The sequence below is a fragment of the Pseudopipra pipra genome, chromosome 2, assembly GCF_036250125.1.
Source record: "Pseudopipra pipra isolate bDixPip1 chromosome 2, bDixPip1.hap1, whole genome shotgun sequence".
Lineage (NCBI taxonomy): Eukaryota > Metazoa > Chordata > Aves > Passeriformes > Pipridae > Pseudopipra > Pseudopipra pipra.
In genome coordinates, this window is record NC_087550.1 from 58,945,787 (window position 1) to 59,017,875 (window position 72,089).

The 72,089-nt window shown below is 40.6% G+C and overlaps 1 protein-coding gene across 1 annotated transcript; it reads right to left on the reverse strand.

Moving 5' to 3' along the window:
- Positions 1–19,596: 19,596 nt before the first annotated feature.
- Positions 19,597–43,015, reverse strand: OLFM4 (olfactomedin 4). The gene is made up of 6 exons (XM_064645622.1): positions 42,862–43,015; positions 40,570–40,647; positions 36,776–36,928; positions 30,586–30,798; positions 29,500–29,653; positions 19,597–21,467 (listed from the first exon to the last, which is right to left on the reverse strand). The coding sequence occupies exons 1-6, from the start codon at positions 42,940–42,942 to the stop codon at positions 20,674–20,676; spliced, it is 1,473 nt and encodes a 490-aa protein (XP_064501692.1). The 5' UTR covers positions 42,943–43,015; the 3' UTR covers positions 19,597–20,673.
- Positions 43,016–72,089: the final 29,074 nt, after the last annotated feature.

Here is a 72,089-nt window from a genome sequence, read left to right on the forward strand (position 1 = left end):
GAAATCTGTGAAGCAGGCTTGGCAGAGCAAATATGTGTGAATGATGACTGAAAATTCATTATGCACAGTCAGTGAAACATAGAGAAGGCAGAAGAAAGGCCAAGACAGAAAAGGTGAAAATGCTGAAGGAAAAAAGGATATGGTTGATGCAGAGAAGCAGTATGGTCTGAGCAAAGAACATGACAGCAAACCAGTCTGAAGGGTGCAGAGTGGCTTTAGATACAAAAAATAAAACAAAACTCATCCATCAACAGATGACATGACAACTACACATGGAGAGAAGGATACACAGTCAGAGCAATGAAACTTAAGTTGAATATATCTATCAATTATTGCTAATTATCAGTATATCACTCCTAAGGACACAGCAGTGATTGCACACAAAGATGTGATAAATTTTTTAGCACAAGGGGAAAGAGTTGAAGCAAAATTTTTCATAACTCATCCTACAAATATAAATTCAGCATGTCTCAATCTGTGTCCACCAACAGACTCAGCCAGATAATGCATTCAGAGTAGACAACCTTTGAGTGCCATCAGGCAGGCAAGATGCACTGGTTGGAGGTAAAATGGGACCACTTGCCCAAGACCACTGCCTGGTACAATGTGCATCCACCCTTTTTCCACAAAGAAGTGAATATAAATCTGCTGACAATAGACTGCTTATTATCTTTCATATATTCCTTCACAGGCAGGATACAGACCTCTGGGATCTGTGACGCAAAGCTACTGGTTAAACACCTTTATTAGGTGTCTCACAGGCACCCCATGGAGAGCAGCTCCTACTTGCATGGTGCAAGAGAAAGACGACAAAACAGGCTACCAAATAATTTTGGAGTTTCTCTTTGCCACCCCCCCTTTCACTCCAGTATGATTGACAAGGGCACCTCCCCACTGCCATGGATTCCTACTCTGAAGGACAGGACTGTACACGGCGTCCTTTTATAAGGAAAGCTGGGCTGCATTGAAAGAATAGGGTAGAAGGGAAAGAAAGCATTCACTTCCCTCCTCCTGTAATACAATTTAACACACATGCTTTCTCTCTCAAGTGTTTACTATTTGGATCTTCTCCTGGAGGAGAAGATTTATTTCCAGAAAACTATCAAGCTAAAAATGTGATACTTTTAAAGGGGAGATTTTAATTGCACTTCTGATAAGAACATATATAAAACTCCCTTTTAGATTGATCTTCCTATGAGTTCCCTGATGCCTTGAGTGTTTTATTTGAAATGTTAGACATTCTTTGGAAAGAACTATGAGGTTTGGCTTTTAGCAAGACAATCAAGGTTTTATGCTTTTAGTCACCATCTGTTGTTCAATAAGTGTCAAATTGTTCCTAATGCTATCTTCTAGCATACAAGGTTTTAATTTGATTTTGTATTCTGTGTTCATTACTGACAATTGAGAGCTCGTCATGTAACATTTTTGTTCCTTATACTGTCTTTATTCCAGAAAGAAATAATTATACATACGCATTCATACACAGACACACACATATGCAAATGATGGGCATGCTTTTCAAAGCTGTAGAGGAATATAGAAAGCATATGAAATTGTTCTTTCAGTGGTCACCATGACTGAGGACCCCATAAAGACTATAAAAACAATATAAAAACAAATCCCAGGAAAACTGTTGAGAAACAGAATTGTTGAGCTGCATGTTTCAATCAGAAAGATAAAAAGACATTTTAAATTAATATACGTTGTACGTTACAGTGAGGTTCAGGGTTCAACTGGGAGGACTGTGTCTGGGCCACTAACAGAAAATAAATCAGACGTCGACTCAGAAGGTGGTTTGGAAGTCACAGTGAAAAGTCAATACACCCTGAAACACCATGTAAATCCAGACTGTGATATTCGATATAAGAAGGTTTTCTTCTGGTCACAGGAAAGAAAACAGATGCAAAAATCAACTGCCTTTGATGAATTTCTGCAAATGTCAACAGAGAAAACAGAAATTCTATTCTGCTCCCTGATATGGGATAGCAGGTCATCTGACAGTGACTGGTTAAATTATAGGAACACACTGCTTTCCTAAAGAGTTTTACAAATGCTTCAGGACACCTTTTCTGAAGAATTTTCTTTACAGTCATCAAGGAGAGATGAAATACCTTTCAACTGCCAATGTGCTGTTAACAATCTGAGCTCTACATGACACATCTGATTGCTTAGGTCAATTTTGAAATAACCTACAAAGCCTTGGGAAACTGTATGTAAAGCCAATTGGGAAAAATTCAAGGTTGGAAATACAGAACACCAAGGTAGGTCACTGTAAAAAGCATCCTAACTAGTCAGACTGCTACTGTTTAGATCCTTGAGAGGTATAAACTGATGAAAAAAGCAAAGCAAGATATCTGGTGAACATATATAACAAGATAGTAAGTGGCAAATAGCAAAATTCAGGAATTAAGCTGGAGATCGGTATCAAGTCTAATTCCAGAATTTTGACTCATCGATGTAAGTCAGAAAAAGAAAAAACTTATGACTGAGCTACCTGACAGGAGATGGACTCACAAACAGGACCAGAACAGGACCTCTGGTATGACAGGAGGCAGCTCAGACTAGACCCAGCACCACAGCATGAACAACCAAGGTTGTGTTATTTGCCACATATATTTGTCCAGTCTTAAAGATGCTTTAACATCCCTAGTCAGTCTCTTAGATGTTTGACTGTCTTTCCAGTTAGAAAACCTTTCTAAATTTTGATCATACTGCTCTCTTGCTGTATCTGAAGCCTGTGGCTCCTTGTCCTATGTCCTGCTGACATGTAAAACATGTCAACTCATTCCTTTCCCAGCTGGCACAGCTCTTTGCCTATTTATTTCTCTTCTCAGCACCCTCTATCACCAGAAAGGAAAACGCTGATAGAATTCAGGGTTTTTCACACACTTTCACAGTTAAGACATTCTGAAGTTGGCCAGATGGACCATGGTAAGTAACACTTGAGCGTGGTGAAGTGGAAAGGAGCACCAAGGGCAGAGCTAAGGAAATAATAGTAAAGCAGTTTCTCAAAGACAGCTAAACACCCCAGCTATTTTTATCTTGCCAAACATACAGCAGGTCATCAGAACAAAAGAAAAGGCATTTGATGTGCCACAAACCACAGCCAGGTGACAATAGCCTTTGCCCATGGCAACAGCAGCAAAAGATATATTGTAAGCACAATAAAAAGCACCATAGAAACAGATAGTACTACCAGGTAAGACTTCATTCTTTTCCCTGCCTTTTTAGCTAAGCTGCAGCCACAAACTAGACCAGATTGCTTTTGCAGTGCTGCAAGAGCCTTCTCCAAGGACCTGGTTGGCAGGATGTAGCAAAGTCCGTGTTGCCTCACCTCTCTGCAGCCACAAGCTGTTGGTGATTCCAGTTAAGGTCGGTTGGTGGGCCAAATCCTACAGCATTCCAGAAATGCTGATATTTGATGTGCACAGCTGCAGACTGAAACCATGGCTAAGGTTCTGCTGAAAATTTGGCCCACAATTCCAATCCAGCACCTATTTTACCCTAAGTTTTCAGAAACCTTCCAAAGTGGCTATACACAATGATGGCTTGTGAAATGAGAGGTGATAAGGGCCCAGATGGGAAATAATTAGTGTCAGGGATGGGGAGAAAGGACCACTATTATTGTACAGGAAGAAAGAGAAAAATTTTAACATGACCTGTATATTGGGATTTGGAGAAAGGATCCAGGTGAGCCAAAAATGTTATACAGTGCCCAATGGCAGAGGAAAGGAAAAGGACTTTACTGGTGGTACCAAGAGCTCTATTTTGCCTGCATTAAGCTTACATGGATGGTTTCAGAAGCATAATTGCTTCTAAAATAGTCAAATTACACATTATGAATACATTATCTCATGCATTTAGATCTCTTTTTCTGCTGACAAATAATTCACAAAACAGTCCTAATTTCTGTAAATGTATTCACTTGAAGCTTAGACATTGGTCTAAAAACAGATCTTTACAGCACTGAGAGAAACACCTTAGCCTGTTCAGCTACATTGATAGGTCAGATAGATCTTCCATTAGACAGTCATTCTCTCTCACACATATATACACACACAAGTCAGTACATACTATCCAGCATCTATATTATGGCAGCCTCCTGAACGTTTCTCAGCTCGCAAGAGCAATTGCCATGGAAATGTTGTGACAATCCCCTCAAGGCAAATGAGTGGTCTACACAACAGCATTTCTGAGCTCAAGAGGTCCCTTTTCAGGGCTATATTGAATTGAGTAAGTCACACCATTACTGAGGCAGACTCAAGACTGGCAGTGCAAAACTATACAGTGATTTGCCAGCCTTAATCGCTTTTCAGCTCTATGCAGCAGCTCTCTGGAAGTCCTGAGACATGCTTTTCCAACACTTGCACACTATAACTGAAGCATCCATTGTTAAAGGGCTGTTTTCAATTTTTCTTAACAGTCCCTTTTGTGGCAGGGTCAGCTTTTTAAGGAGGGCTAACACTCCTTTAGCGTCAAAAGGACCCCAGTTTCCAAGAAAAAGATCCCACAAATCAAAAAGAATTAAAGAGATTATTTAAATAGAGTAATATTGTATTATCATAGCTTAGATTAGTTCTGTCCTCATTCTTCAGCACAGCTAACATCCTCTACCATTTCATATTGCTTCCAGGTATGAGCCTTTTAGGGGTTTAGTATTCACTTCATTCTTTTCCTTCTTTACCTTTTCACATCTTTTCTTCACCTAGGGTTTCTCTCTCTCACACACATTTGTGTGATACATAGGTATTAAAAATTAGTGCATATCACGGCCTGCTTGTACCGTCATCCTCCCACCGCTCTAGAGCTGGTATAACGTACCCCACATCAGAATATTTTCTTATAAGGTGTCTTTTATACAGGAGAGACTTCAGTTTTCAGTTATTACTTCTAAACAATACTCCTAGCAGATCAAAGATCAGGAATATTTGAACTGAGGAAGGGGATTTTGCTAGATATATAGACCCGGTTGCAAGCTCTAAGTTCATGTTTACTTACACTCTGTCTACCTCCCAGAATGGAGAATAGTCCACATCTGGGGTCTGGTTCTGTGCAATCTCTCTCTGTAAGGGAATTAACTGCTTATTAGAAGTGTGAGAATAACAGTGTGGGAATTTAGGAGACTTGCTCAGGGACAGAAATGATGTAGCATTAGTAGGAGCATGACAAGGACTTCAGTTCATGGTATGTGTCAATGCAGAATTTAAGGAAACATACCCATGGGAGTAATACACACTCATTCTGCCCTGATGTGTTTGCTGTTGTGATCACCAGTGCAAAGCATTACAGGGTCAACGTTGACGTGAGGATAACCACTCTTCTAAGAGCCAGGTTGAAAAATAGTTTGTTTCCTATAAGCTGTCAAATGGCCATTTCCACAGTCATAGTCTCTAATATGTACATGGAGGCTTTCATATTCAAACTACACTTACAGACACCCTGCTCATCCCTGTTAGGAATATATATTCCTTTAAGGAGATGAATAATGATGATTACAGCAAATGTGAGTAACCGGCCCAAAAGGAATTGGTTCTCATAATTCCACCTCAGAACCTGCCTCCTGCATTGTCACCAGTCCAGTCCCTCCTCACCAAGTGGGAGTGACTTCCAATGTCAGGGCCCAAGCAAGAGTGGCCTCCCTGTTCCCACTCAGCAGAGTTATGCTCACCCCTCCAGTGTCTACAAAGCCCAAGTTTATTCCCCCAAGGTGGGTGGACCTGAGACGGTCATGGCAAGCTCCATGATCCATCTGCCCTTCACCCACACACGTATAGGTGGTCTCAGCTCAGCATATCCACACTATGTTTAGCCAGCACCAAAGCAGCCATCCCCTATTGCCCAAGCTGTCAAATGCCTGATCCCATTGCAGTCAGACTCATGAGGAAAGCGTGGGTCCATCTTAAAGTCAGGAGCCTGCTCAGCTGTCCCTTCCCAGAGAAATATGTAGCTCCACTTCCTAACTATAAATAACAGGCATGAAAACGGAAGTGGAAACCAACTTGGACTTCTGTGACCAAATTTGGACCTGTTTCAGATTTGCCTTACCTGCCAAAATCCAATACTGATCTTCTTGAGAGACTCATTGCTAATATTATAATATACACTGGCAAATAAATGCACACATCTCATTGATTACTAGAATGACTGAAATGAAATTGCTTCCTCACATCCTTCAGTTGTCTTTCTTAGCTCTGCACATGTAATTTTCCACTGTATTGTACTTGCTGTAAACTCTGTTTCGAAGAGTTTTTCCATTTACTGAAATACTAAACAGCCACAACAATTTATTTGCACTTCTATTGTGCCTGCCTCCCCTCAGAGAATATCAACACAAATTACAAACATCAGTGATTTTAGCCTCCATTTATTCCAGCAATATAATTCCCAGACTACAGATGAGGAAACTAAAGCGTGACTTGTCCAAAGTCATATAGGAAACTCACTCCAGAAATCAGTGTTGTCTTAAGGATGCTGGAGGCCATGGGTAATGGGAGCATGTGCATCAGAGTTACTCTCTGTACATGCAGTGAGACCAGTTCCCTGAGCAGAAGGTGTGGATTCACTCCATCCGAGTCTCCAGATCTGCAGAGCCACTGCCTAGAAAGTCTGACCTATTTGGCTGCTGGGCTTCTTTCAAAGGAAAAACACAAAACCTGAGCCTTTTGGTGCCATAATTTAGGAAATCACTGCCAAAAGTAAGAACCTAATTGCTGCACAGGTCGCTGCCTGCTGAAGGTTTAGGCCACACTTGAAAAGTGGTGTGCATATCAGCAGAAACCTTTCATTTCAGTTTCTTTTCCTCCTATAGGTGTCTATAGTCCTTCTATCCCTAACTCTCAGCAGTGGTCTGGGAACAACGTCACTGGACAATTCGAACACAATCCAACTCAATGATCTTGGCCCCTATGTTAAGCTTTAAATATTAGGCTTATGATGAGGTAGCCCTCCTAAATTGTTTTGGTCCCTACACAGCAAATATGGAAAAGTGAAGACTTCAGTAGAGCAGTTATGTGTCCAACTCAAGTGACCAAATATAGATGGACTACATAACTTTTTAGAGTTTTTTCAAAAACAATTACCATTGCCAAATATCTACACAGAGAACAGCCATATAAATACTTAGGTAATTACTATGGCAGGATCATTTAAACAGCAGCTTAAAATGTAAACTAAAGTTAAATACAAAAAGTAGGAGGACTAGACCTTATCTTCATCTTATATGCTGAGTTCAGTTTCTTTTGGTTTTCAATTCAAGCAAAAACACAGTCCAGAATTCTTTCTTTAGAAGTCAAAGTTATTTTCCATTCGTAGTCTATTCAGTAAAAATCATTATATAGTCAACCTTTTTAACACAAATACCATGGGAGCTGAATTTTCAGTCATTCTTTTGCAATGAAGAGAGTCACAGAAAATGAGTTGTCATCTTCTTCTAACAACTGAATTCACACTGTGCTAGTTTCATAAGTTGCCTGCTCACACATCAAACATGGAGCTATCCTAAAAATATAGGTGAATAATAGATTTGATAAACTATGTTGTTTTCACATGATAGAAACTGTGTAAATTTGATTTGCATTTATTTGACATTTCATTTGAAAAAACAGGAATGAAACTTCCAAAATGGCACATTTCATTTCAACATTTTCAAAAGGAATCTTTTGCATTTTTTATTTCAAAATGGCTTTTCATATCAAAATTGACCTCATTTAAAAATAAGAGGATTCAACTGCATAGGGAATGAGTGGTTTAGTTAACTACACATTTTAGTTATGCCAAGTACGAAACAAATCAGATTATTTTGGGGTCCTCTATCTCACCCCCAAGAAGGAAACATGCTACAGTTTGATGTGAGTTGAGCTAGTTGTTTCTTCTCACAGTTTTTTGTCTCAACCTTCAAACTGTAAATGCTATTACTTGTTTTTATTGTCATTAGAATAAAACCTTTGGGTCACATTCATCTCATTCGACTTAATTCCCCCCAAATGGAATAGTAGAACTCAGATACTTACATGTAGATGTCCAGGATGCAGATCTCTGCATGTGAGGTGTGTCTCATCCAAGAGGTAAAGGGAATAGAACCAACAGAAACTAGAAAGGTACTGAACACAACCTAGAGTAAACATATACATCTGATCAGTAAGGAAATCTCTAATTTCTTGGACCAAGGCAACTGAGGGACACTTATTCAGGGATTCAGTCGCAACACAATGGAAGCACCTAGGGCTGTTTAAGATGCCCTAGAAGAGGTACCTATAACAAAGGGGCTATGGGAAATGCATCTCACTAGACCAGATACAGGCAAGGCAGTATACCCTAAAGCACTCCAAATGACCCTAAAAATGGCAGGGTGGGCCAGAGAATTAAATTGCATCTGCTTAATCTAATCCACTTATCATGCAACAACATTCCAGACTGTTATCTGGCCTATCTACTTTGATTATTTCATATTTTTCCTTAAGGAGGAGGTGAAACATAGTTGGGCAGTGTCTAACTCTTTCTATGGATAGTGCCTATTCAACTGGCTTGAAGCAATACATGTTTTAGATTGATAAATAAAATAATGCATAAAATAAATTTCTTTCCATCTGATTCATACAGTTTTGCAATATAATAACAAGTGTGAACTTCAAATATTCACAGCAAACTCATCACACTGAGAGGACCATGAATGTTACACAATCAGTCACAGTAAGCACTTCATGAGCTATTCACTAACATTTTGCAAAAAGGAAAAGTGGGTTCAGTTTTATAATTAAAGCATACATCCAAATCATTTACTCTGTTAAAATAAAAGTACTCATTATACAGTCATAGACAGCACTTAGTTTCACTTGTGGAAGCCCAGGCACTGTTCTAACTGGCACTTGGGGTATTCATGTTGCCAGCTTTAGGCATCCCAATGAAGTGCCTAAATTAGGAGGCCAGTTTCCCTGGGCTCCCTGCATAATCCACAGAGAAAGAACAAAAGGAACCAATCTCCCTATATGACACCTACATCTCAAACACCAATCCACTCTGCAGACTTTTGAGCCCTCATAGTCCTATAGATGCTTAAAATCATTAATAAATTAGCTTGTGATTGCTCTCACATGGGTATCTAGGACCATGCAAGACACCCTGGGGTATCATGGCTATCAGAGAGGAAGCACCAACCTCTCTGGAATGGTTGTGGCGGCCAGGAACGGCACCTCAGACAACTCTAGACCTAAACTACGTTGAGGTCTAAGTGACTTCCTACTTCACCTCAAAATTCCCAGAAGTTTATCTTTAATTACCCATGCACACTGAAAAGGACCTCTGTTTTGAGGCTAAGTATTTATTGACTGCCTAAAGGCTCTATTGCAGTCCAGGATTAGGCAGACAGGTGACGTTCGGGAGACTAAGTCTCTTGGAAAAGCTCAGTGTATTCTGGTCTGGCAGATATTCCATGGGAAGCCAAGCATTCCTCTTGCTCAAAAGGCTCTTTGGTGGCAGATGAAAAAGCTAATGTAATGATTTAATGGTAATATTTGAAATTCACTTCACTGTGTTTGGACATGTTCCCTCCACAATTGCCTCCCCCTTGTCTGGACTGAACAATCCTCCTGATGTGACTATGGAGGTCCTTGAGATGTGCACCATATTTGGGACAAAACAATGCTATTATCATACAAATGATGCTGAAGAGCTGCCTCTGTTGTGCAGGCTACACTAAAAAATGAATGAAAAAAGATTAGATTCTGTGAGATCCTTCCTTGCAGGAACAATGTATTGTAAAGCAGATTTGCTTCATTTCCTTCAAAATCCCTCAGATAATGCAGGACAACGCTTTTCAATGGTTCCCACTATAAGCACTGCATGTCTGAATAAATGGGAACATGGTACACTTCAGAAATCATTGTAAAGAATTTCTGTTTATCTGGATAAGGAAGGGTAGTCGTAAGACCTGATTATGCCTACTGATCCGAATGCATTGAAAACTATGTTCCCATTTTCACATTCCTCAAGTAGCAAAACTTGACATCTGTGCAAAGACTGTCCCACTGAACAAAAAATATGGCTGCTAGTGCAACTAAAAGGGCTAGAGTTTGTTGCTAATGAAACTTTCACCACATATTTATCTGTCCTTCAGAGGAGTTTGTGGTTATTGTTTTTTTAAAGTTCCCACAGGAAATCTCTGAGGTTTTATCTGCACTTTGAGGATCATGTAAAAGGTTGGGGCGTGTTTGAATGCTGAAGAAATTATTCAGAATGCAGATTTGTAAACGAGGGCAGTTATTTACTCAGAACAATTGAGCCTGGGTATAAAAGCCAGGAAGCACATATACAGTGAGAGGGCTGGATGCCAGCTCTACGTGCTCACTGCCTATCTGTGGTTCTGAACAGCCATATCTCTCAGTCAGTGACACTAATGAGGGATGAGGATTTTCAGCATCACACAGGCTCTGACTGCTGCAAGGCTGTTTGCATGGACCACTCTGGGGTTTGCATGCCTGCTATAGTTCATGGAAATATGGCAGTGGGGATGTATCAACTTGTACCCAGATCTCTGCTCTAGCCTTAAACACACAGCACTGGTTCTGGCTGCTAGTATTTGGTCATCTCTTTAACACTAGAACAGTCATAGCTGCAGTTATCCTGTATAACCTGACAGTATCCTGGCAACAATTTTAATTAAAGGACTACATCACTGAATATTCACAAACAGCCTTTCCATTCCATAAAACCTCACACACATGCACAGGACACAGATGATATTTCCCTGAAAGATTTGTATCTGTTTCATGTAGAGAAATGCTGAAGTCAATCATTTGGTCATTTCTGTAGTGAAATCAGTAGTCAACTGTAGTAGGGAGCAGGCTGCAAATGGTGATGAGTTTGTTATGCACAAAGAGCAGGTATTCAAGTGATGGAGCATTCAGCTCTCCCTCCTAAAGATTCCCCACCACACAAAGCAGAGTAATATAATTGTTAAGAATGGAGGGGTACATTTTCAGAGTGCTCTGCTCAGCAGTTTATTCTCCTGACTCTGATTAAAATTAATGGGAGTCATGCAGCTGAAACCCCATGGATTGCTCATGGTTTGATGACACAATACAGCTGCAAACGAAGGCAGGATTGTGAAGAGTCAGGTACAAAATGGCAATTTTTGCTCCATTTAACCATAATCTCTTTTCCAGCTCTCAGCACATTAACCACTTTTCTGCTGATCATGTCTGAAATGTCTAAAACTAAGTGGTGCTCTTTAGAGTGCCCTATTTCAGCAGTAAAACTGAGACCCTGTCAATACAGCAACTAGTACCTATGGTAACATCTATCTTGTATTTTGTTCCCCGAAGTAGAAGGATTTTTACAATGTGGACTAACGTAAGATGCTTTTCACCCTGTTGCAGTCTACTAATACTTCTTTACCGAGATACATCAAGAATTAACTCCTGGGAATGCTCCACAGGTACTATTGCTAAATCCTGTCTAGTGCATTGTTCATTTAACAAAGCATTTTTCACCGTATGAAGCAAACTTGTTTGATTTGTGGGTACAAAATAATTCTTGGCCAAAAGTACATTGTGAATGTTGGGAACAAGCTGTAGTCACACACTCTTTATTTAAAGGAAAAGTATGTAAAAGCTTACTTAATAAAGTACTTAACTGCCAAAAAAGTTTGGTTAAGCTTTATTTCTCTTGAAAGCTGTAAGTCAAGAAACCTTGTGGTCTGTCCTCATTCTTTGTTCACCCCCAAATTCTTTCAGTGCCAAACCACTCAAACCCCTTCTTTTTGTTTCAGTAACAAACCTCTACCTACAGCTTTCACTTTTATCATGTTAGTATCACCTTCAAACTATCTTGGACACATCACTTAGGACACCCTGTCCAAAACTTCTCTATAGGCTGGCTGTGGAAAAACTTCTTCCTCATGTTTTACAGGTTCCATTTCATATGGAACTCTGTTTCCCAAGCTGCAAAAAAAGTATGTCCATGATCTGCCTGTCAGTCACAGAAATCCCGATGCTGTAAGCTGAAGCTGTGCACTAAAATCTATACTCAAATAACCTAGGGTGTGGAACCGTGCTGGACTGCTGATCCTCCACGTGGTGTTTCCTGACTCCCTGTCTCTGCTCTCCAACTAGATTTCTTCAAGAATTAGCTGTGAAAGAACTGGGATTTCTCACCAGTATGTCAGCCTATGTCACTTGGACTTGGCCCTATTTCCCTTGCAATAGTGACATTTATTTTTCGGAGGGTTGCAAAATTGGATTTCTGTGACCTGCTTATGAATCCACCTACATTCCCAGGACATGGATAAGTGCACTTTAAAAGTCATTTATTTACGAATCTCACTATACTAAAATGCTTTTGGGAAGGTTGCTTTGCAACAGAAAGAAGTTACTGGCTCATATTTCTCCATTTGGAAACATGAAGAGTTAACATTGGATAAAACTAAAAATCAAGAGATTATTCTTTGAAGCTTATTCATCTTGAGGCTCTTATGCAATGTCCATCACCCAAGATTCTGGACATCACTCCAGAAGATCAGAATAAGAAAAAAAATTGCCATCCTTCTTGAGCCTGATTCTGTGCCTGCAGATGCACATCTGAATCTCTCTGGGCCACTTCTCTTATTGCCAATACAAAGGGAAAAGCAGGAATTATTCTGAGCTAGGGAAAAGAGAAAATACTTCCCATCTCCAGCAGAAAACAGACACACAGTTAAAGCCCCCGGGCCCTCAATAAGAAGACATCAAAGAATCGCTTCCAAAACATAATCCAGTTCCCAAAGACTTGCACTAAGAAATCCCTGCAGGAGCTGGTGATGCCAGAAACAGTACAATTCCCCATCCTGGTTCCTGTACTGCATGGCAGGGCATAGTGAGAAGTCACATAGACTGCATCCCAAAGTTTTGTAGGGAGTCAGATTGGTCAAAAGGAAAAGACCTCAGTAATCAGCAGACAAAAGCCCAGGTGCACACGCTTCATTTGACCTACAGAATCATGACTGTCCCCCCTTCTAAAAGCTGCAGATTTCTCGAGGGGAGAGAATCTATAAAAGGAATGCTTCGCAGATAAAGAGATCTTTCACAACTTCCAGCTGAATTTTTCTTCTTCTCCATTTATAAAGTCATGGAATTTTGCATTAATATGAGTATTATTATATCTTCCCCTTCTTCACATGGGGTTTTCCATGTTAAATAACTGCTAGTGAAAGACTTTGGCCCACAGATAAAAGCCACTCTACAAAGAGCTAACTATTATTATTCCCATTAAAAAGGCCAAACTAATCTCTTCCTGCTTTAAAACACACCAAAATGTAGATTCAGCAAATGTTAAATAAAGGTGCATTTTATCACTCCAAACTTGCCTGTGTTCCAAAGACCCAGCATCTTTAACGTCACTGTTACTTGGGGGTATTTTTCATCACAATAAAACAATTTAGCAGAGAATGTTTCCATTCAAAATGTTTCAAATTGCATTCCTGTCAAATGTATTAAATGTCCTGCATTATGCATAAGAAGGATTTGTACCTCAGCTTTGCCAACATAAACAGTATTTCCAGCATAGGTAAGTAACTGAACAGGTTAATGCTCTGGGGTCTGTTCATAATACAGATGCTAATGATTCAAGCAGTTTGTGCATGTGCTTCCCACATAAACATCAAGAATCTGAGCTCTTTTTGTCAGTCTTTCTAACAATGATCTTCCATCACACAGGCAATGGCAGCAATCTTCCACCACCTCAGTCATAGAATCATAGAATCACATAATCAGACAGGTTGGAAAAGACCTCTGAGATCATCAAGTCCACTCTGTCCACTCAATTTTTCTAGAGTATTCTTTGGCCCACCCTGATTACAGATCAGGAGCTAATTAACTGAGTCACACAGATGCATGTAAAATTAGCCAAGAACCCAGTAGGTTAACAAAGCTATGGCTCACTAGGTAAAGGCACAAAAGGCATTCCCACGCCCAGTTGCAGAATGTCTGGCACTGAGGAAATTGCCTGTCGATGTACCCATGCCACATTGCTCGCCAGGTATTTCTAAACAATCTGAGTTATTTCTGTGGTGGAGTGCTCGCACTCTGGAAGCCAGTTAGCCACACTAGCACAGCCTGCTAGCCAAGTGTTCATGTTAGCATCTGCTAAAACAGCTATCCTGGTTTTCAACTTCAAGAAGCTGTCTATACTGCCAAATGAAAGACAGCAAAGAGGGTTCTGTCCTTGGTCCAAGAGACACTGGCAGCTTTACATCATTGCAGCTTAATGACTCAAGTGTCACTGTAAGGAGTTGCACTGCAGGGCACAGACATATCCTCAATTCCCCATGCAATACTGTGAGAGACCTGAGCTTCTAAGAGGATGCAGAACAACCAACACACTGAGGCAGCCAGAAAGAAATGCCAAAGACTGAAATCTCCCAGTAAGATGGCACTGCAACACTAGGAGTCAGAGCCAAACCCCATACAAATCCGTATATCCCTCAACTCTCATTACAGCACCAGCAGTAATAATACAGGGGCTGCGGTATGGGTGCAAATTCTCCATTCCTCCTCTGAAAACTGTATCACCATGCAGGAAGGAATGCAATATCTCTGGGTCCTAAGGGGTAACAACTGCCCAGTTCTTCTGTGCTTCTCTGAGGAAGAAGTCCTAAGGCTGGTTCCTATGTGTTAGGCAGCTTCTGTGTATCTCATACACACCATTCATGAACATCAGATGCAGGAGCCAGGCCAGGGGACTCTCTGTATTCAGGGAGGTTGTTTGGGCTAGGGTATTAGCCCTCTTCTTGTTTCTTCTCTTTATGGCACCTTAGTGCTTCCTTTCAAACCAGATGGAGCCTCAACTCATCAGCAATAGAAAAGGTGGTGCCAATTCAAAGTGTTACACATGAGATTTAGAGGTAACCAGTCCATCCTCCTCAATGATGAGGAAAAGAGTCATAGGTCAACTGAAAGGAGAGATCAACACAAATATTATAAGGTTTATAAAACTTGACCTAGAAGGAAGGGGTGGAAATTGACACTTTCTTTATCTAGAAAAGAGTCATTGTAGCTACATGAAATGCATTTTCCACTACATAAATGGTTCTTAGACAGATGAGAGTTAACTGTGCTTTGAACCTGTTGTAGACAGACCAATAAAACATTCCCAAAAATCAAGCCACAGAAGTCCAGTAGCAGGATTATCACTGCATCCTTGTCCTGCTCCTATACATTTCTATGAAGCCTCTGCTATTGGCCACTGCTATGTAGAGGATGCAGGGTAAGCTGAGCCTTTGGTCTCAGCAACATAGTCATGCTTATCTTCTCAAATCCACTTAATTTATAGCAGAGAAGATTTATGAAAAATTTCCTAGTTGTGAGGGTAGTTAAGTGCCAAAAGAGGTGACTAGGGAGACTGTGAAATCTCCATCATTAGAGATTTTAAAGAACAGATTACACAAACAGCTGTCAGAGGCAGCTTAGAAATACGTGTTCCTGCCTTCAAGCAGAGGAGTGGACAAAGACACCTCCTGGGACCTATATCTAGGATTCTGCCCCTCTTCTGGACAGCTGTGGTCAAAAGCAGTGCTCTCTCAAGTCCTCTTTCAGTGACACTTCCTGCTATTGGTGGATCCATCAGCTGTATAGCAGTATTGTCCTCCTCCTTCTCTCTCCAGCATGATTCATGTACCAAAGGTAGAAAGATGTATGTGACATATGGCTGTGTCCATTTACTCCACAGGAATCATACAAAGCAGGCAGAAGTTAAAGAAGTTTGGGAGCTGCTGAGCTGGGAACTCGACCACCATTTTCCACCCTCATTGCTGATGAAGGGCAATGGTTTAAAGCCCGATTTGCCTTCACATGTGGCCCATGGCCAAGTACAGCCAAACTGGCCTGGAGAATGTAGGCCAGTGGCAGGAGCCATTCCCTGAAGACCTGAAAGAACAGTTGCCCATGCATCTTCCCTCATTTCCTTTGGTTCCCCATACACAGCTAACAGCTTGCAAGCTGGCAGCAACCCAGAAAGCAGAGGGGAAGACACACATATTCACCCTCACACATAGTTACTTTTGCAAATCATAATGTTGCAATTCCTTAATTCTCATCTCTCCAAACCCAAATCACCAACAAAGCTCTTGTCCTATTATTTTGTCCTATTAAGAGAATGCCAATTTCTGCTAAATCTCAAGTTTTCTGGCAGTATAAAACAGGTTGTGGCTGCAGACTCTGCACATGGCACACACTTGTGCCATTGGTCTGTGGCTTTCAGGGAGCAACTGTTGAGCATCACAAAAACACAAAGAAAGAAAGGAAAGAAATCAAATATTTACAGGAGAAAAAGTGATCCTACCCCACATGGTACAAATTTAGGGGTGCATTGTAGCTACATTACGTGCGTATAGCTACTGAAACAGTTTCCAACAGAATGTTTACACTGTTGTCTGGAAGCATATTGTTTGTCTACTTTTCAAAGCCAATTTATATGCAGCACACATCACAGCATGCATGAAAATTTAGACAAAAACACAGATGCATGCAACAATCCCTAGTCAGCTCTTGTTGCTCCTTATTGTTTGTTGCTCAGAAGTACCAGGGAAAGAGGAAGAAGGTATCAACCCATTATGCTAGGTGCTGTACTACCCCAAACTTAAAGACAGGTATTTTGCCTGAGGAACATACTATCTCTGTTTAAGACAAGATATAACAAGTGATTGTAACAGGGGGTGAGGGAGTAACATACGGGAATGAATAATAAGACAGTTTATATGTGCCAGCTTTATGCACTGATGTGCCAGCTAATTGAATACTCGATGCATATAAATACCAGTCTCCTACTGAAGGCAAAAAGTTAACTGTATCCAGTTAGCAATTTATCAGGATATTCACAGTGAGAAATTTGGAGGAGTCCAGGGAGGGACATCCCAGAGAAAAGTGGAATAAATGGAAGAGCATGTAACAAGGGAACAGAAAGATAAAGGAGGTTGGCATTGCCTAGGCAGCAAAGCAAGGAGGCTTAGGTTGCTGAGAGGGAAGGATGTGAAAGTCATGGATCAAAGAATTGAGAGCTTGTACCTAACTTGTTAAAAAAACAGTGAGACCAAGGAGGACTGCAAAATGCAAAAGAAGATGAATATGTCACTGCACTTTGAATAGACAGGGGAGAACAAGGTCAGCGGGTGTTAGGAAAGTCTGGGTGAAAAGGGTCAGAGAGAAACTTATGTCAGTGCAGGCAAACACCTTCTCAAGAAATGGTGTAGAGCCACCAAACCAATAAGAGTCCTTACTGGGAAGCATGGGGATGAGGTCTTCTCCACATCCAAGAAGGAAGAAGAGGAGGAAACACCCCCCAAATAAAGCAGAGGTAGCACCAGCGACAGGAGAGGATGCAACAGGGATATTTAATGAAGTCTACCCAAGGTTGTGTGCCATGGCCAGCTTAAGAACAAGCTTTAGTTTTAATAGCCAGCTCTACTGAACCACCTTCAACAAAGGCCTCAAAGGACAGGTCTAAGGGAAGAAGTGAAAAGATGTATTACTCCCTCTTCTTGAAGTGCTCCTTTGCAGAAGATCCCTCTCTCCCCACATGCCATCAGTGCATGGATCAGAGCCGAGTTTCCCACCTTAGGTGACCTGAGTTAGGTAGTGCGAAAACCACTCATCAGCAAAATTGCATCTAAGCCCCTGTACTGCAGTTCCCTATGTCACCACAGAGACAGATGTCCTCTCCTCCAGGCTCTGTGGCAGGCACTATTTATGTTCAATATTGTTTATAGACCCCAAAACCTCCATGGGGGATGCCAAATCAATAATCCAAGAGCTGAAATAAAGTCATTTTTTGCCTTTATTTTTTCTGTTTTTTAAAAGGACAATGGTCATTCTACAACTCTGCAAAACCTCTTATAACATTAACATAAGCACTGCCAGCTGCCAGTGCCCCAGGGGCACTCATCTGCCTCGCTGCCCCAGGTGCCCACCTGCTGGGGCTCCCCCCGCCCCTGCCCAGGACCCCATGTCAGCCCTCAGGGCCATCAGCCCCTAACCAGTGATGGCACAGCAGGGCCAGTCTCCAGCTCCCCGCAGCCCTGCCCTGCCCAGCCACGGGCCCCATGGAACCTGGCCCACCGATGGGCCCAATGTCACAGCCCAGCCTCAGCCTGTTGCCCGCGGAGGTGCCCAACACCTGGGGCTGAGGCTGCCCTGGTGCCCCAGGGCTGCCCTGATCCTGGCCAGGGCATTGGGATCAGCCCTGGCTGCCAGGCCTGCCCTGACAGACCCACTGGGAGTCCCAGCTGCACCCTGGGACCTGCTGCCTGAGAAATATTAGCACAGGACAAAAATCAAAGGACAAGCTCAGCCTTGTTAGCACCAAAACATCCTGACCCAGCCCCTCTACACAACATATTTTAAGGTTTTGAAAGTTCAGGGATGTTTCTGCTTTCATTCTGGTGCTGAGCTACTGACATCCAACCCAATTGTGGTTTATCTTCTCTGCAGTGACACTGAGTGGTAACCTGAAGAGATGGCTACTGTCACAATCTTCCCACCTCAGTGACATCCATCCAGAACCTGGTGCCAAGTCATACAGGGTCTGGATCACACTGTAAATGAAGATGGTGGGCAGTCACAGCATCCCCACCTCAAGTGGAAGCCTCCATTCCAGGTTGACCGATGTTTCCAAAGGGGAGAAAACTGTTCCCAAGCATCACAGAGTCATAGAATCACAGAATGGTTTGAGCTGGAAAGGATCTGAAAGATCTTCTAGTTCCAACCCCCTTGCCATAGCAGGACACCTTCCACTAGAGCAGGTTGCTCAGAGCCCCATCTGACCTGGCCCTGAACATTTCCACAGATAGGGCATCTACAACTTACCTGGGCAACCTGTTCCAGTGTCTCACTACCCTCACAATGAAGAATTTCTTCCTAATATCTACCTTTCTTCGGCTTCAAGGCATTGAAACATTAAAGACATTGAAGGAAGGATTTGAATACCACTGTCAATTCACCAGAATAAGTCACTTACATGCTAACATCAGCTTCCTCCCTAAGCAGTGATGAGCTGAGGAGCCTCAAGGCCCACACTGATGGCATTTCTTGATAATAAGTGGAGAGCTGCTCACCTTCCATGACACACAGAGATAAAGAGGGAAAAAATATTTTTTTGCAGTATTTTCTTTTCCTTTCTCAGCCAAATCCTTATTTGTGCTGTTACAGATTATTCACATAGCAGTCCTGCTTGTACTGCCTGATCTGATTAGTGCACCAACACCTCCATGGCTTTCAAATTCATTTCACAGATTTACAAGAAACAGATACTGATACCTGGTAAGTGGCAGCACCTGGATTCAAAACATATCATCGGTTCATCTGATATCTTCAATATCTTGAGTAACATCTCAGCTTGGCAGAGAAGTGTTACCCTAACCACCATATTTCTGTGCAGGGAAATAAAGCCCCCCTTTTATACTTGCTGGCATACAGATTCACACCTTTGTGTTGTTCCTACCTAAGCATACAGAGTCCAAGTTGAGTGCAGTGATTCTATTTCAAACATTTGGTGCTCTAGCTTACTGTTGCATCACAGAAATTACCAAGCACTTTGTCGCAAGCAGCTTTAAATGCCTCTATAGAACAACTGAGATTCTTTGAAATATTTTTTTTATTAAAACAAAAACAATCAGTTGTATATGTGTTGATTTTGATTATCAGAGGGCACAAACACATTTGCATATGTAAAAGCACAAAATGAACCACATGAACTGCTTTCTTAGTCAGAGCTCTGAATTTCTGAAATTATGAAAATAAGACATTGTTACAATGCACATACTCAGAAACTATCACACAATACCCATTAAAAAAAAAAAAAACAAAACCACAAAACCACATCATAATATTCAATTAGTTTGACCAGACTCCTGTTTTCCACAAGACCTCTTAGTTTGCTATAAGATAGAATTCCCCATAGAACAAATTGAACCCTAGACTAACAAGGCTCTCAGGAATCTAATTACAGAATGGCAAAAATGTTGAAAAGAGGCACATCTAATAACATGTCTGTTATGGCAATGCATTATATATACCAAGAGCTGCTTGTGGCCAATAAAGTCAATAGAAGAATTTGCATCAACTTATAAGAGCATAAAGGAAAGGAAAACAGTGTCTCTTGCTTTGTACTGCCAGGAAAATGGGAGTACATGACTGAATTGTAGTAAGACATTCATAAGACCAGGTTTAGACACAAGAAATTATTAGATAAAGCAGAGTGGGACAGAAGGGGCCTTATTTCACTCTGATGAAGATAAGTGGAAATTCATTCTCAGTTTCTGAGTGCCTTGCCTGTGTTACTCTGACAAATGCAAACCAGTGGGTAACTAGCTTCTTGGTCAATAGACAGGCTGTGCTCAGCTATTTCTGCAAACAAGATGCACTAAATCTATACACAAAAGCAACCCTCAGAGGCAGGACAATTGTAAAGCACCGAGCATCCATAAACACCAATCAAAACCTAAAGAACCCAGTAGCGCCAAACGCTGCCAGCCATATTAGCAACAAATAGAGCAGGCAATCCCTTTAAAGAGTATAAGTAACTATATGACACCCAAAGACACAGTAATCAGACTAGATGAACTCTAAACTGGCAATAGCACTGTTTAAAGGCATAATGGGTCTCTCATTTTAGCTGCTGCCAGTTTTATCACATGCATATATCACTAGGGTACTAAGGATGAAAGGTCACATCATAGCTTACAAGGTAACCATCATTGTAAACATGCAGTCTCTGATCTGTGGGGTTATAATTAATACTCTGGATTGTATCTAACTTTTTATCCATAATGACACTAATTCTATCTTCTTGGCCAGTACTCGTGTCATACATGTAGAAGATCTCCTCTTTCTTAGTGTTCAATGGCCTTGTGGCATAAAGAACACCACATAACATGAAAGCATTGGAAACAGATGGCTTGTACTGTCTTGTCTGCCAAGTATTTAGCACATCAAGTGTGGTCTCATTGAGTTTGCTAATCACAATGTTGCCTACATTATTTTCTGTTGAATATATTACCCATAACCCACTTTCATCCACGGCAAAATCTATGTCTTGCCATGCTACACCTGCATAGGAGAAACGGTTACCAATAGCAGCACCTGGAAGCTCTTTCCTCAAAACCTGTGTGTTTCTTTTTATATCATGCTTCACTATATATCTTGAACTATAAGCATGATAGTACAAATAGTTATTATAAAGAGCAGCACCACTTCCTTCCCCATAGGTTATTCTACTTTCATATGTGGGTTTAAACAGCAGCAAATTATCAAAGGAATTATAAATTCTGTAGTATTCCAAGTATCTCCCATCTGTGTTCAATGGCGCAACCCAATAGACTTCGTTCTCTGGATTAGAGGGAGAGTAATCTCTACCCCAGGACCCATATTTGTAGGAAAATCCTCTCCAGTTCAGCTTTACCACATAGGGCTGGCTGACATTCAGCAGTCCACGGTGAATGCAGGTACCTGCAATTAAAGAGAAAAAAAAAGCAAACAGATTTTCCAACTGTCGTTACCAGGAGAGAGGTTTTGCAGACCATAGCCTCTAGACTGGGCTTACTAGAGATTAGCTTTGTGGCAAAACACAGACATAAATGAATAGCTTCATGTGTAAAAGGTTCCTTTTGGGCTAAGGTCAGCAACTGAATGGCACTCAGTGTTCCAAGTTGACTCAAAAAATTTAACAATAGAAAACAGAGTACATATCATTACAGTTATTTGAAGAATAAGAAAATAAGTGCTCACTGTGCTGTTCCATACAAGGGACAGATTTCTATTTCTACCCATTTGATGTTGGCCAGCCTGATACACTAGGAGATCCCTTGGAAAATATGAGTTCAGAAGCATTTTAGGTTATTTTCTACCTCAGTGGAACCAAAAGCTTGGGCAATGGGGAAAAAAGAGGAAGGAAGGAGCAGCAGCAGCAGTAATTCCAGAGTCACATTTCAGATGAGCATTCTGTTGTCAGAATGCTAGCTTTACAACAGTGCGTCACAGCCACATGGTGCTTTCTACCTCAGGCCCTCAAAGAAATCTGCAGACAGTAACAATCACAGCCCAGGAAATGTAGACTGATATTACTCTGAGTTTTCATGTGAGGTGACTTGGAAAAAAATACGACTTCAAGCTGAACCAGAACAGCTTTGTTTTACACATATCAACAGCAAAACCATTTTCAGGATCATGGAAAATTTAATTTAAATACAAGAAATAGTTTCCTTTTACTTATGGTGAATTAGTGACTTTCCTGTTTCCTGACAAATTCTCAGTATTATAAGTCACTGATGGTAAAAATCCTGCACTCAGAAGTGTTCATGGACTGTTGATGAGTCTGAAGCTGCCACTGGCAAAAACTAGCATGCGCTTTTCCAAATGTTAATATCAGCTTTTTTTACTACTGCCACAAAAGTGTCCCAGATTTTTCTTTGTAAGAGTGTGTTCCCCTGAGGTAATGGAGACAGAGATGTCAAGTGATTGGTACCAGCTCACAAGCTTAGTGGTATTTCAATGTTTCCCAGTTCATTAGGGTGCGCTAGACATCAGACAGTCTTTCTTATTTAAAGATGGAGTATAACATGAATAGACCCAAGTCTCCCACATCAATTAATGAATAAATTAATGACCACAATTGTTTGATGTTAATAATAACTCCCTCAACACAGGAAATCCATGCACTGCCAGCTATGGCGTCAATGATGAAAGTCAAGATTATCTTTTGAGGCTTTAATACTTTGCATGGGAACCATGCATTTTCTTACAGCTGCTACGAAAAGAATGGCTCATAAGCTCAGTCATACAAAGTGATGTCTGGCATATAAATAATTTCTGTCTTATCACAAAGAAGAAAGAGAAATAACAGAGAAAGAATTTACCTTTTGTCCTCAATGCTGACCATCCCTAAGCAAGGCCAGACAATACTTATGAAGAAGAACTGGAATTTCCTAAAGCCATTGATAGAAAAAAACCTAGGAGACATTTTGTTCCCAAAGACATCACAGTCCATTCCAGAGATAGAAGGAAACATAGAGACAGACCAATATGAAGCGCTCTACTTGGAAAAACACTGGTAAACAAGATATTTGGTGAAAAAAATGGACTGTTGCAAATGCAGAGAAACCTCTTTCTGATCTGTTTTGCCCAGGAGAAAGGTGCTGTGCCTCTGAGACAAGGAAACCTGTATTCTGAGTGTTAGTAATGTTACCCAAGCAAGTGGGTAACATTTGTGCCAATGTGTAAAGTCAATTTGGGCAGTGAAGCTCTTCATGTCTTCTTTTTCAATCAAAATACAGTATTTCTTTGCTTCCCCTACTTTACACCTTCATTCTTCATAGTTTTGTGCGGTCTTGTGCTAAGGACTGTGACCTGAGGGACAGGCAACTCACCTGCAGCCTCCTCTCAACATCTGTGAGGAAGATGAGGAGCAGTTTTATATTAATCACTATGCTGAGCTAAATCCCTGTGTCCCCAGGCCATGTTGGCAACTTCCTTGGAGTCAGTATTGCCCATGAGAGCGGCTCTTCATCACTGAGTGTCCAGCTGATGGCAGAGAGGGTGACGTGAATTGTAAACAATCCCATCTCCTCCCCCAGACCCTTTTGTGTCCTGAGATTCTTGCAGCTGAAACATGGCATGACCCCGGTTGAATACTGCTTCTCTTTGTACCACCAAGAATCGACACAAATCAGCATTCCTGGCTCAGAGCAGATGAGCATTTAAGCATTCACTTAAGTGCTTTACAAAGGATGAGGCCCTGGAGCAGAAATCTCATTTCCAAATATAGCACACAAGGCAGGCACTGCTGTATGGCTGTCCAGGCTGTATCTCTGGAAATGGCAGTAGCATGTCTGGTAATGTGGCCTCAGCACTTGGCACAGATACCAGCATTTGGAGGTGCTTATACCTCAGCTCATGCAAAGGAAGAAAGCTAAGGCAGCAAAATGGTTTGCAGTCTGCCGACTTCATAAATCATTTGAAACTGTTTTTTTCTTATATCTCTATTATGTATAACTCTGGCATGAGGACTTCTTTAAAGCTGGTGACCTATTGAATATACTACTGTGCTTAAATCACAATAAACTTATCTCAGAATTAAATGGTTATTAAGTGCTCTAAAACTCTTCATTTGTTTAGAAAACTATAGCACCGAAGCTTGCAGGTAGTGGAGCACTGCTAAGCTCATCTATATGCGACCTCAAACAATTTTTCATGCCATTAAGCAGAACACAATTCCAGATTTATTTTAATAATTCATACATTGTTTCATAAATAAAAAACAAACGTGTGTTCAGCAGAGAGACCTTTTTTTTACAAAAGAAATAATAAATTATTATTTCTCCCCTTAAAGAGATCTCTCTGCTGAACACTTGTTTGGTTTTTATTTATGAAATAATGAATTATTAAAATAAAGTTAGAAGCGTGTTCTGTTTTAATGACATCAAAAATTGTCTGCAGTTTCTATAGAGAATGTGCTTGATTTTGATTCCTTGAAAAAATTCTCACATTTTTTTTTTTTTTTTTAAAAACTGTGATAGTCAGGGGTGATTCGTCTTTTACACAGGTTCAGAAGAATTCATTGTTGTTTATTTAATCTAAACTTGCCTCTGTGTCTGGATCTTGTGGGGAAAAAATGCACAAAGGAAACAAAGTGTCATGTAATTTTGTAAATATTAGAAGGTACTTGAAATAAATCCATATGCATTATTCAAACTTTCAGATTTTTAACTCCTTTCTCCACCATTTTGGGCCACTGATAAATAATGCCCTGGTATTTTTGCCTTCCTCTGTTTCATGCTAATGTAGCAAATAGACAAGGGAAGGAATAACATAAGTACATACACGTATACTTCTTCTCCCTACACAAAGAACCAGTATCTCAGCTCAGTTGTCTCCTAATCCTTCTGATTTATCAGAAAAGGAGCTGACACCTAATTGTCAGGACTGGAGTGAGTCTGAATTGCTTGGCTAACAGGCTGCAGAACTGAATGTAAGACACATCCTGTTGGGTCTGATTTTACCCACTTCACTCTGAAGCACTGGCAGAGCACTTCAGCTTCTCACTCCAATAATACAGGAAAACATTCCAGCAGCCTCCTCCCACCAAGCAGCTGCATCTGATTGCAGAAGAGAAGGGACCACAGTTGGCCTATCAAGCCAAAGATCACAAAAAAAGGTGGGACTCACATTTAAAGGAACTCCCACGAGGGGCAAAGAGACCAGAAGCAGGATGGTTCTATATTCTCACGCATCCTCCCAAGCACCAGATGTGCACCCTCCTGTCCCATCAGATGAACCACTGCATCCAAACAGTGAGCTGTTACCAGCCTTACTTGGACTTGAGATACAGAAGACAGAGCTCTAAGGGAAAGGTTCATCCTGTCTCCTACTCTCTCACTGACATAGGAAGACGAACAAAGACACTCCAGTCTTTCACCAGTATCACGTAGCACAGATACAGGCTGACAGCTGTCAAAGAAGACCTGTGTTGGCAACATGTAACAGCAGATGAGGTGGAGGGAGGGCTGGAGTTCATCTGACCTGCCTTAAAGCAACTATAAATTCTGCTCCCTTAGTTCGGCTCCCTTCACTGCCAGTGGAGAAATGCATGTATCTCCAGGGGCAGTTCAGGAAGTCCTGGAGAGAAAGACTGGCCAGCTCTTTTCTGGTGCTTCTAGGTGCCACAGTCCGAGGGGAGATGGGGCCGTGACACAGCACGGATGGATCCAAAGACAAGGAATCTTTTATTGAGGCGTGCACGGGATTTTTTATCAGTTCAGGCGGGGAAAGTGCTAGAACATGGGGTGGAGCATGAGACAGACAAACAGGGGAACAAACCGGGATAGGGACACAGGCAAAAGGGGGAGGAACGTGGGAGGAGCCGAGGAAGGAAAGGGCGAATGGAGGTTGTCTCCTCTCTGCAGCTTCTCCGGCCAATCAGAGAGGGGAGCGGGGAAGCAGGGAGCAGGGAAGCAGGCATGCCTGGGCACGCCCGGGAAATATAAATATAGGGGCAACATACAATGTGTATATTTATAAGCACATAAAAACTGTAAGGTCTGTATAATAAAGTCCTGTCAATTACTGTATATCTTCCTCCATGCCTGGAACTGTTCCCATCCTGAATCTTGCTCCTTCACATCTAGGCATGTCTCTCTCTTTGTGGATGGATGTATTCAGTTCAAAACACAACCCAAATTACTCAAAAAACCACAGAAAACTTGGGTCATAGGTAAATTGAAATCACTGTAAGACTCCAATAGAATTGAGTGAGTTTCAGCCTTAGGCTACTTCAGGTTTTCCTGCTGCTGAGACGTATTCACCAGTAGCTTGAAATCCTTAATTTCTGAGTGTATAAAAGCCAGAAAAAAACCCCAACGTTGCTCCTTTTTTCTTTCTATTTTGCCTTTGAGTTTCACCTGACTCACTTCTCTCCTCTCCCTCTCTCAGATTATTTCAGTGAGATGTGACATAAAATCTTCTGCAGTACTCAAAGAACCATCCTGAGGTCTTTCCTCTCTGTACCTACCCAGTGCAGCCACATGAGATCGGCACAAAAGAAAACAAATGGATAAATATTTCTTCCCACTGGAGTGGTGAAGAGCGAGATGCCAGGAACCATTGCAGATAGGAAAGCCAGTGATGATGAGGGGGATGATTAACTATATTCAACACTCAACACCCACCTCTCCAGTCAGACGGCAGGGCAAATGGAAAGAAGTGATTTGTTTCTGTTATGTTGCTTGAGAACAGGCCTGCTCACTCTGAGAAATACAGCAGCAAAAGCCTTGGGGGACAGAGTCAGAGGGGCTGCGTACTACAGCAATGCAAAGCAAGAAGCTTTAATTAAACTTGCCTTTAGACTCATAATCTTAGACATCTTAGGGATTAACCAAGGTCTCTCTAGTTCACATTGCCTACCCAGGACATGCAGGAGAGAGGATGAAGGGGGAAAGAAAAAGCAATCTGAAAACAGGACAAAGAGTCAGTTTAATACAAACTTTATAAATATAATATGAACTAAAAGCAGGGCAAGGCCAAGTGGTTTGGCAGAAATTCAAGGCATTCAAGCTTGCCGAGAAAACATATGGAAATTGTGTTCAAACACATAAATGAGTGCTAGAGAGCTTCAGAGGTTTAGGTGTGAGCATCCATGCCAAGACTTCAAAATGACCAACTAGAAAATGCAGCCCTCGGAGATACTTACTTCATCGTCCTAAGCAATCACATCTTACTACTTCTGTGTGTTTTCAGATACAGTGTTCAGGACATGTAGTTGCTCTACAAAGTTCTCTGCACAGATGAGAGTTGCTCCCCATCAGTCACACAAAGTCTATGCATATGCTATATACTAGTCCTGCATGGATTAGCAAGGATCTGAGCCTACATAACACCTGGGTTATCTGTAGAGCTGGTATCTCCCATCACAAAGAAAACTTGCCAGCCTGCAGCAATTTCTCTGCCAGTCCTTTGTGCCAGCCTCAAAGATTACCCTAAAGGTCGCCCTCATCCTTAAGGAGGCCGTGACAGTACGCTCACACACACAGGAACCCCTCCCAAGTTCCTGTTGCTGTGAACAGAAGACAAACTCACAGACAGCACCAGAGGCTGTCCTCAGCTGACGTCAGTGCTAGTAAGTCTTTGGAAGCTGTTATATCAGGTAGGATTTTGACCTCCTTGGTTATTTCTGCTACAATGCAAGGGTGCATGAGCTAGCTGGCTCACCAGTTGGGAATAAGACAATGCTAAAGCAATACCATTTTGGTCCCAGACAAACTCTATCCATCTCCCTACCATGCCCTGAGAAACAATGGCAAATAATTCTATTGCGGTCCCAATTCCTTGCAGTTACATTTATCCATCCCAGAGTTATCATCCTGCTCTAGACACGACTTGTCTATCCCTGCATGGAGCTGCACTGTGAAGTGTTGTCCTCCCTTTCCCACTTAGTGAAAGCTGCTATGTCCCCCAGACACACCAACCACCCAGACCTAAAAGCAGCCCTTTCCTTCTTCACTCATGGAAGGAAACAGTATTCTTGTTCCAAAGCTCAGTACTTTCTCACCAAAACAAAGGTTTGCTGTAGGCTTGAAGAGAACAAGATTGTTTCTTTCCACACACCATCACCCTCAATAAATCAGTGAGATGCCTTTCATGTAGTTTTTTTTTCATTGAAACATTTTAAGCCCTTCCTTAAGAGGCAGAGAAGGGCTTTGAGATTTTTTAATACAGGTTTTTGTTTTGGCTTTGTCTCCTGTCTGATTCCCAGACAAGGTGTTACTCGTGCATTCTGTCAGAGAAAAGCAGCAACTGCCTGCGCCACCATGAAGACCCAATGAGGAGCTGCTCACCCTAGAGGAAGCTTGTATTTCTCCCTCTCACCTTTCCAATGAGATATTTTAATTAGCTGACCTCAAGGTGATGAAAGGTAAATGCTGATAGGTGCAAATCTGTGCTCCTTGCAAGCAGGACACTACTTGACCTTTTTTATAGGCTCCTCTAGCTGATTGCTAACCAGCTTATGTGAAAAAGCAAGATTCTTCCCCTGTGTATTGTATACAACACAGCACTTTTGCTCTTACAATACTCTGCCAAAAGGAACCCCCTGTGTATAAAACACTCAGGGGATCAACACAGTTTGATAAATCCTCTTGTCTCTTAGCAAGTGGGATGCTTGACCTGGCATATCTAAACTAGTGTTTCCTAAATGGTCTGCTCCAGTGTATCATATCTGACTCCCAAAATTTCTCAGATTGTGATTCACTCACAGTGTGATTTTTCAAACTGAACACAATGTCAAGACAAAAGTTATTCTGGTTAAAAACTAATTACCACACACCTTGTGACTGTTGACACCATTATATGAACTGCACTCTGGGAGCCACTGATCCAGGCCCCAGAATATAACCTTTCCTAATTAAGAAAATGATAAAATCCTAGTTCCACTGAAAGCAGTAATACAGCTCCCACTTACTTCCCTGAGACCAGAATTTCCCTCCAATCTCTTGACGTTCTGTTTTAGAAGAATCTTTTGCCTGTGAAGCAAAAGTAATCTTCATGCAAGGTTACCTTCCAGAGCTTACATGCCAACAGCTTTTGTACATCGACAGTTGCTCACACATTTCCCAAGCAGCATTAGAGCAATATTACCATGTCACAGGTCACTTTCACAGAAACTATTAAAAATCAAAGCTGGTTAGAACAAAACCCATACTTTCCCACAGGTAATTGTTTTGGAAAAAAGAGAAGAGGGGTACAGATTTGCTTTTTGCACTATAGGTGAGAGGAAGATTACAACTTTTTCTAGTTGAAAACAGCTACTGTGTCTATAAGAGTTTGACTCCTGCCTTCATTTTCCATTTGAATCCATTGCTGAAACTAATAGGAGCTGTCTACTCAAGAGAGCTAAGGGTTATCATTACAATTGTATTTAATATTAACTGTTCTAACTATGCATTTACTGTTCTAACTATGTATTATGTTATTTCTTATGTGATATGCTTACCTGGTGGGAAATAAGGGTGTACTGTAGTTTTGTTTGCGTTCTCTTCGCACTCTTTCAGTCGTTTCTGCAGGGACGTAATTTGTCGACGAATTGCAAGGACATTGTTTTTGTCCAGTGATTCTAGTTCATTTACCAGTATAGTCAGATTTGTGATCTAGAGGGGAAAAAAAACAGAACAAGCTTGATGTCAACTTTATTGTACAGGTATTTGTAGGCAGGGTTGATCACAACACAGAAGGCACTACAGAAAAATGTTTTAAAAAATATCCTAAGAATAGGCCTTATCCTGCCAGCCTCAACTTGACATTTCCAGCAGAGGTATGTGAACACAAGGAAATGCTTTAAGACTAAGTTGTATAACAGAATGCAAAAATATAGTGTTATTTTATACTTAGTAAAAAAATAGCCAGTAAGTCATAGGCAAGTACTAGCTATTAAATATAGAAAGTACTTATTCCAGCCTTACAAAAGTATCTGGAAATTTTATTTGCAAAGATAAATAATGGTTTTAATCACCTACTTGATGATCTAGAGGACATGGAGAAAGTGATATTTCACTATCCATCTGAAGTAATTATTCTCTCTAGGTGAGTGATTAACTACAGTTTTGAAAATGTGATTTATAGTCAGCTGAGAAGGTGATAGTCTTTCCCACTTCTTGATTTCGTATTGATTGGGCCACTGCCCTAGCAACCAGAAGCTGATTTTTTAATTATCTGAATTAAAGCACAGAGGCTTTCAAGCATGGGGGTCTGTAAATTAATATTCATTATAGTAATTTCATCAGCTTGTGTGCTTAACACTACACAAGACTGTTAACTTTCGGGCAGATATTCTGCAAAAATGGAGTGGTCTCCATTTGGTTTTGGGTTTCTTTAATTTTCTGTGCTTATCTTTTCTTATCAAGGAATAAGACTTTAACACGTTTAAGGTCAAGTTTTCTTTTAATTTATGTTGATGAAATGCTAAAATAATTCCACCGGCTGCAGTAGAGACAGGCTACATTTCCTCAACCTAAACACTAAAGAGAGAATAGACTATCTGTATATTTGAACCCTCTGTGGCTAATTAAGTCTTTGACAATACCTCCAAATATATTTGCTCAATGATGACATTGCTTCCAACAAGGCTGGGTTTCAGCTGAGTGACCAGTTTCTCTAGTTCACTGATTTCCACTTTCAGTAACTGGAAGTCCAGTTCTGTGTAGGATATACTGCCCTCCTCCATATGCTGCACTCTGATGGTTAGATTAAGAATTTGCTGCTGATACAGTTCAATCCTTTTCGAGTACTCTATAACCTTAAAGAAAGAAAAAAGAGATACATATTTAAGTCCAGATTAGCAAATAAGGCAAGCCTGTTTGACATCTTTATTATATTTCTGAGTGCCCTATGCATAGCTTTCACATACTTGACATATATATTCTTCACATAAACTACGTAAATGAAATTCTCATCACATACATAAAAAATGTGAAATTTAACCCTCGCTTATTGTTGGCAGTTTCACAAAATCCCCTCAGGAATGCCTGGGGATAACTGAAGGCAGAATATTATTCACAGTCTTCCATTTTTTTAATTCTTTGCCAATATTGTCTCTGTAAGCTAATTTTATCCTCAGTATGCCAAGAACTTCTGTTGGTGAAAATTTTATTAGGAAATATGCAGTGTATTATCTCTCAAAAGCAACCAGAGGAGGCTGGAAAATGCCACAAAGGATTCCCAAGCTTTTCAGCTTCATTTCCTATTAACTATGAATCCAAATAGGACATTACCCTGTATACATTCGAATTGTGTCAAACATCGGCAATACTGGTTTGATGTTTGTCTTTAGACAGGGGGAAAATGTTTGAACACAGTGTTAAAAATCAAATCTCGTTTAAGTGAAAGTGTAAAATATATTGTGGGCTTTAGCTAAAGTAATTTATATAGCAGCCTTTTCAGTCTTTGAACCATTAAGCAGTTGTCCAGATAAATATATTTTCACACATATATCTGCGAAGGTAAAGGTCACAGCACAAGCATTGTGATGCAGAATGTTAAGAATATGATATGGATTTGAGACTTCCCTTAGAAATGTTAGTTCCTCAAAATTTAACACTTTGGTAAAGAGACATAATTTCTCTCCCATATGCTTCATAAAAGTCATGTCTCTTTTCCCTTAAATCAATAAAATTATATCACAAAAAATAAGAAGCATAAATATAATTAGTTTGTTGCACTAGTAACTCCGTATTTATACTCTGAGATGGTATGCATGCCTCTCTCTAGAGCACTGTTGTTTCCATAACTATTATTTCTTCAGCTTAAAGATTTTCTTCTCAAGTATTTTCACATTATCTTAATATTAAATAAAAGTCAGTATTTTTCCCTGTTGTCTCTGAAATGTCATCAAAGATTCTGTCATGGTGTAAAGACCATGAATCCTCCCTTTTTCTGTTCTGGCACCAGCCCTTGAGATTGGGACTCCAAAAAAACATATTTATCAAATAATTCCTTTCAATTGTGATTTGATCCCTTGTGTACCAAAGAGGAGGTATGGGAGCTCATGGCATGGAAATTCGTGAAGGGCAGAAAGGATCCATTAAGTCCATAAGTTATTTAGTGATGTGAATTAAGGAGAAGAAGTGTAAGAGTAGATCCTCTGTTCAAAAGTATAATTTTCAATAGTGGCACAACTACATTATAAATCTTAAAGAACCCACTACAAAACCTCTGCATGCACATACATAGTATACACCAAAACCAGGTTGCTTAGTTCCATATATTTAAATCAGAGTTTGAAACAGGTCTTCTGTTCTAAAGAAGCAGCCAGACTTTGAGCTGCTCGAAACTGTCTCCACAAGCTGTAGCACCCTGACTAATAGCACTGGATGTTCTAGATCTCCCAGGTCAAGCCAGGGTAACTTCAAGCTATTTATTGCAATTAAGAATAAAAAATAATAGCCTACCAAGACTTAGACCTAGTTCCTTGTAACTGGCTGTCAACAGTGCCAAGAACTGGGATCCTTTTTCCTAGCTGTCACCATCATCTGTTTGGTAGGGAACAATAAGAAGAACCAAACAATGCTCTTGGAAAAACCAGAGGTAGTTGGACCTCACACTTTTAATGATCACCAAAATCAGTTTGGAGCTGAAAGAGATCTTCAAAAAAAACTTTTCAAATGTCAATATGTGTCTAGAGTTTGCACAACAACAAAAAAGAAAGAATATATTAGTGCAGCCCGAAAAATATAAAGCAAGCCCATGTTTGAACAAAATGGCAGTGCTGTGTGAAGCGATGTATATCATAGAGGTGAAGCTATGTATATCATAGAGGTATTAGGAAACCTCTCTAGGTATTAATAACATTTCTCACAGTAATACTGGTAATAATATTGCGATACAAATCCACAAACCACTGAAATAAACAGGCTGCTGGAATTAGTATTGGCTATTCATTAGTGAGAAACCTATGAATGTGAAGTTTTCTCCAGGGTCCTCAGAGCCTGGACAAAATGCTGAGGGCTGGAACAAGGCATACATAGTTATTTCAGCACTGATTGCAGAATGCTGCAGGACACAGACCTGAAGTTCTCCTCCCATATTAGCGGATTTTCACTCAGTCAACCATCTAGGTCATTTAAGGACATGTCAACACCATCCAGCAGAGTACAGCTGAGCCTGAACTAGCACCATCACTCTGCAGGGCCACACCAGCATCACAATGAACTTAAGCTAATATCTCCCCTGGCGAATTATTGGACAAATAAAATTTTCTCAGCAGTGCTGCTCTAACAGGTCTATACTGCTTTTTCAGACAAATCCAGTACATATGTCAAGCATAGCAATGCCCTGTGTGGAAGTCACCACTTGCTCAGGTCTGGTTTAGGAGTTTCCGTACTTTAGAAATATCATTTGAAAAAAGAACATGATGTTGCTCTTTTATTGGCAGATAGATTTAAGCAGCTTGTAATCCCTGCTCTTGCACTGCATCTCCCTGCTAGGGACCGGCTATTGTCTCTTGACAGGCTGGCACAGAAATTTTGTGTGTATCTTATATTTAAGGATACAGACCAATAACTAGTACTGATTGCAGTCACATTTATCATAAAGCCTAAAGTAGGGTATGGTGAGTGCATAGGACCTGTGTTAGCCTTGTATAGGAAGGGAATAGAGTCATGCGAGGTATATATAAGGGAAAAAAATCCTCAGTTTCAGTTTTTTCCTCCTTTCCAAGCATTGTCACCTTCATGTAATGAAAAGGGCAGGAAAAATCTGCAATGCTCATTTACTGTGTCATTTACCTGCAATTGGTATTTATCAAAACAGGTTTTGCAGCATGCAAAAAGACACTTCTCCAGTATGCATTTGAAGAGTACAGAAGGGGGAACAAAGGTGCAGGATGAAGATGTAAAAGACAAAATGTGGGAGGACTGAGAGAAGATAAGAAAGAAATGACAAAACCAGCAACTTTATGAAATCACTCAGCCCAGGACACTAGCTTTGGGCAGGCTTGCACTCTGTAGGTCCATAAGGAGCAAGGCTGGCAGTCTGCCTCCTGAGACAGAGAAGAATTCCATTACAGGTTAACTGGTTTTGCAAAGCAGAGGGCAAGCATGCTTTTGCCTCCTGTTTTGGTTATGTGAGGATGTTGTGGCCATTGTGAGCCATATTCTGAAAGGCATTTTGTCTCCTTGTGACCATGTGCTGATCCATTCCTGTTATGGAAGTGTCCTTTCCCCTTTTCTATTGAGAGGAGCAGCCAATTACTGCTTTGCTTTAAAAGGTTAATTTTCTTCTGTAATCATAATTATGCTGGCAAAGGTTGATGTGACAGAGGAAAAATTAGTCTGGTATTTTCAGCCTATGGTTTGTACTCACTTGGCACATGAGAGCATCTCTTTATCTGCAAGCTTCCTTGCCTGCTGATTCTAAAAAAGGACCCCCTTGCTTTTCGAATTAACCAACAATCAGGCAAAAGGTTAATGAGTCAATCAGGCTGTTTTTCTGGGACTTCTAGTGCATGGAAAGCATCCTTAAGAGGGTCCAATCCTGCAGCTCTTACCCAGGAAAAGTTTCCATGAGCTTCAAAGGGTGTTTCAGAAGAGCAACTAAAGCATGGATTCTGAGAGTCAGAAAAGGAAACATTCAGTAGAAATTCACACTGTTGTGGTGAAACTGGGTTATGTCTGAATGAAATTCCCTAGGAATTTGCTCTGGATCATTTCTAATAGTGATCAATATTGAATGCTTGGCTTTCCTCCATTTCATTATTTCTTTCTCTCTATGAGTATTATCATGACTAAAGTAATATGCAGAATTGCATAAGGAGGATTCTTTCCACATGGAAAACATGAAGAATTTTTGAGCATGGGGATGCATCACAAGATCTCAGAGTACTTAAGTTCAGTTCTCAATAGGGCCATGCTCAACAGCTCTCTTCTTCCTACAAAAAAATCCACAACATTATAACTGAGAAATCTTGCACGCGTAAAGTTACACCAAAACGCAATCTGTTCATTTTAATTTCTGACCCAAAGTGTCTCTTTGCCCATATCACACCAAAGTATACGTCACACTTCAACTTGATGCATTGTAACACTGCTTGACGGATTGGTCTCGACAGGATGAAATTCAGTGAAGCCTGAGTACAGTCAAGAATTTTCACTATCTGCAGTGAGAACTGAAAGTCGAGGTCAGTGTCTACACTGTGGTACACTGCTGGGCACCAAAGGATGACAACACAGTTGTCACCAGCTGACACCAGCTGGCAACCTAGACATTAATGTCTAGGGTAGGGATTCAGCTTGCCGTGAATTTAGAGGTGAGTTTCAGGTACAAATCCATACACCTAATTTTAGGTATCTATAGCAACCTATGTTTATGTATAAGCATGATGTCTGAATTCAAAGGATATCTGAGACTGTCAACATGGAGAGGTCAAGCAGCACTTGAGATGCTCTGCATACCTGTATGGCACTCAGATAAAGGAAGCATGCACCATTCTGAGGAAAGTACTGGTAGGAGATTGGTCACACCAGGACAAGTGACTGGGAAAGGTGGTATACAAGCACCTTGACGAATCATGCCAATTTTTTGGCTGGGAATCATGCCCCTGATCCTGTTCCAATGCAGTTACCTTCAAATGACCCCAGTGGGAACTGTATGGGGATCTGAAATCTCAGTGATTTTCATGGCTCATTAACTCTGAGCTACACCTCCATGCTGCAAAGGATCAGGTAATTCCTGTGCTTGGAGGCAGTGGGACTTCTGTCAACTTGTCCTTCATATGCCTGCTGACAGCTGAATGTTTTACACTGTTAGCTCCACTTCTTTCAAAACACACAGTTTGAACTGAAAGATCTTACCATAGGATCCCATGCCTGTTGTTGTGTTTTTTATGCATAACTTCTTATCTGTTCTTGATTATATGAGAGGAGGGTTATGAATATTAATGATTAGAATTTATAATTTCATGCTTTGCCTTTTCTGCTGATTAATTCAAGGACACTTCATTTCTTAAGATGCTTGGTTTCTGAAGAAAACACTTTCTACTGGGCACCTAATCTGAATCCTGAATATTTATTCACTATAAAAAGTAAAAGGCAGAGTTCTGTCTTCACACGCAGTTCACCCAGTGCACTCCAGCATGTGTAGGTTTGCCTGAGTTTCTCAAAAAAATGGATCTCAATTCATGAAACAAGCAGCCAAAGCAGTGTAAGGTATGTTTGTCTTCAACAGAAATGCATAATTCAGCAGTCTCACTGTGACAGCTTCAGATGTTGACAAGGAAGACATTTGATTTTTTTTTTATTATTTTTTTTTATCTGTGAGAGCAGAATCAGCGAAGGGGCAAATATTCACCTACTTCTTCACTCTGGCCTTTGGTGACCTTTCTCCTCTTTCCCTTCATTGCCTTCCTACAATCTGGCTGGCTTGATACAAATAATAACACATGAAAGAGCAGGAGGCTTGGCTTCCTATAGCATCATGTAGCAATCACAAACTAATAAAACTGAGCCAAAAGAGGAAAAACATAATCATTCTTCCAAAAAATACCATATGTCTCTAGCTGCAAAGGCCTAGAAAAGAGACAGGAGGATATTCAAATGTATGACATGCTACAATGTCAAAGATTAGAGATTTAATCACCTTTCTCCTTGTTCTTACAGAGCCCAGTTTCCCATGGTTTGAAAGACACACCACAGAAAAGTGCTGACTGCTGTACTTTTTCACAGGCAACCATTTTTCAGGAAAGATGCAACTGTTATTTTTAAGAGAAAAGAACACCTTACTTTAGAAAGCTCTGTCTCAAATTTCTTCGAGAGTGTTGAGGCTATAATTTCCAGTTGTTCAACCTTCTGCACTGGAAAGGTGGTATCCGGCAGGTACACAGAGCATTGGCAAGTTCCCTCATCATCCACAGAGCCAGATACATTGGCAAAGAGCTGCAATAACAAATTGGTAAGAAAAAAAGTGTTAATATTCTTCTCTACAATTAGTACCGAATAATGTCTGGCACTCATATGAGTTGCGACAATCATGAGATCAATAACTTCATTACTAGCCAGCTTCCACCTTTTTCTTCCAAAGAACTCAAAATATCTAGCAATTTTTATGACTCAGCGTTACAAATCTCTCTGCAAATAGTCAAATACTGCTGTAAAGATGTTACCATTAGAAAAACAGAGGCCTATAATAGTCCTGACTTTCCCAATCTTATGGACAATGTTCCTAACATAATGAAATAACTTTTCCAGCAGATAGAAAAGTGGGCAACAGCAGGAAAATAGTAACTTAGCAATTTATGTCTTATATTTACTATTCTGTTAATCTAAATTGATCAAATCATCTAGTCATTTCCATCCATAGAGATGAAAGCACTGAAGTAGAACTAGTAACAGGGAAAGTTTTGAAAAGAAAAATCTTTCATTTGAAGTTTCTCAGCCACCCACAGCAAACAGACATATATTTAATTATACACCACTGAAAGGTGATGAATTAAATATGCAGGTTTGGCCTAAGGTTGAGGTTCTTATTTTCCTACAAAATATTGCTCGTAACACCCACATATCACAGCCCACCCATCCATTTTTGTGAATAGTTGGCAAAGCTATTGACCATGCCATTAGCATGAATTGCCCTGTCCCAGTTGTCTGCATGCTCAAAGCATCATCACTGGAGCAATGTGTATGAGGTATGAAAAGGTCAAGGCTGGCAATTCATGATCTTGTCATAATTTACAGTCAAAGCACACTATATTCTATAAATACTGGGCTGAATACTGAGTATGTTTGGAGCAGTTCTTTTTTGTTTGCTCACAAAATGTTTCCCAATTCATAAACCTATCACAAATTTCTTAATAAAGATATTCGATGTTACTTTAAAATATTCTAGCACACACTTCAATGCAGCTGCATATTTTAAAGCTACAGACTTACTCTTTAAACATGCTTCATTCTATAATCTCTCCTCCTGCCTTGCAGAAATACTAGTGTTATTCATGTGTTTTCTCTTTTTCTCTCCCTCTTAAATATGCAAACAACAAAACTATGTCCTGAAAGCTGACATTTCAGCACTTCTTCTCTTGGTTTTTCACAGTGATTTCAACTAACATCCTCACCAACAAACCAGTGCAGAACACACAGTGATGGCCAGCAGCAAAGCTGTCTTGATCTTTGAGCCCAAAAAGAGAACAGCAGCAAGCAGGAATGATCACAGTTCACACTTCTGGCAACCTCTTTACTGCAGTCACAACAAACAACATGCATCTCATTTTGAAAGAAAGCGTGAAAAGTCATTTTATCTGTGTTGTTCAAGCACCACAGGTCTTAAAATTTCACTCATAGACAGACTGCAGAAGACATTTAACATGAAAAGAAGCATTCCAGAATGTCCCAGCATATAACTTCCACTGATTTCCCTGCCAGGTAGGTTACCAAAGCATTTCTGAAAATCCCACTGAGAACACACTACGTATTATGTCTAAGTTTCCAAGTATTTTCGAAGATGTGGCTACAAGTATGTAAAATATGAAAATATGAAAAATAAGTTCCTAAGTCAGACATTTCTGCATCTCTGAGTCCTCTCTGTATGGGCATGATTGGGATGGCAAGTTGCTCAGCAATAACAAAAGAAACAGATGGGGGGGAACCAAAAGAAGAAATAAATGTGGCTTAGTGAGTACATGGGACTTTCTTTTAGACTGTTGCACACTGGCATGCTAATTTTTATATGGAAGGTATTGTATTCTGTTCCTTCTGTGTATAACACAAATATGTGCATATGTCTACATATGTAGAGAGAGTGTACTATACATAGTATAGCACAGTGTTTGCTACACCTTTGTATACATTGTACACTCTGCTATAAACTACAGTCTTTACTGTATATAGCAGTAAGTTTTCTAGATTTATCCTGCTTATTTCATGTGCTAAAAAAAATTCATAAATGTATTCAGATGATCTCCCAAAAAAACTCCAACTCGTGTTTTTAACCTCCCTATGAAAAACAATCATTATCTTTTGACGTTTGTGTTAGGAGGGAGCCTTGAGTTGAAGGCAGAGCTTCACTGCAGTAAGTGCAGCTTATATCTAAGCCAAGAGACAGTTTTTCCAAAAGAGTAAACCTGAGCAGACAGAACTGCTTCCATTCTTCCATTGACATTACAGACACTGGGATCATGATGCTGACAAGACCAAGAGACACGTTTAGTTAAAAGCCCCTTTGGTCAGTAAGTGCTTCAATCAAAATATAATACCAGTCAAATGACAATCGTAACAAAAATGTCTTCCTTCATCCTGTAGAAAAATGCGTGAGAAAGTGTGCTACTTTTGATGGAGTTGTATGTTTTTTAAAGTTTAATAATTTATACAGAATGCTTAAAAGAGAGTGAACTGTCCTAGCCTACAGCAAGGACTTGACAGCAACTTTCACCCTGTAAAATTAAGCTGTTAGATATACATATTTGAAGCTATGAGAAATGTTCCTTCTCCACATCCCTTCAAATTAAGAAAGGGAGTAGGAGCCAGCAGTTACTCAATTTTCTGAAAACCAGGAAATTTGTCACTGTATCCTAGTGACATTCACAATTCTGAAACAGCTATTTGCTCATCCTAAGACAGAGAATGGGATCCACAGAAACCACATGACAAGTACAGAGACCATGGCGGGGACAGAAGCCACCTCAGCTGGGCAAGGAGATGGATAAGATTTGAGTCCTGCTAGTCGGACTCAGAGAGAGAGACCCCTGACTCCATTTAACTTTCTAAGTGCTCTACGGGAGTCAGAGACTTAACTCTGTTTCAGAAGAGGTCCCTCCACACATCCCAGGTGCCACACTTGGCTAGCCTAGACAAGAAAGATCTGCTGTCAAGCTGTCTACCATCTCCAACCTAATCTGGAGTTGTTCTTTGAACGAACTCTGTTTATGACACGAGCTTGCAGGACCATTCAGAGCAAGTGTAACCCATTGAATCTGTCCCAAGGCAAACATATTATTAAACAGTCACTGATAGAGAGAGGGAAAGAAACCAAACATTGAAATCTGCAGGCCGTGGACTTAAGCACTGTACAAGAAGGCACAGAAATCAGATTTGGGTCCCTCTATCAGCAAATAGTTGATAATATATTAGTGAAGTAGAACAGTGAGAATCGAGATTTTTTGAATCCCAGCAACCAGAAATGGGTACTCCTCAGCAAATAGTTTCAAGGCCCTGTTCTAGTTTATGAGAGAAGACTTCCTCCAGGGAGACTAATCACCAAATTGTTTGGCACATTGCCATCAAACCCCCAGGGCCCCATCTGCTTCATGTCTGGGGTCCAGTTCAGTAGTTACAAAGTTAATGCCAAAGCTTTGGATGTGACTTAAGGCATTGAATGCCATGGTAGCAGTAGCGAAGATTTTAGAAATTCACTACTTCCTAAAATACTGGATACACAACATATAAATGCTTTTCCCAGATAGACTAACTGGCTTATATGTATCAGGGTTAAGCCTCTGAGTGACTGTGTAGCATTTAAAGAATGGGACAGAAGTTCCTAAATTTGTTCTTTTCTGGACTTTGTTGAAGCACAGTAATGGTTATACCTTTGGCGGAGTGTGCAGTGTGCCATTCGTATCCCTAGGCTGAGTCAGGTATGGAAGCATTGTATAGAGATGAGTGGTCTGAAAAGAAAAGGAAAGATTTTTTTCAGTGTGATTTCCTGCATATGCACCATCTCTTCCCCACCAGTTAGGCCCCATCCTGCCGCTCCAAAGCACTTTGTTTTATTATGGGAGCCATCCCCAGCAACTGTAAAATTAATTGGCTTTTCTGATCTGCTGCTGAGGCAATGGTTTCCCTGGGCAGAGTGTCACTTCACATACACCTCTTCTTGAAGAAAAGCTCTGTGTGACCAGTGCAAGGCAGGGGACACTCAGCCGGTCCAGGAGGTGGGAGCTGGGGCTCTGAGCCCTGGCAGATTGTATGGCAGTCTAAAAAGATAGTACCATACCCCTCTGCCATAAATCCAGAGAATATTGTCCTCCCAGCAGGGATGTCTGCACCTCACTACCCAGCTCATGCTCCAGCCTCTCAGCACAGGACTCACTGCACCTTTCACACCAAGTTGTCAGGGTGTGAGCTGTGATTGCTGGGGAACATGTCCCTCTCTGCTACTAGCACCGTGGAGGTGGCAGTATCCCACTGTGGAGAGGGAGTGCTGGGGAAAGACACCAAACTGCCAAGGATACAGCCAGGTCCACCTTGGGAACCTTCTAGGTAGTAAGACTATATACATCTACTTTAACTTTCATCTGTGGCAGATGTCTGCCTTCCTGCCACAGCAAGGAGAGCAGCTGTCACCCGTACTGTGGGTTAGCTCATCCTCACACAGTGTGCAGAGCACGGTGCATTGCCGTGGTGCAACACGCTGTCAACCGTAACAGGGTCTTGCCAAAATCTCTGGCAGACTGGAAACCGGAGCAAGACACCCTCAATGTCAAATGGTGTCACAGACAGAGCACCAAATGGGCTTCCCTTGCAACAGGTCACTCTCTGCTGGGTCTTTCTGCATTTCCCAAATCCCAGCTGGAACCATATTCCTGAGCCAGGGAATGGTGGAGAAATCCAAATGGCCAGCAAAGGGCAGGTCTATTGAGTGGCACAGTGTAAACAAGCTTTGTGGGACAGTTTGTCAAATAAACCCACTTGAACAGTCATTTGTGTGCTTCCATGATTACACTGTACACAACAGGGGGCAGCTAGTAGCAATTAAGAGTGTTTGGGCAGAGGAGCATCACAAATTGTGTAAATTACACAAACTGAGGACTAGCTTAAAGCTAAGCAGACTGAGGAGGAATTTCTTCCCTATGAAGCTTTCTATCCTCAGCTTATCAACATATATTTACACCTCCATCTTGACTTTTGCAACTCTTCATTCCTGGAGTTGATAAAAACACCTTCCCAGGAGATGCTGACTTCACTGCCTGCATCCACAGCACTCTCAAACTTCAAAAAATATAACTAGGGGCACACAGGAATTTTCTGGTTGGTGACTAAACCAGATAAATCAGAAAAAGTCATAGGGAGCCAAAATGGTTTTCCTCCAATTTTAACTAATAAATACCAAAAGGCAGTTATTTTGGGTCAAAAAAACCCCAAAATGCTTTGCTTCATTTGAAAGACCTTTTAAACTATTCACAAACATTTTTTTTTTAATAATTGAAGCCCAGTTTTAAATTAAAAAAAAAAAAAGACAGTACAAAATCAAAATGATCTTTCACTACTGTAATTTTTTTCTTTAAAAAAACATTTTTCAAAGTTTCCTCTTCTACCTCCCTCCCTGAATTTGATGTTGCCTTTGTTTTGGAGTTGTCTTGGTATTTTTTCTGATTGATTTGATCTGCTTTGAACTTCTCTCTTGCCCAACCAGATACAGTATTTTGAGGAAGAGGGAGAGCACCTGACAAAAACCACACAACATGGCTTTCATTTGCCTGTCTCAGAGCATGACAGCAATCATGCAACTGGGAAAGCTCCCACCTCCCAACTCCTTCCACATCAAAGATGTGGATCTATTCCTGCTATAAGCCCTTGCTAATTAATTAGAAGCTACACAGAGCATTTAATATCCGACTTGGATCCTCACTGGGAGTTGCACTCATCTAACCAAAGGCAGAATTTGACTCTGACTTTAAACCTGTGCCTCGCTTTTACGTTTATTACCCAGTCCCTATATATTAGTTGGGGGGGAGGATGAAGGAATACTTTAAACTTTCTCCATTCTTAAAATGATGCAGAGATCTCATAATTTTCCAGCAACCTTGAAAGAATTTTCAGCAACCTACATGAGAATATAAGAAGGCACCAAAGTTCAGGTTATGAGAGCCCCATCTTACCGCTTCAGTTGCTGTCGTTGTTCCAGCCAGAGCACTCACGCTTTGCATGAGGAGCAGCACAGCCACCTGTGTGCACTTCATCTTCTCAGCCAGCAGATGTGACAGCAAAGGGAGAAAGGATTTGTTTTATAGTAGAGTCTGGGGATTTCCCCAACCAAACCTTAAGGAACTTGCGTGATATTTTTTTAGTTTTTGGATAAGTAAGTGATGTCATAAACTCATATAATAACAGGTGCCAAATTACTAACGTACAAAGAACACAAGTTACCATCATAAATTAGTTATGTCCAATTTTCTAACAGGATACCTTTCCCATACAGTACACTGTCTGATTTTAATCTTGGTTATGCAGAACATCAGATGCTTATTTGCTATGGCAGGTAGACAGATATTTCCCTTACAGTGACTCAATCATAAAAATTCTTATAGATTCCTTCAAAGTTATGTAGACAATACAGGTCTTGGTGGTATTTATTATTTATTATATGTACAGAGAAGAGCAGGTCAGGCTAGACTGTTCACACAGCAGAACCATGTTCCCTTTTTTCCAAAGGCCAACCAACCTTTGCCAATAAGTAAAATACACAGGGGTCTCTACAGCTTTTCAGTTCCCTTTATTCTCACATAGCACAGGTGAGACACAGAGTATCTCCCATTTCCGTCCCAGCAGTCATACATATCATATATTAACACTATGTACCCATTGATGTTTGCTCATGTATTAACACCATGTACCCATCAATGCTTACTTAGCTGCACTCTTTTCATGGAGCTACGTGCCACCTGATCACAATGAGTCGCTGTCCTGTCTCTAGAGCACTGAATCAGAGAGATGAAAAAAGGCCACACAGAATTAGTGTGGTCCCCACATTCCCCAGCTGTGCTGCACTGCTGTACGACAAGCAGTGAGCTGCCTGCAGTTCCCAAGGCACCCAACCCACCATGGAAACTTCTCACTTCCAACAAGCTACTGCCTTGGTAGGGTCAGCTGCAAGCCTCCATCTGGTGCAAAAGAAATTAAAGTTTCTCAGGTTCTGTGCATCACTGGGAAAATGAGCTTGGTGTTTGGAAGGAAGGTTCTAGTCAGGACTGAGGGAATAGCCATGTTTGTGCACTTGTAAAAGTCAAGAAGTCCCCTAGACCAAAACATGACCATGACCAAAATAGCATTTTCCTTTTCCTTCTTCATTTTGTCAGACTGAGTTCTTCTACTAGGTCAGCAACAAAAGGCTATAGTTGTGTCTAGGTGAAGAAAGTGATTAGGAGACCCTTATTCCCTTATGCCCTGTTGGTGGGCAGAGGTACAGGCAGGAGCAGCAGTATTTCTGAGTAGTAGTGCTACCTCATATGAAACTCAGCTCCCTGGTAAGGAACTCTTAAGACTTTCTTGTGTTACCACAGCACTATCAGCTCCAGGTGGCAATGAAAAAGCTGAGGCTTAGGGTAAATCCATACTAGAAAACTCTTCAGAGGAGTCAAGTCCATTGGGGTAACACGTTTTTACCACAGCTTTGCATAAGCATAAGCCTCCTGGCAGACTCACAAGGTTGGAAGAAGCATCTTGCAGGGTAAGGATATAATAAGTTCTTGCAAAAACATTTTTTCACAGCAGAAGCTGCATCTCTACTGGAGGATTTCATGGCTAATAATTCAATCTAAGATAGACAAGACCTGGAAGGCATGTGATAATGTAAAAGCAAAAAGAAACAGAGCCATACTGGTAGAGCAAGAAAATTAATCCAAGCTTCTTCCTCCCAGGTTACAGTGATCTGCTTTCCTGGGGTAAATCACAGTGCTGTCCAGAGAATGGAGAAACCAAAACTGTAAGTACAGTCAGGACTGAAGCCCTGAGCTCCAGTGCAAGACAGAGTGGTTCATGTCAGAGCAGCTGTAGGCTGTGAAATATCCTTTGCACCATGTGAAAAACACTTCAGCCAGAACAGAGCAGATTTCAGGTACAAACCGGCACATACATGTTGCAGACAACCAGTAAGCCTATGCTGCCCACCAAGTTAACCCCCAGTTTACTCTCAGGTTGTGATATCCTGATATTGCATAATTGCCACTTTCTTCCCAGACTGTTTTGTGAAACGAACCAGCTAATCTGCATACAAAACTGAGAGAAGTTCTGGAAACAGATCAATTCCAGAAGGTGTCATGGATGAGGTTTTGTTCCTTATCAACCTTGCCTCATCCTAACCAGTCCTCCAACTCCTAACATAAGCCCTTCTGTGGAAATACCACTCTGATGGGCTTCAAGCCATGCTTCAGGTTATTTCTGGTGCTCCAAACAAAATGAAAAGAAAAAAACCAAACCAAACAAAACTACACAAACTCACACAGAAAAGTAATGGTTGCATCCTAGCACCAAAGGTCCAAGAAGACACCTATAATGACAAGTGTTTCATCATGTGGATACAAGAGAAATCACCCAGCTTGATGCAAAGGAACATGCTCTGCGCAGCATACAAACAAGCCGCTTTTCCTGAGGACCAAGCATCGTTCCCAGGGGTGAATGCATTTAGCATCTATACATGTGAAGACTCCAGATGAGTAGCACGCTCCATGCCCCATCCATGCAAAAACTCCTTGGCAGCCTATAAACTGCCTGAAGGCAGCTGGCTATGGCACTTACAAACCCGCTGGCCTTGCTAGGGCACCAGGAATCCTGTTGCCTACAGGGAGGGAAACCTTGCAGCACACATGGTCACACTCACAGGCTCCACTGTGTAGCAAGCAAGTGAAGTTTTGTAGGCAGCTTTGTGCTGTCAGCAAAGACAGCCTGTGAGTTTCCAGCCTGATATCTGATCAGGAGAAAAACCTGTTCTCTGTTCCTTCTAGAAGCTGGTGCTGCAAATCACCCACAAAGCACAACAATTTCTCAATGGTTTTTCTTTTGTGCTTAAAAGGCAGTTCCGAGATAGGAAGCAAATATTGGCTAAGTAATAATAGTTAATCGGTTGCTCTGGTATTTTCTCCAGGATGTGTGTTTTCACATGACCTCACAGAGACAATGGGGACCTACATTTTTATTCCTAATCAAACCATAATTAATGCTAAATGAAAATACCTTCTCTTGTTCTATGTAAAGCTCTTCATCTGAAAAAAATAACTTAAACTCATTGTCTACATTTTAGAGGAGAGAAACTATTTCTATATCATACAGGAAAGTTGCACTTATTTAGCAATTTCCACTTGGGAAAACAGGAAAATACAAGAATTTTCTCTTTGTAGAGCTGCACCCACATCAGTACTTCCTTGTTGTGCAACAGTCATAGTGGGCAACCCAGGGCAAAGTCCCTTCTTTTACAACAGACCTTCTCTTTGATTTCAGTGGGAAATGTCTGTGCAAAAAAACACAGCTTAGGTCCCTCAGACACCTGTTCAGCAGATCTCTTCTCAAATCCAGTCTAATTTAATCACTGCTTTTATTACAGCAGAGATTATTGTGATTGTTATTTAACAGAGAGGTAGATGATTCATTTGTCCTCTAAAGCTGATGGCTCAATCCAAAGTCACCGGAGTTAAATATTACTTGAACATGCTTGGTGGTATGAACATAACCTTCTACATCTCAGTTTCCCATCAACATTTGGAAAAGATAGTATTTCCCTGCCTCAGAGCCATGTTTTGCAATTAGATGCATTAATAAGAATAAGAGCCATTCAGCTATTACAGAACAGGGACCACATTAAACATGCAAAAATACAGGCAAAAAAAAGTACATAACTTGTCTCAGTTTAGTAGGCCAATAATAGGATTAATTGAATGTAGGTTATGTATCTTGCTTCTATCTATCAAGTAATCATCAATAAATATATTTATCCTAGTTGATGTGGCAATTTCAAATTCTCGCTGAATTGTTCACTACATTCCCAAGACAGGTATAAAGAATAAAAATAAGTAGATTCAAAGAGGGGTACAGCACCTAATGGTGCTAACTTGACAGAATGGCTCAGACAGAAAGTACTGCACTGCATCTTGCATTTTGCAAGTCTAATGTGAAAGCATTTCTACTCTTTGCCTGCAGACACGATAAGACTCCGAGCCTCATGGAATCAGCATTTCAGTGCATGTCGTCCAGTACCCTCTATACTGTGGATTTAGCAAAGCTTGCCTAAAGCTTGTTAAATCCCCCCTCCCACCAAACTATGTATTTCTGAAGTAAAGCCAAAAAGATGAAGAAAATATTAATTCAAATTCATCTTGTGACACAAGAACAAAACAGCTAATATTCCTTTTTATTTTCTGAAGGTGTTTCTTTCTGAAACTAAAGAGTCTGGGTTTCTTTGATTATAGGATCATCCTGTAGTGAAACAAGGAGGTGGTCAACTTTCTTTGGTAAGGTGCTCTGTAACAACTGACATCATTATATCTATCTATTTCATGATATCTATGTTCGACATAGACCTGTTCTGCTCTGCTAATCCCTTTACATATTGCTTGCACTTTTTCCCTCTTCAAGAGATTCACATTCTTATGCAACATATTTTGGTGTCATCTATCATAAAGCCCATCTATTTGGAAGACGTTATGCAAATACTTTCATTTAATCCCTTTATCAGTAGAATGTCAGGTTAGTGTTTTAAAAAATATCCCTCTGGGCCATGTTCAAAATAAGAAAGTGTATGGGAAATATTAACCCCTAGTTTCAAAAGTTATGTTAGTAAGGGTGAGCCTCAATTTTCTGAGACTGTAGGAAAGGAGCATCTTCCTGGAGCAGAATTAGAGACTGAGTATATTTTGCAGAGAGGGTGAAATTTCCTTTACACCTTGAAAAACACCACTGACACAAACCGAGCTGACTGAGACTCAAAAATGAAAGGAAAAAAATTATTGTAATGTCAAAAAAGAAAGATCTTCACTAAGAAAGACATAAGACCAAGATAACAGCTGGTGAGGTACACACCAGACAGAAGTATGAGAAATTATTAGCCACCAACTCTGGTTCAGCAGAAGAGCCTGTTACCCTGAAACAAAGCAAACTAGAGACTCTTGGATAAATTAATTATGTCTAACCACAATCTGCCTGTGAGCTCAAAGCCAAAAGTTATCAAGGAAATATAGTGCTGGTCTGTAAGAAAGGAAGGATAACAGGGAGAGTGGATGGCAAAAAGGCTAGAGCATACATGAAAACTGGCACATTTTGTTAGAGAACAACAAAATGCATGAAAACCAAAATCTAGAAGTCTGTATATATTAAACACAAATAGTAGTATCAAAATATGCTGGGATGGTAAGAGAAAATGAAATCCCATTGCAAGGACACTTAAGAAGAATAAATAACTACTTCATTAAAAGAAACAAGAACAAAACCAGAGAGTCGTTTATATTCATATAGCATGGCAAAAGAAGGCAGAAGAAAACATCCAGGAGAAGGAGCGTTAGAGGACAGTCTAGGAAAGGTACACTGTTGAATTGTGATTATGATAGGTTTTCATGGACAGCTAGCCATATGTACAAATGCAGGAGAAACCTTCATGCAAATTTTTTTAAAGAAGAAAGAATAATTGCTCAACAATAACCTGGGGCAATGACAAGGCAGGGGACATGTTATTGCTGACAACAGATAACTGCTCCTTCAAAAGGCATCTGGGAAGCAGACCTAGCATGACATTGAACATAATTGTTTGCTTTGGTATTGTATTGCAGATAAATAATTTTAAAAAGGAAAAGGTGACACACAATTAGGAAAGACACCAACCTATTAAATGTTGTCTTCTCATCTGAGCAGCTGTTTGTTTAGCACTTCGGTACACTGCAGCTGAAATTCTTAGTCTTGCATTTAATTCTGCCTCTTCCCATAAAAGTACATCCAATGATGAGAATACCTACCTCCTTCACGAAAACTTGTCCTTCATACATATGTCCCCAGACCCAAGGAATAGAGGAATACGACTTGGATGTGGTCTGAGTCATTAATATGAATCCCAGCGCTTACAGGCACCTATATAGTAAAGACTTAATACAGAAAGGTCCTTGAAACATCTGCTCCACATATCACAATGTCACAAGTCCCAACAACAATAAAACCTTTATTAAAAAATGAAAGCCATTTCTCTAATGCCTGCATGTGCCTGTGGTTGGTGAATATAAGTGCAGCCACTTGACCAGAGGGAAAAGGCTCCCAGCTGCTTTTTATGGCTTTGCACATTCCAGAAAAACTGCTACTTCTGTCAAATTGTAGAGCAGCACCAGCCTCATGCACCTGCAGCCCTGGCTGCTCTGTGAAAAAGAATGTGGCTAGCCCAGCCAGGAGGTGGCAAGTATTTAGTGACCCCTTGATTAAATGTGCACACATATGCAGAGTTAAGAGACAAGAAAAAAAATCTTCTTCCCCACAACAATCCCACATCTGAATGATGTGGCCTTCTCCTTCTTACTCTTCCTACCTGTTTTGAGTCTCAGATCAGGGTTGCCTTGACCAACCTAAGGAGGTGATGGGAGAAATGTGTTTTCATGACAGTTCTACTAATACTTTCCTTCTCAGAGATACAATCTCTTCCCTATATGTGGGTCAAGCAATGTAAAGTGTTCAATCACACCAAAAGTACTAATGACCACTTTCTCTTCTACAGGCAAAATCTTCTGGGTTTGGCACGGTTGCTAAGGTCCTCCTTCATGTTTTCATCCTCAGCCAGATATCACAATGAAGAGGATATGGAAAATATCTGAACTGGAATAAGAGATGAGGAAACCTATAGACTATCAGCTGGATATAGTTGGAGCTTTATTAACCTTTAGCGTTGTGAATATTTTCACATTAATATTAGATATCCTTAAAAAGGCCTGTAGCATATATTTCAAAGGCCTCATTGATCCCAGGCAAGGAGAATATTCTCATCCCTTTCCTGTGGCATGCATACAAAGTTAAACCAATCCTACACCTACTCAGCCTCTTTGGACCATTCCATCACCTCAGCACTATTACATGCAGGATCAAGGTGTGGCCATTGTATCTTCAAACTGCCCAACACTGTGTGGCATAGGCATGTCCACTTATATTAGACAGGATATATAGGGGCTTGACTGTGATCAAATAGACTAGATGAGCATCTATTTACATGAGTAGTCCTTTCTCTTCAGCTGCATTTATCACTCAGGGAGAAGAAAGCTCACACCCAGATAACACTTGACCCTAGAAAAGAAAGTCATCATTTGGTTTTATAAGCTATCCAAATGTTCTATTTTGCAGTTCCTGTAGAAATGGACATGTGTGCTTTGGGCTTTACAATGGACACAATGATCCATTCTGACCAGATATATAATTTTGCGTAATGGTAACTGCAAGCGATGCCAAAGCAGCTCTTCTCCCCTAGAAATAAATAGATAAGCCACACAAAAATGTGCTTATTGGGCAGCACAAAGAAGAGTTATGCTCAGAGGTGTTCTCTGCAGCTGATTGACCTGAACTGTGACTATAGGGGCAAGCCAGATTTCTGCAAACCTCAGGATGGAATAGGCTCTGCATCTCCTGCAGTTGCTATTATGCAACTCAACCTACTTCTCAGAACAAATTAACATATCTGCTCTCACCTTTGAGACAACTGAAGTAAGAGAGTCTGAAGGTAATAGAGTGGCCCAAGCAGCCCTGGGGATCCTTGAGCAAGGCAAGCTTTCCTCCAGTAATGTTCTCACTATAACACGCACACTGATTGCTTTCCCTGCTGTTGAGTACTGCAGACTTTCTGTCTGCCTCAGAGTTTATTAGTCTGATCCATGCTCAGCTGCAGTGAGTTTAATCCAGTCATTGAGAAAGCACAGGTAATGACCCCTCTATTAAGACATTTACCAGGGCAAATATCTCATTTTGTCTGTTTTAATATAGCCTAATTTCAAGTGTCTGATCTCAGTGCCTGCCTTAATGTTTTTTTAAGACTCAGGGGGATCAGAACAATTTTTTGTTGCTGTTGCTTCAAGAACAAGGTTAAAGGAGAACAGACAGTTCTTCTGAATGCTATTTTTTGGCAGAATTCTGAACAGCCTCACTGGCATTCAGAGGAATCTGGTATTCAAATGAACCTAGTTCAGGGGCTGAAAAATCTCTCTTGTTGACCTCAAGAAAAAACTGATTCCTTTATAGAAAAATATCAAAGACACCATACAAGGTCACTTATAGAAGGATGGGAGAAAGAACATGAGTCTATAATGCCCAAACCCCTGGGTGAGCTATTGAGCCGCATCACCTCTCAGGGATCTTCTGACAAAGGGCTGCTCCTGGCTAATCTCAGTCCAGCAGTGCTGTGTTGCATCCATCTGCTGCCCTGCAAGAGTTAAGCAACCCCAAAATTAGAGTCAAAGAAACAGAACTGCATCCTTAATCACATTGCCGTTCTTAGTCCAGTGTAACTCATGAGTGAAACCAGGCTTGTGCTAAGACAGTACCCTTTGAACTGAAGCAGTAGGACTTGAATGAGCTGGTGCTCCTGCCTGCTTCTGCTACCCTGGCAGGAACTTCTGACAGACTGACTGTGATAAATAGCGGAGAAGGTGGGAAAGTGATAATATCTTGAATTGCTGTAGGTTGAATTTCACTTGAACATGAGTTGGAGTACTCATACTCACGAAAGCTTATAAATGCAATTCAGAACACACAGTATGCTCTCCAGGGCTTGTTTACACCACAAAGTGTATTTAGACTGAGACAGTGTCATCCTTAAAGAAAAATAAGGTTTTCCTCAATTTTTGGATAGGCTCTCTAATTTCAAAATAATAGTGACTTAGATTGAAATGGTCTAAATCCACTCTGACTGGAGTTAACCTAATTAAAAAAAAAAAAAAAAGCACTCTATCAGTGGAATTAGTGCATCTGCCTAGACAGTGCATTGCTATTAATAGAGCGCTATAGACAAGTCTGGAGCAATTTCTCAAAACACATATCAAAAACAGGTAAGAATGTAGCACCAGAAGAACTTATGGCCAGAAGGAAAGAGAAGCAGGGAGAAAATCCAAGTTGTAAAAAACCACCAGAGTTATAATATTCACTTATTTAGCCATTAATTTCTGTAAATGCACTTCTTCACATATCTTTCTGAAGAGTCAACAGCAATACCTGAAAAAAAAAAATGTTTTTTCACAGATCCTGCCTGTTGAACCTCTTTTTTCTTTACAGTCTGGATTTCAGCTTCTCCCTGAAGGTACGTGAGAGTCACTCCATAAACTTGGCAAAGACCCATCTGCACACCTATGTATTAAAACTCAGTCCTCTTCCCATGAGACATACTCCCAATTACTGTTTAGTGGAACAGCCTGTGGAAGTTTGCCCTTGCGTTTGAAGTTTCCTGCCAGGCTGGTTTCTGCCGGTTTGTAACATTATTTGTGCAACTTTATCATTATGATCTCACCAGGTGTCTGAAGTTATGGTAAAATGTATTTACACAGAAATAGACCTTACCTTGTTTCCTCACAAATACACAATATGATATCAGAATAGTTCAATTTGCCCACAAGAAAATTATTAAGTTCACCATCATGAATGATTCTATGCATTTCTTTAAAATAATCATAAGTTAATCCTCTATATTTTTCAGTTGCAGTTTTTAAAGAACAGCAGTAGCATCGTAGTCAAATAGGATCTCAATATGATCTCTTCAGCTGTTTAATTAAAGAGTAGATCTTCATTTTCTTAAATATTAGATTACAAACTCAAAACGAAAGCAGAAAATCTACCTCTTCTTTAAAATGCAATTAAAGTTTCTGAACTCATTAGTTTTTATTTTAATTGAAGTAACATTGCTCTCTGAGTTGCTTAAAAACAGGAGTGAAACATTCATCCATATACCCCTTTTTCAGTATCTGCCCATCTGGACTCTGCTGTCATTATCAGAGACGTGTCAATAGAGCTTCCTCAATGCAAATCTGATGAGAAAGGAGAAAAACTCTTGCCATCTGTACATACCAAAACAACTTGAAATCTCTGAGAGATGAGTTGTGGCCATTCTTGGTGTGGCACTTTCAGAACTTTCTGACTCCAACTGTCCACCACACCACTCTGCTGGTAGTACCGCCCATTAACACAGCAGAATGTGTGACACTCCCCAAGGCTTCTCTGCTCACATCTCAGCATCTCAGCTTAAATGGCTGGAGGAGGCAATATCTGCATGCAGAATGTGATACGCTTTTCTTGTTGCCTCTTCGGTTTGGAGGGCAAAGGGGAACATGAGGCAGGATCAGCAGGGAAGAAGTGGCAAGGACTGCAATGTCTCCGACATGGGTGAAAGCAATGGACCCAAGCCTTCAAGAAACAGGGTGTACAAGACAGGATGAGAGCACCTGGGGCAACACAGCTCTCAGAAGGACAAGGCACAGTCTGAAATGGGTCTCAGAAGGGGCCTCGCTTCCCCAGTTGAACTCAGCTGAACTCAGATGCCCGACCTGAGCCAGGGTGAGGCCACCTCACCAAGTCCAGTAACACTGCGATCTGATGGCAGAGCACGTGACAGCTGTCAGATCATAAGATGGGAAAAGCATAGCAGAGAGATGCTTCCTATTTCCCTGCTACACTCACGCTAAATGCTGTATAGATATTATACAAAGAGCTTCCCTTCTGTTGGACTTGCTTGCACCTGTTATAATCTAATTAGGAGGAAATTGGACTTCTTTTGCTAACATCATAAACAGAGGCAACATAAACATATAAATCTTTCTCTTAAATTCCTTTTTCTTCTTTTTGAAATGCCAGAAGACTGCCCTGTGAACCCAGTGTGCAATTATCTTTTGCATAGCATGTTGAATAATGGATCAAGCTTATATCTACTACAGATGAAAATCATGCTTTTCTGAAATCCATTCATTGCTTCATGGACCCCAGATCCCCTAGGTGCTATACATTTCAGCTGCCATAAATCCATGTAACCTTCCTGTGCATGATACCATTCATTTAGACCACCAATTTAGTTAAAATGATAGATGTGAAAAAAACCCACATGTAACCAAACAGCTCCCCAGTGATCACACAGCTGCTGATGCTAAAGGGACCATGCTTTTTATTCAGCTATAGTCAGGCACTTCCATCCACATTTGCCACCTGCTGTCAATATAATGTCAGATGGAGCTATGCAGTCCTCACTCAGCTTACTCTTGTTCAAGCTTATCCCCTTCAGGATATTGCCAGCAAATCAAGTGCAGTAGGTGGAATCCTACACCCAATGCCACTGTGGCTTGTAAGAATCTCCCCACTGGTTTAATTAAGACCCAAAGACCAACTCTTAAAAAAGAGGAAAACTAGCATCTACTCCTCATTTTGCTTTTTTTTTTGCAAAAAGCCCTTGTGTGTATCAAGAATATTCCAATATAAAAACAGAGAATAAGACAACACACTAAATAAAGGTTATTTAGTACCCTTATCTCTGAAGTCTGAACCCTGCCATTCAACTATATAGTTCAACAGTCCTTACTCTCCATATAGTCCTGGGCATCCTCAAAGTAGTTTGGACACCTTCTCAAACTCAGCTAGGCAAGGTATAGCAAATCAGGCTGTTAGGCCCCTATTCAGCAATGTCTTTATGCAAATCCTTATGACCCCTTAATGTAAGTAGCCAAGTACTTTGGTGATTCAAGTCTTTAAACAGCAAGGAAGCTATATGTCAAAGTGACACTGCATATCAGTAAAATGAACATATGGCTCTTAATATTTTCTGAAAGGCTTTTATTTTACAATATGCATCAATTTGTTGTACAATCTCCAGTTTTCCACAATTTTTAGAACAATGGAAGTCATCAGGAAAAACTAAGGTTTTTTCTATAAAATGAGCAAAATGTCTTCATATGATATTCCTCTTTGGCGTACAACAAAGAACAACCAGAGGATGCACTTTCTTCTCAAAGAATTCACCATTTTCTCGATATGAAATGGGAGAAGTAAATGCTTTTCTTTTCAAATCACTATAAATCAGCTTTCATAGTGGACTTTCTGCATAAAATTTCTGCTCAGCCATGTAAACAAATAAATGAATCAATGTAAAATCATTTTTATATGGCATATTGTCATCGTTCATTAGCGATTAAATTCTGCATGTGTTCTGCAGTTTGATAGACAAGTTGTGCATGGGAAAAAAAAACAACATTCTTAAGACTTTGGCACCTACAGCAAAGCTATTAAATTCATATTAATGCATCAAAATAAGTAATCAGCAACTCTGAAAATCAGGTCATTCTTTTTTGTGCCTAAATATAGATCTAGATGATTAACTTTAGGCATTCACAGTTGAAAAATGTTCATCCAAATGTGTCATCAGGGAGGGCTGAATAGATTTCTACAAGAAACACTTGAGAGAAAAATTCTAAATGATAACAATTTAGATGATAAACAGTATTATAATTTATTATTCATATAGTTCTATTGGTGTGCCTGGCATTCTAAAGGCAAGAGAAGAAATATAGCTAAATATGCTATTCTAAATATACTTTAAAGGGTAGAACTGAGGCTATAAAGACTTAGAACACAATTACTGGTGTTCAGCTGATTGTAGTATTTTTCTATGGAAAGGATTTATGAAGAGATTTTCTCCTCTGTCCTGTGAAAATAAAAGGTAAGGTGATACTTGTGAACTTAGAAGCAGACAGAAACATCATCAAACAAAATTTTCCAACTCGGACCCATATCCATAAAGAAATTTAGTTTCTTAATTTCTATGTCAACATCCAGCTTCCCAATGACATCAAGAGATAAACAGAGGAAATCAGGAGTGGGATTAATCTCTAAAATCAGTAGAGAGAAAGGTAATTCCAAAGAGTGACATATATGACACTAAGGTAAGTGTCGTAGAAAGGTTTTTTATATGACTCTCTTTCTGTTAATTAGAGAGGAAGAAAGACAACTAGTTTCAACCTGACATCTGACTTTCAGAGGTAAAATAAATCCTTTTATTGGTGCCTACATCAAAGTTTGTTTTCTTTTACAAAAATATATTTCTTTTGGATTGAAGCACACAAAAATCCCAGCATTGGTAGGTGCTGAAATCTAGGAATATTCACCACCCAAAAATCTCATGGCTCCGTATAAAAATGCATGACCCCTGATGACCAAGATTAAAGTATTTTAGCAGAGAGGGTCAACAAACGTTTTCAGAGTGAGCAGTCACACTCTTGGCAAAGTGAAAAGCAAGTGTTCACTTGAAAAGAGGGGAACAGGTATGAGCACCAAGATGTACTCCTTTGTAAAAATGTGTTAAAGCAAGTTATGTATTCCTGGTCAATCCCACTCCTGGCAGGCAGTGTAGTAAGCAGATAGTGACCATCTGAGTTTCATTCTGTGCCAGCCTCTGTATCTGGCATCCCATCCAGTTAGTTCAATGGATTGCTTTTCCTATGGGTTTAACAGCACTAATGAAGAGGTGCTGAACAAGTTTAAATGCAAAAGAAAATGCATTATAGCAGGGCCATTCACAGAAATAACATAATAATAACTGCTCATTTTGCAAAGAAGAAGATGGATGTTATTTAACAGGGTCTTTTTATCAGAAAACATTCATTTCTATCCCTCTAGCGAAATGTGTCATCATATGTTACAGAGAACTCATTCCTTTTGTGTCTAGGGAGAAAACAGTTGCAGCGTAAAAATTTCCCATTAAAACAGAAATGAGGCCAGAATCTGGAAAGCACTTTAAATGTGCACACCACGATTACATTTAAGAAGAAATGTTTAGATTAAAGCCCACCCATGCTACCACTCCGTGACATGACAATGGCAGCAAACCACCTCTAAATCTACCTTCATAAGTGACACTCAATTCTTTGTGGAGTGTTTCAATGTTGTACAGCACATCTTTTCTCTCTGGTCAATACATATGGCAAAGCTGAGGCTCAGGATCTGTTAAATATAAATGATGCAGCCACCAAATCCTTTCAGAAACAGCAGAAGCATGAGATGGTTCAGAGACAGTCAAGTCTGTTTGTATAAAACAGGATAGATAGATCAACTCTCTCTCTCCCCCCACTGGCAGTAGAGTCTAGAGGCAGGATGTCTAACGAGTTTAGGCTAGACACCTAATTTTTAGACAGTAATATTTCAGTAAGACTGATGCAGGGAATTGCTTACAGCAGGGATTAGCCCTAAAACACCAAGCTCTAAAAGATGTGCTCAAAGGTTAAATGAAGTTGGCTATGTGGAGTTAAGTTAGCTCCTTGCTACCTTATCTGCAGAGGTCCCCTCTTGGTCCTGCTGTGGTATTCCCTTCAGATTTAGTCCGTGAGAACAGAGCAGGTTCCCCAACTGGAAGTCAGACAGGAACATATATGATTTCCACCTGGATCCATGGGCCAGCCAGAGCAAACACAGCATCTTAAACTTAATGACATGTATGTTTTGCTGAATCAAAAGTAATTCTTACAATCTGCTTCTTAAAACAAAGAAAGTAATAAAAACAGATTCAAACTTCAGCAGTAGCTGAGCAAACCAGTATATGAGTAGCGTATACTTATCTAGCTTCAACACCACAAAACAGCAGGCAGAGGCCTGCTACCCTCACAGCACAGCTAAACAAGCCATGCATCAGCTGATTACCAAATCTGAAAAGCACAAGCTGTCAGTGCTTTCCCGACAACTCTCAACTTCTACAGGACTCCTCCCATGCCAGCAGTGCCTCTGTCTTTGTACAGTGCATTTCCCACCAGCAGGTCATACAGCAGTACAGTTGAGGGGGTGCAATGGATACAATACCAGTTCCTGATCTCCTCTGTCACCAACAAAATTGACTACCTTTCCACTGGTCTCAAGCAGCCTTTGATGAGGAACTCCTACAGGGAGTTGTCATTTTGATAGAAGGCATCAATGACCTGTTTTCTGCCACTGACATCTCTGGCAGAGGTCCCACTCTTCCTTCCATTGTCTTACACATCCTTAATGAGAAATATTAAACTCTCACACCCTCAGAGTCCTCCCCACTCAGGCCCTCCTTGCAGCAGGGTGAAGTGGCAATAACAAGACTGAATAAATGTGATGCAGTGAATATCACTTTTCGTAGGACTGCTCTGGAGCAAACAAAAAAATGGAGTTTGCATCCTACAATCTCCATAAACTTCACAATTTAGGTCCAGCTAATCTAGACCCAGAACAAATATCTTGTGTCAAATCAGGCAAACCACCTCCCCCCATTATAAAATCTATCTGATAAGCAACTGATCTTACAAACAGAAATGTCATTGTTTGAAAACTGTAATAAAATTTTTAAAGTCTATTACAGAGAGGATAGAGAAGTTGTATTTAATTATTGTATCTGTTTTACTCCATTTTTTACTATCTTCCCATTTTTATGAACTAGACAATTTTGACCACTTACAAAGGCAAATATTCTTCCTTAACCTACTCAGTGTTGATGAGAAAACAGAATAAAGAGAATGTTTGCAGTTTATGGGTACATCTGGTGATGCTGCAGCTCATGAGCCAAATTGATATTATTTAGTTGAGTGCCATCTACCACCGGTTAAATACAATCCTCATGGTTCCCATGTTAAAGAGCTTGCAACTGGGCATATTTGAATCAGGGTTTTAAAGCTTAGCCCTTCTTGTCTTTCCAGATACTAAAAAAAAATTGTAATTTATAACCATAATGGGTTATTCTGCTATGAAACCACTAGATGAAAAGAAAGAAGTCTTCATATACACAGGGCCTTTAATAGTTAAGAGCATGTAACCTCAGTGACCTGCAACGTCAAATGAGAAAACACAAGCTCAGTCTTTCAGCTTTTAGCTTTATGCACTTTGAATCTACAATTAACTCATTTCTGAGCATCTGGTCTTTTTAACCCCTTATGTTCAAAGGTTATTTGATCTTTCAGCAATCAAGATTTGCTGATATGACAAACATAATTTCATACTTATTAAAAATGGAGACCAGCTTGTGACATGGAAAACTGGCTAAAGCAGGGTTTTTCTGATCCTTCCTGTTATTTACAATTCTATTGAAATGCTAAAAATAGCAAAAAAGAAAAATTAATTCTATCCATTTGTATGACACCTCTTCCAGCAAACATGCAATACAGTGCATGACAGAGTTTACACACTGATCAGAGTGACCACTTTACAAGTAGCTCAAGCTGTCTTTTGTCTTTCCTTCAAGCACTTATCATGGAGGTTACCTTGGAGTGATTGGTTTGAGCCACTGCTACTTTTCTAACTCAATTAGGTTCTGGTACTGATGAAAGTATGTCCCTGCTGTCACTGAAGGCAACAGCAGAGTCCTGAGATCTGTAGTGCAAGTAACTAGCCAAAAAATAGTCATGATTCTATATTTTCACTCTAATATTCACATTATCAGGTATAGTGCAACTGCTTGGATCTCTGCTTAAGATGAGTGAGAAAAACAGGCTTCTGTCCTAGATTTTTCAAATATGAAGCTCTTAGAAACAAAATCTGGGGGTCTTTATGTTTGAGATTCATTTGAGATGTGTCTTTAATTCTCCAGTATTATGAAAATATTTTTGTGACTGCTTCAAACACTAAATGAGTCAACTTGAACTTCCATTCATCTTGCTCAGAAACAACCTCTTCAGTTTATACTATAGAGCTGGTAACTAAAGAAGACCCACTACTCTTACAGATATTTAGGCTTTAACTAGCTCGTTGAAGTCAATCAGACTATTAGGTGCACAACTCAAGGCACTTGAGTTCAACACTTTATTTAGAAGGCTGGAAAAAAGGTGAGGAAAAAAGAATCAATTTCACTTAATTTGAGACCACTCACTGAGGTAATAAGGTAATAAATAGGGAATTCAATAGTATTAAATGATTTTATGCAATGGATGAAGCGAAGATGACACCTCCAATGAACAGTTTATGTTAAATCACCCTTAACTGGCATTGTCACACAGCCCAAGCCCAATACTTCAGTGCAGGATTCATAAATAATACCAGAATCAAGCCATCTTTTTCAGCTGCTTCTTGATTACCATTCACACCAGAATTAGCATATCAAGGTAGGAAGAAATGCGTGAATATTTATTATCTCCATTCCTACATGGAAACTTAAATGAAGAATTTGCAAGAATATGAGACAGACCTACACATATTTATTTATATGCTTAAGCAAAAGCTTTGAGCTAAAATTCTGATGGCACAGTAATGACTTTGAAGGGATGAGAAAGCTGTGGCTATGACCATGTTATTTCTGTGAAATATCACTGAAACAATGGCAACAATTACTCTGATTGGCTGTACTGACAACGAGTGCAATCCATCGAGCCCTTGAAAAAGGGCAGCTTAGGAAACAAGGGAAAGAGCACAGCTGAAGCCAGCTGAACTGTGGCAGCGCACATAAGCCAGGCAGGCAAGCATTGCTTGGGCAATGTTTTGGCACAATGAGGGCACATGAACTCCCAGGACTTTCCTCATTTCACCCTCAAAACTTTCAGTGGCAAAACTCCCAACCGCTGCGCCGCAGCTCCTCCTCATCACCAGGCCCTTGTTCCTCCTCAGTCACTGCTCAGAGGACTACAGAGAAGGCTCTACCAGCGGCCGTCCTGCTATTGACAAGCATCAGACTTTCCAAAGAGAGGTTTAGGGTGGAAACCATCCTGTCTCCATTATCTCCCTGCCCAGATCTCAGAGAGCCATGCACTCTTTCAATATCATGTGGCCCTTCTCAGCCATTGTTGTATCTTAGAAAAGAACCGGAAACTTGGTGTACCACTGGGACACTCCATTCATTTTCTTGAACAAAGAGAGGGACACCTAAATCCAGAAGGTTTACAGAGGTGCCCACCTTTCTCAGTGTCCACCTTTCTCCATTGATTAGAGAGAAGGTGTCCCCTACAGGCGACAGGATTATCCCTTCCTCCCAGGTATAGGTAGCAAAAACATAGACACATTTGCACTCAGGTTAGGTAAATACCATAATCATATCCACCTCTAAATATCTCACAGGGGTACAATAATTCTTTAGTACATCATTTATGATTCTCCCATGATAGAAAATCCCCAGCTGATTTCTGCATTCTGCCTAGTAACCTGTGAATGGACTAAAAGTAATGCTATGTATTCATCACATCAGAGCAGCTGGTCCACGCAGCATTGGTTTTGGTTCCAATAGTGGAGGAACTATGAGAGAAGGGAGCTTTTCAGGAAGGAGAAAGAAGGGGAGGATAGGGAACATAGACAGAAGAAACAGAACAAGGAGGGGAGATGAAAAAGAACATCACTGAAAGCAACTTTTACTGCAGTTCAAGATTAATGACTGCTCATCCACAAACACTCTACAATCTGAGGTAAGTGGAAGAAATTGGAGCTGCTACTCAATAGCCAGTGCAGCCCTTTGCAGACATAAAAAGCAGTATGCTGATGTTCCCACTCAGACATATAAAACCAATGTGATGTATGTAGCTTTTAAGGGTTGGTGCAGTATAAAAGTTTTATTGCTGCTTTGGCTTGAAGAAAGCTACAAACTTCAGTTTAGGAATTGTAAGACCCTGTAAAAATGGTTATGAAAGGCATTTTTCCTAATCACGTTAGCAAACCCTTCTCTCCGTTTTCTCTCTCATTAAAAAGCTTAAATATTTTACAGCTATAGTGTGCAGGCTTATGTCCAGATTACCCTTCATTAAATGACTTTTACAGTAGCTGGATACAAGCCTTTTCTATTATTACACACCAGCTAATTATGTCTCCTTTGTTTTCATTTCATCGTTTTAAACAAAGCTTTTAGGGACACAGCTACTCTGTGAGAGGTGTTGCCAAGCTGAACACATTTCCAGCAAATCCCAGCTGGGCTGCATTCATTTCATCTGATGATCTTTGCAACATGAAGTAGCTTTTTGGAAAAGAGAAAAAAAAGAAAAAAAGGAAAAAAAGGGGGGAAAAAAAGAAAAAAGAAAGAAAAAGAGGTAGGCAGGAAGGAAGGAGAAGAAAAATAACAAGTAGTTTAGTGCAAAGACAGCTTCTCACTGGGGAAAAATCCAGCAGGATGTTAGTGAAGAATGAAATATGATGTACAGTGATTCTAAACATCATAGCTAAGCTATGTGAATGATTAGTTCTATCAGGCATTTTCTAAATTCTGACAGCATTGCTGTTTTTAGATTACCCCAGTAATGTTTCCAAAGTGTATTATTATATTCATGGCAAAAAAAGAAGGGGAGGAGGCCTGAAAATTACTTCCCTCCTGGCAGTGAATTGACATTTATGTCCCACATTGAGCCAGCTCTTTGCATTGCCTGGGAAGCCAAGGGAACCAACAAAAAGATATGATTTCCCCAGAGCTGGGAAGCCAAGGGAAATGATCAGGCATCTGAAGACTCCCCAGGGTGCAAAGAGCAATAGCAAAAGGCTTTACTAAAGCGATATTTTTCAGTACCTGTGCAAATAAAACCTACATTTAAATTTTATTTTAATTACTCATTCTCACCCATGATACACTGAATTATCAAAGTAATCATATCAGGAATGATACTAAGATTCGTTACGTGTGTTTGCATGTACAAAGTGCCTTATGAACAGTATGTAAGATGGCCGGCCCCTGCTCCACAGAGCCTAAAAGCCCACATGCATACGAGTCTTCTTTTCTCCTCCTTTTCTCACGGGTATTTCATAACACTTCTTTAACTTTTTCTTTCATTGTTCTTCAATCCTTTTAAGCCTTCCTTGACCAGGTAGCTTTCTAGCCCTCCTTGAGCAGATAGTATTCAACTAGCCCACTGAGGGAAGTTTTGCATGTTCCTGTTATCGACAGGATGCTTGTGAGTCCTACTCTTTACTTTCTATATACTTGCAGTTTGAGGCACATGTAAAGCTTTCTACGATTTAGTGAGTCTAAAATCCCAAAAGACAGTAAATTTGAAGATCTTCTATTGTTGTCTGTCTAGAAGGTTATAGGATTCTTAAGGGACTGTTAACCTTTCTAAAATTTTTTCGAAAGACGTTTCACCGTAAGGAATTCAATAGGAAACTGAAAAGACTGAAAACTTGACCTTACCTCTACAGAGTAGCACGGATGGTTCATCCTCTATCAAAATATGTGAAGTTTTTCAGTGACTTACTGTGCCAGCACATATTTTTACTATGTATCAATCATCACGCATTCTTACTATGTACCCACAAGAAACCAGTCCTTCTTTGCATCCTAACTGCTTTCTTATGTAGATAGAGGAAGAAATGAGCTGCTAAATGCAGTAGATTTCACAGATTTATGTTCTGAGCTGGAAGGGACCCACAAGAATCATCGAGTCCAACTTTTATGTGGATGGCCCATATAACAGCCTTTCTTCAACCTTCCTATCTTGTAAATAGGGTATGCATGGACAGTTTTGTTCATGCTTTCCCATTCCAATTCTAGGTTATTCTTCAGCTAAATAGGGGCCAGGCTAACCATTCTTCCCAAGAATCAGCTCTAGCTTCCTCAATGGTCCACTACTGCCCTTTGTCCCAAATATTGCCAAAGCAATATGACCAGTACACTCATAAGATCATTGGTCAGTAAGTAGAAAGTATGCACTCTACTCCAGAAACCTACTGCTCTCCACTCAGTTCACCCACTCTCTTTTCTAACACCGAACCTCATGAACTGTTTCAGAAAGACCCATGAGGTGAGAAGGCACCTTTATCTCCCACCAACAGAAGGCAGGAAACCACCTCCCATTCTAATTAATCCACAGACCTCCAACCCCATACAACAGCAAAAAATAAGCATAAGATTCCTCCCCTTGTTTCAGATGCATGAAATGTAATAGGAAGTTGAAAAATGGTTTAGCAAAAATGTAGCTCTGAAAGATCCTTAGTCAGGTTACCTTTCCAAATCTTACTTGTTTTTCAGAGATATTTGTTCATGCAGTAGAAAAATATGGAAAACAACCCATTTGCCCATGTGGGTGTTGCCTTCATTTTTCTCTAACCCCCCCCCCCACATTTCTCTCCCTTTTCAGCCCAAAGGGAGAGGGCTAATCACATAAGGGGACTCGCAAAAGCCTGTCTCCTTGTCGCTGTCCCATTGCACTGGCTTTGGCAGCAACACAGCAGGGGTCCGATGCAGCTGTTGGAAAGCCTGCCCTGCCTGCCCAGCTTTGCCTCTGCTCCTGCTCTTTTGCTACTATATACGCAGAATAAATACCAAAGAGAAAAGCCTGTCAAGCAGACCATTTTCCATTATTTGGAAATTAGCAAGCTTTATATTGTTTCTAAAACAAATTGTTTCCATTATCAGAACACTGCAATGTTGTATGCATCCACAAAAAATCATCACACAAATATATTTTTTCTTTAATGTACTGTGCTTTTTTTTTTCCCTTGAAAAATTTTCCTCCCTTTTTTTCCTGAGATTCCATTCAAGAGGAATACAATAAAAACTCAGGTACAAACAGATTGTTTGCAATTATTTTCTTGTACCCTTCAGTACCAGCAAAACAATTTGTTCTCCTTAATTTCAAGAGAGAGCAACAATTAATTTAGCTAATGAGAATTACAGAGAAAAGAAAAAAAAAAAAACAAAAATAAAAATAAAAAATAAATAAATAAATAAATCATTTTTTAAAAAAATCTTATTTTGATCTTGGTGCTAAAAAAAATTTTTTGCATAAATAGTCTTACTGAAGCTTTATCCTTATTCCCAGGATTGTGGATTTGGCAAATGCAGGCTTCAAACTGCAGTTATACTGATGAACTGATTTGTTCACAAAGTCCTTTTTTAAGGGAGGATATTATCGCCAAGTTGGAATCTTAGACATAAGCCCAGGATGCTGCCCAGGATGCTACCCAGGAAACAAATTGGGCAAATGTTTGTATTTTTTTTACAACAGCACACAGACTTAGACATTTTGACTGTTGCTTTACTTAGGAGAAGAAAAAAGAAGTGCATTTGCTGGTTCAAACATCCCCCTTAGCAGAAAAAGGCCTGCAGGGAAAAGAAAATACATAAAAATGCACTGAAGCAAAGTAATGCTCCTTGAAGCTGGCTTGCCCCTAAACTATGCTCCTGAGATTATATCCCGAGGCGGCAGGGGGCATGGTTAAGAGCAATTCTCCCCGGCTCCAAAAGAATGAAAGCAAGTGTCAGCACTGCCATAAAATCAATGCATGGATGATTGCTCCCAGGATGACTTGAAGCAGCAGTGACATGAGTCTGGACATGGTGCTGGTGCAGAATCAGCCCTAATGGCTTTCCATCTGATCCCTGGCTGCAGGGGTCAGTTCAGCTGCACAGGGATGAAATGCGAGGTCACAAATCTGATGTGTCAGCATGCAGCCAGCTCATGACACTTGTTACACTGTAAAGAGGTTGCCAAATGGGATGGTGGAGCTTAGGATACAACACAAATCTGGCAGGCTTCCTTGTACCCTATTAATCCACCGTTCCTATACCTTGTAGAGCACCATTTAGTGGGTTTTCGCAGTTTTGAGTTCTGAATTACAGATTGTTCATCAGTTAGATGCTGTTAACAAGGGACAAGTGAACATGTACCATCATAATATAAGGGTACTTTGAACATTTATGTTATGGTAATTACCTTTCATATGATACTCTTTCCAGTATGTGCTAGCCTGGTTTAGAGAGCATGGATAAGTCTTACACCCCACTAATAGCATCTCTCTCCTTACTGTCAAGGTGACTGTGTGCTTGCTCACAAAATTTGCACTAGTGTAATTAAAATCAGTTTTTCAATTCATTCAGCCTTTAGCTAGCACAGCTTCTTTGCACAGGGACATTTTCATCAGCTTACCATCAGGTTAGAGTAGCTAGCACAGGCTTCAGTCCCATGAAGCATTCAAGACTGCACTGCTCACCAGTTGCCATCTGTCAGCTGAACCATGACAACAGATTATAAACCCATTCCTGGCCTGCCCCTAGTGTCTAATAAAATGCCTTTAAAAGCCCCACTCTCACTCCTCCAGCTTTTCAAGACCACATAGCACCCTGGGACCTGCCAAGCATAGCTAGGAATTCTCAAGCCTGCTCTCAGAGCCAGCAGAGTAGCTCCCCTCATTCTGCTTACATTCTGCCAACAAGCTTAGTACCTTCATCTCTTTTCCTCTTCACTGCACTACACAACAGACCTGGAAATCAAGCCTTAGATGGATACCAGAGGCTATTAAGAGTGAATGAGAATTCTAATTACAAGCACTCACACTGTGAATGGGGTTAATTTCCCTATGTCCCCTGAAGGACATAGGGAGGTGAAAGAAGGGAGACATATGCCCTGAAATCCCAAAACGGCAAAACAATTTCCTTTCTGCATTGTATTCTGCCACTCCCCATGAAAGACATGACAAGAACAGTATGACCACTGGTGCAAACACACTTCTGCACTTGGCAGCATAAGAAGGATAGCAAGGGATAGATACGTACACTGGATGTATAACTGGGAGATGTGCTATGGGCGGGTAACAAGACTTCTAGTCTTCCGTCCCTGCCATCTTTCTTTATTTTCCACTCTCTAACTTCTTGCGTGTTCCTCTGGCTGCTCAGAGCAATCATTAGTGGCAGTTCAATCTCAGGCAGCAGCAGAAATAACAAGAGTCCAAGGGGGAATATGAGGGACAAGGGAGAGGCTGTTTGGGACAGACAGTTTGTACCATTTCTTGTTCATAAACACATCACAACGCTCAGGACCTGAAGCCAGCTCTGATATCCTGGCCCAATTTCTGCACAGCAGAAGGAACCAGAGGAGCAAGAGGCTGCTGGAGAGTAGACTGGAGCAAGCAGCAACAGGACAGTGGCAGCAGTACTCAGCAAGCAGCACAGGTGATGAACCATATCTGATGTGCTGAAGCAGATCTCACATTTCAGCCACAAAAGCCCATAGCAGTGTAGCCCCCAGCTGCCCATAGAGTACCTGCCACAATATGCCATACAGGTACTCCAAAGATACCTAGTGCCTAAAGCTGCTCTCCATGGCTGCAATGGAGTCTTATGAAACTTCCTCTATGTGCTCTGATATGGAAAGTACCAATGTCAAACTAGAAAACTCATCCTGGTGCACAAGGGATTATACTGAGGAGGATCTATAGTAGAATCCTAACACGAAATGAATTAAAATCAATTAAGACTGTTATTTTTATTTAAACAGCAGTAAGCATGGCTTAGATCCAGTGATCAGTGAAATAGTCACATGGGTTTTACTCATGTGAGTAAGTCCCATGGGGCTGGAAGGTCACATTTCCCATGCACATCAGTAGCAACTTTTCCATTAATATTATCTGTAATTTTTAAATAGCAGTACCCACATACTACGAACAGGATTTATCCCACTTATTGCTGAATGTCTAAACCCAAGGTGTCTAGTCTGACTTCACTGCTCCAGGCTAGCCTAGTCAGTGGGAAGAGTTAAGCACTTGCAGTTGGATGAGTCGTCTCTCATAGAGCAGGAGCTGAAGACATGCCCTTTGGTAGTGCTAGCTCAGAAATAGACATCAGTTAAGCTGCAGGCTTCTAGAGGCAGGTAAGATGAATCCTATGCCATATTTTTAAATAATTGGGCCTGAATTCTTTGAAAGATGCCCCTGTAGTATCAAACTTGTCTGTCTTAACACTTTCCAAAAGGACAATCTAATATTAATGGTAAATAATTTATCTGGGGAATTAGATCAAGGTACTGAACATTTTTGAAGTGAAAGAGGTCTGCAGAGCAGCCACATGTATGGCATGTCCCACCTTACTCCTATGCAAATAGCTTCTCTCAGAGATCCTACAATCCTCTACCTTTGGCAAGAAAGATGGCACACACTTTGTGTGACAGTAGGGGGCCTTAGGCACATCCAAGACTACTTACAGGCTCAAAGCTCTTCTTGGCAGCCAACCACCCACTGACCTCAGTTCTAATAGAGCATCCAGACATGACACATGAATGCTGAACAACAAGTTTCTGTAATGCACCACAACCTGAAACGACAGTAAGAAACAAAGGTCTTCCAGGAATGCCAGCGACATTGCAATTAGCATTCACCTTACCAAATCTACATCTAACCATCTACATCTGATCTACTAAAACCACCAACTGGAGTACCCTTCCCTTTCACAGACCTGCAACAGCACCATAGTGGGAGACCTTTACCTCAACTAACTCTAGCTGCCAGAGAATCAGGCATCTGATGTAAGCCAGTTGCTCCCTGAGCTTCCTCCTCCACAGTCACTGTGGAGATACATTTGTCAGTGCTCTCCAAAGGTTGCTGACCCCGTTTCATAGATTCATACAATGGTTTGAGTTGTAAGGGACCTTAAAATCAACTAATTCCAACCCCTCCATCAAGGGCAGGGACACCTTCCGTTAGACAAGGTTGCTCAAAGCCCCATCTAACCTGGCCCTGAACACTTCCATGGATGGGGCATCCACGACTTCTCTGGGTAACCTGCATCAGTGTCTTAACCCCCCTCACAGTAAAGAATTTCTTCCTAATAGCTATTCTAAACCTACCCTCTTTGAGTATGAAGCCATTCCCTCTTGTCCTGTCACTACAAGCCCTTAGAAAAGGTCTCTTTCCAATGCATTTCTGTTACATACCTCCACTAGGACAGAATACAACACAAATTGGAGAAATCTGTTGTTCTTCATTGACTAAAAGTGAAGCCTAGATGGCTACTTTATGCTAGCCGACTCCTGGTGTTTTGGTTTTTTTTGAAGCTAGGCGAAATAGATTCCACCTGAAATTTGCAAAGCAATTTCACAAGATTTACTAGAAGACCAGAAACAAATATGACATTTATTATATTGTGTTCACTCATCTCCACATTAAAAAGACAAACCAATGTCCTCTCTTAGTTACAGGAAGTGGAAACCTTAAAGAGGAATATAAAATGTTACATGAATACTTAAGACTACTGTTTTTCTACCTATCTTACTTAGTCACTTATCATAAGATGTCATCATCATCATCATCATCATCATCATCATCATCATCATCATCATCATCATCATCATCATCATCATGGCTAGGCTTTGCGAACAAAGATTTAGGAATGCTCTATCCACACTTGTTACAAGCACACTGGTGGCTAACGAGGCCAATACGAGATAGACATGTCCGATTGCAAAAGGCACAGCAGAAAGACTCCTTAGGTGGTATATTCTGCAAGGCACGGTTCTTTCTGCATTATCTTTTCTCCTCGAGAGTGATCCTGCGTGCGTTCTCAAAGGAAACAGCTGCGTTTCCAGGTGTGTCTCCAGACCTCCCGATTGGAGGCCAGAGTAGACCAGTTATGCTGATCAATATGGCCAAGGCTGAGATGTTGTTTCAGGGAGTCCTTTTATCTTCTCTTCAGGGCTCCTCTCATGCGACAGCCAGTGGCAAGTTCACCATAGAGCAAGATCTCAGAGAGGCGGTGGTCCTTCATCCTGGAGATGTGCCCTGCCCAACGCAGCTGTGTTCTCATCAACATGGCCTCAATGCTCGTGACTGTTGCTTGTTCTAGAACAGATGTGTTGGTCACATAATCTGACCAGTGGATATTTAGGATTGTACGGAGGCAGCGTTGATGGAAGCGTTCTACTCAAAAATTCACACACTGTTCCCTGCATATGCCTGTGTTTGTTTTCATAGGCTTTCAGGAACAGGAGGCTTTTCCAAGCAAACAATTACTACACACACAAAAAAATGTTATTGCCAGGATGTAGGATTTTTTTTTTCAGAGGCAATCTAATGTATTTAAGAGAAATAATGCTTTTACTATGTTGGAAGGGAAATTCTGATGCAAGCCCTTTTCAGGTCACAGTTTAAAAAGATCTGCAAGGGAAAGAAAGTGACACCAGTCAAGATACAAAACCAGCCTACCTCAATTTGCATTCTCTTTCTGTCACCTAACCCTTAGATTAGGTGACTAGAGGTAATTTTTGTATTCAAATGAAGAGTAACAGATGTAGATCTGTGAGGTAGTGCTGAATCAGAAAGTAATCTTACAGTAAACAGTTGGGCTTTTTACCAATGTTGACTGTTCAAACCAAATTAAAATACATGCACTTCTAAATTTCTTTCATAGAATCATAGAATCAGCTGGGTTGGAAGGGACGTCCGAGATCATCCAGTCCAACCCTTGATCCACTACCACTGCGGTTTCTAGACCATGGCCACATCCAGTCTTATCTTAAAAACCTCCAGGGACAGAGAATCCACTACTTCCCTGGGCAACCCATTCCAATGTCTGATTACCCTCTCTGTAAAGAAATTCTTCCTAATATCTAACCTAAACCTCTCCTGGCACAGCTTAAGACCATGCCCTCTTGTCTTGCTGATAGTTGCCTGGGAAAAGAGCCCAACCCCCACCTGGCTACAACCTCCTTCCAGGTAGTTGTAGAGAGTGATGAGGTCTCCCCTGAGCCTCCTCTTCTCCAGGCTAAACAACCCCAGCTCCCTCAGCCTCTCCTCATAGCACATGTGCTCGAGTCCCTTCACCAGCCTTGTTGCTCTTCTCTGAACCTGCTCCAGCACCTCAATATCCTTCCTGAACTGAGGGGCTCAGAACTGGACACAGTACTCCAGGTGTGGCCTCATCAGCACTGAGTACAGGGGAAGAATCACTTCCTTGGACCCGTTGGCCACACTGTTCCTGATCCAGGCCAGGATGCCATTGGCCTTCTTGGCCACCTGGACACACTGCTGGTTCCTGTTCAGCTTCCTGTCAATCCAAACTCCCAGGTCCCTCTCTGCCTGGCTGCTCTCCAGCCACTCTGTCCCCAGCCTGTAGTGCTGCAGGGGGTTGTTGTGGCTCTTCCCTTTGACTTGCATATAAATATTGATCATGGATACTTTGATTACTCAACTTTTGATATTTCTGCTGTTTTTAAAATCTCTTAACGGAAATATAAAAATTCACCTTTTAATGTGAAGAGTTTCCTTATTTTTACATTGAATTTTTGGATATGGTTATAATTCGGTGTTTGCACCTCAGCTACTCAGATTTTACTCATTCTTGGATCCAGCCCATTTCCAGGGCATTTAATTCCAAGCCAAGTTCTCTCCCCACAGGCTCGCAACTGGAGTTTGGCAAGTTTTTGCCTGAAAAATACATATAAACAAAGGCATTTGAACCCTGCTTAGTATGCCTTTTGAGGCATCAGATATTTAAATGGCACCTAGAATAGACAGCACAATCTGCAGAAAGAAATGCATTATCCTATTTTGCTTTCTGAGAGTAATAGGTTTGTAGACAATACCATAAATATGCTCTGAAAGGGACTTTGATCAAATTCCATGCATTCCAGTTGCAAACATAAAAGTTAATTGAAGCAAATGGAATTGCATAGATAGGGATTGAGGAACAACTACAGTTCTGTTCCCAAGTCTCCTTAAATCTCTTAGCAAGTTTTGTCTGTTTGTGGAGTTGTTCCAAAACTTGATATAGCCAGTCAAAACACTTCCACTTTCACAGAATTCAAGAGTGAACCTAAATACATAGGTTACCATCTGCCAGGGATGTAAGCACACATTTGACTTTAAGAAAGAAAGTAGTGCAACTGCAGTCAGTAGCGTTACTGAGAAACTTCAAGACTGGCTTGTATTTTTATGGCTGACTGAATCAGGTCATCATTTCTAATTATGATCCTGATTATATTCTGAACTGAAGTCTGTGGGAATAAGAGCAGGGAAGTATGTCTCTGGAGGGTCACATCAACATAAGAATTAAATCAATACCGTGCAGCTCCACATCAATGAAATCACTGGAGTTAACACCAGTAGAGACTGAAAGTGTACAGTGGTAAATCAGATCCGGAGCTTGTTACATGGTTTTGACACATCTCTCAGTTTTATCAGAAATCCAAACACAAAACTTAGCACTCTGAAACATCAGTGGATTTTAGACACTCCCTGAAGGGTTTTGAGTACTGAAATCAATGAATGGATTGCAACAGACTGACCTATAAGTGTAGTTTTTCAGCTGTGACAAATGAAATATTGATAATGGTCTTCATTTTGCTTAACTCTTTCTCACTCTTTTAAAACATCACATGTAATAGACCGTAGCAGAATGGAAATTACTTATAAAAATTTGGCAGGGCTTCACAGAAAGCAACAATTATTTTTATTTCCCTGAGAGACATGTCATATACCAAGAAATGCAACAATATATACTGCAAGAGACTGCAGCAATGACTGTGCCAGAGTAGAGATTACTGATGGGCTGTATCAGCTCACAATGCTAACATACCTAATTACGTTGAATTTAATGAATTTGGGGATTCATGATTATGTTGACTATATGAGCCTTATCTAGCCATAAGTTTTCTTACCTGAATGCCCCCAAGGTCAACATGGCTTTACAGAAGGAGGCTCACAAAACAATGATGAGATTTACAAAAGGGGGACTTCCAGGAACCTA

What these genes read in the sequence shown, in the direction of transcription:
- OLFM4 (XM_064645622.1), bottom strand. Translation starts at nt 42,942, where the DNA reads ATGAAGTGCACACAGGTGGCTGTGCTGCTCCTCATGCAAAGCGTGAGT. An exon ending in CACTGCACACTCCGCCAAAG is followed by an intron (nt 36,929 to 40,569) that starts GTATAACCATTA and finishes TTGTTATTGCAG; the next exon opens with CTCTTTGCCAATGTATCTGG. An exon ending in TTGAGCAAATATATTTGGAG is followed by an intron (nt 29,654 to 30,585) that starts GTATTGTCAAAG and finishes TTTCCCCTCTAG; the next exon opens with ATCACAAATCTGACTATACT.